Source organism: Papaver somniferum, chromosome 1 (genome assembly GCF_003573695.1).
Source record: "Papaver somniferum cultivar HN1 chromosome 1, ASM357369v1, whole genome shotgun sequence".
NCBI classification, from domain to species: domain Eukaryota; kingdom Viridiplantae; phylum Streptophyta; class Magnoliopsida; order Ranunculales; family Papaveraceae; genus Papaver; species Papaver somniferum.
Genome location: NC_039358.1, coordinates 170,500,924 through 170,573,012, shown reverse-complemented (window position 1 = coordinate 170,573,012; position 72,089 = coordinate 170,500,924). Strand labels below are relative to the sequence as shown.

At 36.7% G+C, this 72,089-nt stretch overlaps 2 protein-coding genes across 2 annotated transcripts; one reads left to right on the top strand and one right to left on the bottom strand.

Moving 5' to 3' along the window:
- Positions 1-52,332: 52,332 nt before the first annotated feature.
- On the top strand, positions 52,333-54,588 carry LOC113307845. The gene is made up of 4 exons (XM_026556308.1): positions 52,333-52,806; positions 52,910-53,128; positions 53,822-53,847; positions 53,935-54,588. The coding sequence occupies exons 1-4, from the start codon at positions 52,444-52,446 to the stop codon at positions 54,179-54,181; spliced, it is 855 nt and encodes a 284-aa protein (XP_026412093.1). The 5' UTR covers positions 52,333-52,443; the 3' UTR covers positions 54,182-54,588.
- An 89-nt stretch (positions 54,589-54,677) lies between these two features.
- LOC113307854 lies at positions 54,678-56,071 on the bottom strand. Its single transcript, XM_026556318.1, has 2 exons — positions 55,550-56,071; positions 54,678-55,452 (listed from the first exon to the last, which is right to left on the bottom strand). Exons 1-2 carry the CDS (start codon positions 55,715-55,717, stop codon positions 54,877-54,879), a joined length of 744 nt encoding a protein of 247 aa, XP_026412103.1. The 5' UTR covers positions 55,718-56,071; the 3' UTR covers positions 54,678-54,876.
- Positions 56,072-72,089: the final 16,018 nt, after the last annotated feature.

The following is a 72,089-nucleotide window of genomic DNA, read 5'->3' as shown; positions in this document are numbered from 1 at the left end:
TCCAGAGAGAATTGATACCGAAATATCATTATGTTGTCATCCTTATGCAAAACAAAAGAATAACAACAACCAACCTTTATCGGAGAAAGGTTGAAACCGATTGAAAAGGCGGGGTTCTAACAACACCGCCCAATATTTCGCTTAGCAATCTGTATGGACTAACTCCGAAATACTTTCTAGAGAATCAACTAGACAGTCAGACTCAATCTAGGTAAAAGTATATGAAGGAATTAATATCTCTCTCTTGATTTGATTTACTCAAGCTAATAGAAATCAGCGAGTCCTAATCAAATACAAGGAATAACTCGGATGGTACCAAAGACCAATATCTGAGGATCAATCAATGAAAATCAACAACCAAAGGTTGGATTACTCTAATTGATGATCTAACGCACGAACTGTATTAATTCAATTATAAAGATAAAACAATATAATGCGGAAATTGAAATAACACAGACACCAGAAATTTTGTTAACGAGGAAACCGCAAATGCAGAAAAACCCAGGGACCTATTCCAAATTGAATACACACTGTATTAAGCCGCTACATACACTAGACTACTCCAAGCTAACTTCGGAATGGACTGTAGTTGAACCCCAATCAGTCTCCCACTGACCCAAGGTACAGTTGTACTCCCTACGCCCCTGATCCCAGCAGGACACTACGCATTTGATTCCCTTAGCTGATCTCATCCACAACTAAGAGTTGCTACGACCCAAAGTCGAAGACTTGATGACAAACAAATTTGTCTCACACAGACAAGTCTATCGAATGATTAATCTGTCTCCCACAGATAAACCCTAAAAGGTTTTGTTCGTTTGTTGATAGTAAGACTATCAAGGTGAACAGGAACCAATTGATAATCTGGTCTTATATTCCCGAAGAACATCCTAGAGTTATCAATCACCTCACAACAATCTTAATCGTATGGTAGCGAAACAAGATATTGTGGAATCACAAACGATGAGACGAAGATGTTTGTGATTACTTTTTATATCTTTCCTATCAGAGATATCAATCTCCAGCTAATCAATATGATTGTACTCGTACGATAGAAGATGCAAGATCAGATCACACAACTACGATAAAGTAGTATCGGTCTGGCTTCACAATCCCAATGAAGTCTTTAAGTCGTTAACCTGGTTTTAGAAGAAGAAAATCAAAGGTTAAAGGAGAAACGACTCTAGCACGCAAACTAGTATCACACGTAAGGTGTGGGGATTAGTTTTGCATTGATGCTAGATGTCCCCTCATATAGCTTTTCAAATCAGGGTTTGCCATTAAGTTACCTTGGTAACAAAGCAATCAATATCCATCGTTAGATGAAAACCTGATTTAGATTCAAGCTAATACTTCTCAACCGTTAGATCAAAAACTTAGCTTGTTACACACAATTTAAATGCACGATTCTAGGTTTGTTAACCGTACCCAAACGTATGCACTTGTTGGTTCAATAATAGTTAACCAAAAGGTTAGCCATTCGAGCATTTCATATCAACCATGTGCTACTTCACCATAACTAGTTCACATGACTCAAATGAACTAGTTAGAGAGTTGTTCAATTGCAAGGAATTCTTATGTAACTACACAAGACACAATTGAGGCAAAGATGATTTGATTCACTCGAAACGGTTAATGAACTTTTATAGCCACGGTTTGCAAACTGCATTCCTTAGTCTTTTTAAGTTTAAGTTCAGAAATCATCTTCAGATATATAACCTTCTTAAGTTCGCAGACTTGGTTTGCGGACTTAAGTTACCAGGCAGAGTTTACAAACTCCAGCAGAAATTCTCGAGATGAGAACTTCGCCGGTTCACGGACTGGGTTCGCGGACTTAGCTTCACGCACTAGTTTGTCAACTCCAGCAGAAATTCTCGGGTTTGAGAACTTCGGCAGTTCACGGACTGAGTTTGCGGACTTGGCTCACGCCATTCTTCCGGTTCTATTGATCAACAAAGTTCGCAAACTTTGGTTCAAGCTATAAGATTTATACATAAATGTGTTTCCACAATAATGTTTATGTCCACATTGGTTATGTAATCTAAACTCTCATTCCATTCATTGAAACATTCTTCGTCAAAGCAATTTTCAAAGTGATTGAAACATATCATGACTTTCGTCACTAGGTAAAGATAAACTTGGGAGAAGCGAAAAGCTTACCAACACATATTTCGAGATATAGATAGGCGAGGTATATTCGGCTCGAAATACCAACTGTGTATAATCAAAGTCTATATATAGCATACGGCTTTTTGTCTCAAGAAGTAGGAGATAGAATGGATAGACTTTTGAGTGATAGATAAGTTCAAGTCTTCACATACCTTTTTGTCGAGAAGTTCCACCGGTTCCTTGAGTAGTTCTTCTTCTTGTATGATGAATCGCCATGAAGTCCTTGAGCTCAACTACACTTTCTATCCTAGTCCGAGACTTAGCTATAGTAGACTAGAAATCAAGACTTATAGTTTTGATCACTAACATTGACAAACATGCTTGAGATAGCAACGCATGCGAGTTGGACTGAGCAATTCTCTAACAATCTCCCCCTTTGTCAATTTTAGTGACAAAACTATCAATACATATGGAATACAAAAAAGATAATGAAACTTTAGTAGCTCCTATTTTACATGTCTAATCTTCAACGTTGCTCGAAATCTTCGTCATTTCCAAGTACTCCAATGATCCCAAAGGTTGTAAGTTTAGCATCACCGTTGTTGAAGATCCGTAGCTATAACAATGAGAAAACATAATTCTCGATCATTGTTATACAGTGTCATAGTATTATTACACAATGTCAAAGTTCAATTGTATCACAACTTCAACAATAATACTATGGTGATATGTATCACTCCCCCTTAGTCAATACTCCATCTCACATGGAAACCACTCCCCCTTACACAATGATCCGAAAACCATATGTATTTGTAGTGTGAACTACATTTTAATTCTCCCCCTTTTTGTCAATAAAATTGGCAAAGGTACAAGAACGGGATCATAATGAAATTTCTGTAAGAGACATTTCATGACTAAAAGAAAAAATACATACCAACTAATTTAGATGCAATCATAAAGCCGAAGCTAAATGCATTCATCAAGGAGTTTAAAGATACAAGATAACCCCTCTAAAATTCCACAGCCGCACACCCCTCAAGATATGACCATTAAGCACAAGTTCAAAGAACTCTCCCCCATTTGATGTCATTCCCGAGAAAACAACAACGAGCGATCTTAATTTCAAAAGAAAAGAAGAATTTCTATTGGACACCAAAACCATAAGAATGATTTTATATCCAAAAACTCAATCAAATTAATCACCAGTAAACCCATGATTAATTTAATCGGAATACGCAACCAAATTAAACACAAAAAGTGATCAATTTAATTGATTATGCTCAATATAAGTGAACTTACGGAGCTACGACTAAGTTTAACCATAAGGAATGATTCGCTTAACCGTTCATATACTCAACACAAGAAAAACTTATGGAGTAATATCTAAATAACCAAACAAGATGATTAATTTAGTTCATAATGCTCGACATATAGTACCTTACGGAGCAACAACAAAGCCAATCAAAAATAATCAACTTGGTTGTTTAGTGCTCAACTTAAGACACATTACGGAGTCTCACAGTATTACATAAAATATGGATCAGTAAAGATCAATTACTGCGGAATACACAAGACTCATTCTATTTTCCATCAATATTTACACAATAGACATAATCCTTGCAAACAAAAGATTTTAACCTATCTTCCATCAAAGATTGACAATATATGCTTAACTTTTGTATTTGTCAAAAGTCCATTCATTATTTTATCAATACATGCATATCGACTTACGAAAGACTTTACTTTTGACAATATATGGGACGGTCAAGTTCACGAACGTAAACATATACATCCCATAACAATATTGCAATATATAAAACCATAAAGATTAATACTGCAAAAATCATCTTCCAAACAAATTTAGAATTTAAACCAATAAATCTAAATACATGAAGATGAATAAATTGGACATAACTATGTGTAATCACAATAATGGATATTCCAAACTCTAGTAATCCTTCAAAAATAAGAATAAATTCTCATAAGAAGTTTCCTAGGCAACAAGACAAACTCGTAATGCACATACAAGATGATTTGTCCTTATAGGGTAGAATCAATCTTTTTCGCATGGATTTACACCAATAATAGCTACCAAAGGCGCATAAAAAGATTTTGTTAACAAAGAAGAACATACAAATTCAATAACGACTATGCACCATAGTTCACAAAGGATGATTGTGAACATTCAAGAATTCCATAACACTGCGTACTACTTTCCATTCTTTTTGATTCACCAATAACATTCTTGTAAAAGCTATAAATTAGCTTAGAAGAGTAGTACTCCAAGAATCCAAGTGCCCAAGTTTAAGAGAAGTGGAACAAGTGCAACGAAACGGAGCAAAATACTCAAAAACAAGAGACAGGACAAATACCAATCTTAACTCATCCAAATTCAAGGTTTCTCATCTACATTTTGAATAGAATCCAAATAGGAATATATTGCAAAAAGAATGAGGTCAATCCGAGTTCGGACGAAGAAGTTACATCCAAAACAAGTTTACCGAATATCGACGTCAAGTATGCATACGGGTTTGCAAACGAATTTTCGTATCCTGGAGCAGTATGCAGACGTGGTTTGCGAACTTAAACCCCTGGATTTTTGTTTTAAATGATGTTATGCATACTTGGTATGTGTACCATGAAGTCCAAACATCCCGAACTAATGTTTTCAAACCTAAACATTTAAGAACCTTAAACACAACTCAAGTTAGGTAGAAATGAACGATAAGAAAGGTACATGGATCATTATAAGTACTCAAACAAGTAATAAAAAAATAAAACTTGCTCAAGTTTATAGACATACATTTTTAGAAAAGTCCAATTGAATTCTACCGCCTTACCGAACATAATCTGTGTGCCCCAATTCTCGTACTTCCCTCACCGTATACATAACATGGCATTCCTTGGTGAGGATGCACTTACAACACAATCAAGTTGCGTTGGGGTGAACAATGTCTTGCTCACCACAAGTGACCTTTGGATTATCATGAAAGAGATCACTTTTAGAACCTTTCACATTCAATTCCATTTTTCCAAAAACTTGTTAGTTCCAACATCATAGATACTGCCGTCTCCATAGTCATGGAAGATTATTCCTTTTCACACTCAAAGCATCATTGGATTTATTTGGTACCCATTTTAGGAACAACCAGAACTTTCTTCCCATTACTCTTTTCAAGATTTCTCGGAAGAGAATTGGATTGACTATTCTTTTGCAAGTTAGTCTTTCTCCAATTGGGAGCATCGGATCTTGTCTTCGTCTTTACAAAGTTATTCTTTTGATAATCATTACAATTTGAAAAGACTTCGTATGACGTTTATAGGCAAAACTAGGATTATCACAGCACTAATTCGTTTGCCTAAAGGTTGGATGTTTACAACCCGTAATGTCAAGAGTATTAGCCTTAACATATGATCCCGGTTTAATAACTTCTTTTGACACCCAAACAAGAATATCATAAAGTTTTTCATTCCTTATACGAAAACGACATCTCCTTTCCAGGTGACCTTTGTTTCCACAATAATGACAAATATAAGGAACGTTCTTACCCGGATTCATGTATGCTGGTTTTGGAGGTTGATATACTTTGCTCTTTTGAACCTTAACTGCCGGTGAAGGTATTTCACTTTTTCCATCAGTGGAAACCTTTTGTTGAGAAGAATCACTAGCCTTGACAAATTTTACCTCTTTGCTAATACTTGGAGCATTTATTCCCTTATAGCCAATCCTCGTGTATCACGATGATTTTTACTTGCTCCTAACATAGTGGTTAATTTGCTTGAACTAGTATTGAACTTTTCAAGTAATCTTCCAACATCTTGATTTTATCAAGAGCAGCAACTAAATCAGCCTCAAGGCTCTCGAGTGAGATAAGCGCTTTCTTTGTCATCAAAACTTGTTTACTGAGAGTTAAACCTTGCTTCAGATTCCGCAAGTTTCTCTTCCAACAAAAAACACTTTTGATAAAGATTATGACATTCAAGTTACTTCATACGCAGGTTTTCCTCAGAATCCTTGAGGATCGATTCGTTAAAACGATTCGAAACATAAACACCTGTGTAACATCTTCTTAATTTCTTGTTTTCACGATAGAGAGGAGTCAGAAGAGGAGTGACATGAGAAGTTGTCATCTTCTTCTTTTCTAACGAATTCAAAACCTTCACATACTTAGAGACTTCCTCATTAACATCTCTATCAATATCTGAATCACCTTCATCAGAAAGTTCATCCAGCTGTTCTTCTAGGTGTGTTTCCCAGACTTCAACAGGTTTTACATTAAGAGAATGTTTAGATACTGACCTATATGTGACAGTCCTCTCTGGTGAATCCAAGATTTGAAAATCATCTGGTAATTTATGAACATGTACGTTATTAGAGATAGGCTCGTTCATAATCAGATCGCTACAAACACAGACTTATGAGGTCTTAAACGTGTTTGCCTGCTCTGATACCAATTGAAAAAGCGGGGGTCTAACAATACCACCCAATATTTCACTTAGCAATCTGTATGGACTAACTCCGAAATACTTTCTATAGAATCAACTAGACACTCATACTCAATCTAGGTAAAAGTATCCCAATGAGTTAATATCTCTCTCTTGATTTGAATTACTCAAGCTAATAGAAATCAGCGAGTCCTAATCAAATACAAGGAATAACTCGGATGGTACCAAATACCAATATCCGAGGATCAATTAATGACAATCAACAACCAAAGGTTGGATTACTCTAATTGATGATCTAACGCATAACCTGTATTATTTCAACTATAAAGATAAAACAATATAATGCGGAAATTGAAATAACACAGACACCAGAAATTTTGTTAACGAGGAAACCGCAAATGCAGAAAACCCCCGAGACCTAGTCCAGATTGAACACACATTGTATTAAGCCGCTACAGACACTAGCCCACTCCAAGCTAACTTCGGACTGGACTGTAGTTGAACCCCAATCAGTCTCCCACTGATCCAAGGTACAGTTGTACTCCCTACGCCTCTGATCCAAGCAGGACACTACGCATTTGATTCCCTTAGATGATCTCACCCACAACTAAGAGTTGCTACGACCCAAAGTCGAAGACTTGATGACAAACAAATCTGTCTCACACAGACAAGTCTATCGAAGGATTAATCTGTCTCCCACAGATAAACCCAAAAAGGTTTTGTTCCGTCTTTTGATAGTAATCAAGGTGAACAGGAACCAATTGATAATCAGGTCTTATATTTCCGAAGAACAGCCTAGAGTTATCAATCACCTCACAACAATCTTAATCGTATGGTAGCGAAACAAGATGTTGCGGAATCACAAACGATGAGACGAAGATGTTTGTGATTACTTTTTATATCTTTCCTATCAGAGATATCAATCTCAAGCCAATCAATATGATTGTACTCGTACGATAGAAGATGCAAGGTCAAATCACACAACTACGATAAAGTAGTATCGGTCTGGCTTCACAATCCCAATGAAGTCTTTAAGTCGTTAACCTGGTTTTAGAAGAAGAAAATCAAAGGTTAAAGGAGAAACGACTCTAGCACGCAAACTAGTATCATACGTAAGGTGTGGGGATTAGTTTTGCATTCATGCTAGATGTCCCCTTATATAGTCTTTCAAATCAGGGTTTTCCACTAAGTTACCTTGGTAACAAAGCAATCAATATCCACCGTTAGATGAAAACCTGATTTAGATTCAAGCTAATATTTCTCAACCGTTAGATCGAAAGCTTAGCTTGTTACACACAATTGAAATGCACGCTTCTAGGTTTGTTAACCATACCCAAACGTATGCACTTGTTGGTTCAATAATAGTTAACCAAAAGGTTATCCATATGAGCATTTCATATCAACCATGTTCTTCTTCACCATAACTAGTTCACATGACTCAAACGAACTAGTTAGAGAGTTGTTCAATTGCAAGGAATTCTTATGTGACTATACAAGACACGATTGAAGCAAAGATTATTTGATTCACTCGAATCGGTTCATGAACTTTTATAGCCACGGTTTGCAAACTGCATTCCTTAGTCTTTTTAAGTTTAAGTTCAGAAATCATCTTCAGATATATAACCTTCTTAAGTTCGCAGACTTGGTTTGCGGACTTAAGTTACCGGGCAGAGTTTACAAACTCCAGCAGAAATTCTCGGGATGAGAACTTCGCCGGTTCGCGGACTGAGTTCGCGGACTTAGCTTCACGCGCTAGTTTGTTAACTCCAGCAGAAATTCTCGGGTTTGAGAACTTCGGCAGTTCGCGGACTTGGCTCACGCCATTCTTCCGGTTCTCTTGATCAACAAAGTTCGCACACTTTAGTTCAAGGAATAGGACTTATACATAAATGTGTTTCCATAATAACTCTTATGTCCACATTGGTTATGTAATGTAAACTCTCATTCCAATCGTTGAAACATTCTTCGTCAAAGCAATTTTCAAAGTGGTTGAAACATATCATGACTTTCGTCACTAGGTAAAGGTAAACTTGGTCGAAGCGAAAAACTTACCAACACATATTTCGAGATATGGATAGGCGAGGTATATGCAACTCGAAATACCAACTGTGTATAATCAAAGTCTATATATAGCATACGACTTTTTGTCTCAAGAAGTAGGAGATATAATAGATAGAATTTTGAGTGATAGATAAGTTCAAGTCTTCACATACCTTTTTGTCGAGAAGGTCCACCGGTTCCTTGAGTAGTTCTTCTTCTTGTATGATGAATCGCCATGAAGTCCTTGAGATCAACTACACTTTCTACCCTAGTCCGAGACTTAGCTATAGTAGACTAGAAATCAAGACTTATAGTTTTGATCACTAACATTGACAAACATGCTTGAGATAGCAACGCATGCGAGTTCGACCGAGCAATGCTCTAACGCCGATTTTAACAATTGCAAGAAAAAGTTGAAAACCGTCGAAACACATATGCTTTTATGCTAAACCAAAACCGATTCAACATATTGTGACTTTTTCACATATTGTTTCTACCAGATCCCTTCATGATCCTTTGATAAATACTACCAATAAGGGATAGAACTTAATCCTGCTAAATCAAAAAGTCACCCAAACCATAAGGTTTCACAATATTATGAGATCGAATGTCAAGGTAATAAAACCGAAACCAAACATCCCATAAACATCCATAGCAATAATAAAGCATTCAAGCACAAGCTATGTAAATCAAAAACCATCACAAGAAGAATTATAAATCAAATAATTTTATTCATAATAGTTTTACTCATAATAGACTTAATATAATCATTGAAAGAAATCAAAAATTGATGTTTATTTTCCTTTCTCAGTTCTTGTGAAAATTGCTTTCAAAAACTGGATTCAAATTCTTCTGAGCACTTCCTTTTTGAGTAGATAATTTTTCCATCTCAAACAGTTGAGAATGAAGATTATCTAATACTTCTTTTGAATCCTTTATCATCATGTCATGATATCTAATGCAACATTTAACAGTAAGAATCTTTTTTCTTAAAGAATCTTGAGAGTTATCATGAAGAGAGTCATCATGGGTTTAAGTCATAACTGATGCACAAATTGCTAAATCATCAAGAAATAACCCTTCTGTTAGAGCATTGCTCGGTCGAACTCGCATGCATTGCTATCTCAAGCATGTTTGTCAATGTTAGTGATCAAAACTATAAGTCTTGATTTCTAGTCTACTATAGCTAAGTCTCGGACTAGGATAGAAAATGTAGTTGAGCTCAAGAACTCCATGGCAATCATCATACAAGACGAAAGACTACTCAAGGAACTGTTGGAACTTCATAGACTAAAAGGTATGTGGAGACTTGAACCTATCTATCACTCAAAAGTATATCTACTTTATCTCCTATCTTGAGACAAAAGTCGTCTTGCTATATAGACTTTGATTATACACATTTGCTATTTCGAGCCGAGTTTATCTCGCCTATCTATTTCTCGAAATATATGTTGATAAGCTTTCACTTTGGCCAAGTTGATCTTTACCTAGTGACAAAAGTCATGATATGTTTCAATCACTTTGAAAATTTCTTTGACGAAAAATAGTTTGTGAATAACAACTATATAGCATCCTCTAAGAATGTTTCAATGATTGAAATAAGAGTTTAGATTATATAACCAATGTTGGATATAAGCATTGTGTGGCAACACATATATGTATAAGTCCTTTTTCCTTGAACCGAAGTTTGCTAACTTTGTTGATCAAGAGAACCGGAATAAGAGCCATGAACTTAGCCCGCGAACTCAGTCTGCGAACCCAGTCCGCGAACTGGCGGAAGTTCTCGACCCGAGAATATCTGCTGGAGTTTGAGAACTCCTTCCAGGAACTTAATTCCGCGAACTAAGTCTGCGAACTTAAGTTGGTTATATCTAAAGACAATTGTTTGTGAACTTATTTATATTAACTTAGGAATGCTAAATGCAAACTGTGGCTATAAAGTTCATGAACCGATTCGAGTGAATCAAATCGTTTTTGCTTCGATTGTGTCTTGTTTAGTTACATCAGATTTCCTTGCAATTGAACAAATCTCTTACTAGTTCAGTTGAGTCATTTGAACTAGTTATGGTAAAGAAGAATGTGGTTGATATGAAAGTGCTCATATGGCTAACCATTTGGTTAACTATTGTTGAACCAACAAATGTACATGTTTGGGTACGGTTACACAAACCTAAAATCGTGCATTTCTTTTGTGTGTAACAAGCTAAGTTTTCGATCCAACGGTTGAAATATATTATCTTGAATCTAATCAGGTTTTCATCTAACGGTGAATATTGAATGCTTTGTTACCAAGCTAACATTGATTGCAAACCCTGATTTGAAAGACTATATAAGGGAGAACTCTAGCAATTGGGAAACCTAATCCCCATACCTCCTGTGTGATACTAGTTGTATTAGCTAGAGTCGATTCTCCTTTAAACTTAGGTTTCTTCTTGTAACCCAGGTTAACGACTTAAAGACTTCATTGGGATTGTGAAGCCAGATCGATACTACTTTCTCGTAGTTGTGTGATCTAATCTTGCATCTTCTATCGTTTTGAGTACAGTCGTAACGATTGGATTGAGATTTATCTCTCCGATAGCAAGATAATAATCACAAACATCTTCATCTCATCGTTTGTGATTCCACAATATCTTCTTTCGCCGCGTCGATTAAGATTATTGTGAGGTGATTGATAATATTAGGCTGTTCTTCGGGAATATAAGTCCGGTTTATCAATTGGTTCATGTTCACCTTGATTTATCAAAAGACGGAACAAAAAACTTGTAGGTATTTCTGTGGGAGACAGATTTATCTATTCATGTAGACTTTTTTGTGTGATACATATTTCTTTATTAAAGTCTTCGACTTTGGGTCGTAGCAACTCTTAGTTCTGGGTGAGATCTGTTAAGGGAATCAAGTATGTAGTATCCTGCTGGGATCAGAGACGTAGGAGCATAACTGTACCTTGGATCAGTGTGAGATTGATTGGGGTTCAACTACAGTTCATACCGAAGTTAATTTATAGTATGCTAGTGTTTGTAGTGGCTTAATACAGTGTGTGTTCAATCTGGACTAGGTCCCGGGGTTTTTCTGCATCTGCCGTTTCCTCGTTAACAAAATTCTGGTGTCTGTGTTATTTCTATTCCGCAGTATATTTTGTTATATAATTGAAATATCATAGGTTATGCGTTTGAATCAGAAAATTGGAAATCCGACCTTTAGTTGTTGATTGAAATTGATTGATACTTGAACATTGGTCTTTGGTACCGTTCAAGTGATTTCTCTTGTATTCAATTAGACTCGCAAATTTCTATTTGCTTGAGAAAGAATTGAATCAAGAAAGAGAAATATAACTCTTTGATATACTTTACTAAGATGGAGTCTAGTTGATTCTCTTAAACGTATATTGGAGTTTGTCCATACATATTGCTAAGCGAAATATTGGGTGTGGTTGTTGTACCCCCACTTTTTCAATTAGTATCAGAGCAGGCAAACACATTCAAAGACCTTACAAGTCTGTGTTTGTGGCAATCTGAGTCTGAGGACAAAATCTCTTCTCTAGCGTTTACGCATACCAAGATGTCTCCTAAAGCTTTTGATTATGCCAAGTGTCTTGGAAACACCTCAAAGGATTACTCCTTAGTTGATTCTTCCGAATCCCGAGGTAGAAAAGTTGTTCTATCAGATGTTGATATCTCTCCCTCCCATGAGGCATGTGACACTTTGGCAAAAGCTTAAATGGAGCTCACCAGAATCTCAAAAAATTCCACTGAGGCTATTGATTTTCAGGATCATGCTCATATTATTGATGAATTTGAAAAGTCTCTTGATCGAGAACGTGAACTCTATAACATCATTGAGTCCTTCTCTAACAATATTGAAAAACTTCTTCAAGAAACTACTCTACAACATGAAAATATTAGTGTTCTTGAGGATATTGTCAAGGAAGACTCAATTAGACAAAAAAGGATGATCGAGACGCATTCATCAGATCTAGACAGACTTCGTGTCGAAATAGAGAAACTAGGTGCATCTCTTGTTCTATCCCATGAACAGTGTAGATCCTTGGAAAAGGAAAACTCTGTCCTAAAGAGAAATTATTCTGTACCAATTAATTCTCATGAATTACAGCGTATGAAGAAATGTTCTCCAGAAGGTTGTGTCAAGAAGGACTTACGTGACTTACAATCCTCTCAATTGGCTATGAAATTAAAACAGGTGCCAGTCATTGCTTCTCCTCCACGAAACCTGTACATTCTGTGGGAAAAAGAATCACTATGCTATCCATTGCCTTCCCAGAAGGAAACAAATCTCGAATCTTCATAATTTGCTTCTTTCTACTATCAATGGAGTAAATAGTCTATCGACTTCTGCAGTGAATCTCGTGCCCATAAGAAACCAGAAACCTTATAAAAATGATCTATATTCTATAAATCATCACAGGGAACAATTTCATCTCAATGGTATAATCTCTCGTTCCACTAATGAACACATTCCTTGTGCTTATAAGGATGATTCTGGTAAATCTAATTATAGAAAATGGATTCCTCTCTATTCTGATCCCCTTGAACCAATTGCAAGAGGTCCTAGACTTAGTCCACAGAGAAAGCCTTCTGACGGATATGTTAAAAAAGTCGTGTCTTACCCTTCTGGGATGAGTGTCAATCGAAGAAAGGCAAAGAACACAAAGGTCAAGCTGTCAGATGATATGTACAACTCCTTTCTCAATAATCATAGTGGGAATATTTCTCACTCTACCACCTGATTTCAGGTACTCTTTTTCCTTGTTTCTAGCTTGAGAGATGCAAGGATAATTGTTGGGAAATGCTCAAGTAAGTATGGCGTACACTATTTGTTTTCTTTGTGTTTCAGTACCACCGGTCCACAAACGTTCGCGTTTTCTTGTGAGTTCATAGGGTTTCCAAAAACAAGAGTTTCCTTCTCATGTTTATATACACATATATATTTCTCTATATTGTGTCTTTCCATCCCTAAAAAAAAACATATGGAGAACTCTGCAAAATCTCAAGAGATGTGCATCTTGATATGGAGGAAGACGCTCAAGGACGTGAATCAATTCAAGAGATGGTTTTTAAGAAGATGCTTGAAAGAAAGGATCACAACTCCTGGATTGATGATTCCATCAAGGATTTATCTCGTTTCAGAATGATTCAAAGGTCGAGTTTGCAAATCTTCAATTGCAAATAAACCAACTCCTAGATGGTCAAACCAGAATCCTTGCTAATTAGAATATTCTGATACGGAATCAAAAGAAGCTCATCATGGATTGTGTCAAATCTAGACAACTTTCTAGGGTTGTTGATCGTAAAGTTGGTGTTCTAACTCACGAACATGGTGTATCTACGGTCAAGAGGGTAAAGGAAATCATTGACACCTTGTTTGATGGATTCATTGAAAGATATGAGGTTCTCAATGAACTATGATTTTCTTTTATAATGCCTAGTAAATCTTCTATTTTCTTGTTTTGTTTAGAAGAATAACTAGAGTTTGGAATAGCCATTATTGTGATTACACATAGCCATGTCCAACGTTTTCATCTTCATGTTTTTAGATTTATTGGTTTAAATTTTAAAATTGTTTGGAAGATGATTTTTGTAGTATTAATCTTTATGGTTTTATATATTGCAATTTGTTATGGGATATGTGTGTTTGCGTCCGTGAACTGTGATTGTCCCATACCTTTCAAAAGTTAAGTCCTTTATATGTCGATATGCATGTGTTGATAAAAGAAGGAATGAACTTTTGACAAATACAAAAGTTAAGCCTATTATGTCAATTATTGATGGAAGATAGGTTAAAATCTTTTGTTTACAAGGATTATGTCTATTGTATGTCATTGTGCAAATGGTGATGGAAGAATGAGTCCTTGCTTATTCCACAGTATTTGGCCGACCTTCGGTCTACAATTTTTGTGCATATACTGTGTTGTTCCATAAATTGTCTTATGTTGAGCACAATCGACTGAGTTATTCTTAGCTTAGTTGTTGTTCCGTGAGGTATTTTATGTCGAGAATGTTCAACTAAATTAATCATCCTTGTTTGGTTATTTAGTTGTTGCTCGGTAAGTTTTCTTATGTCGAGCATGACCAATTAAATTGATTACTTTTTGTGTTTAATTTGGTTGTGTATTCCGATTAGATTAATTATGGGTTCTCTTTTGATTAATCTAATTGAGTATTTTTGAGTCTCCATAAGTTCACTTATGTTGAGCATTTCCGATTAAATTAATTATGGGTTCTCTTGTGGTTAATTTAATTGAGTATTTTGGATTCAAATTCATACTTGTATGTAATTTGTTATGTCCAAAGAAATCCTTCTTTTATTTTGAAATTAAGGTCGCTCTTGTTGTTCTTTCGGGAATGACATATAATGGGGGAGAGTTCTTAATTGAACTTGTGCTTAATTGTCAAATCTTTGTGGGGAGTGCGGTTGTGGAATATTATAGGGGTTATCTTGTATCTTTATAAACTCCTTGATGAATGCATTTAGCTTCGGATTTATGATTTCATCTAAAACAAGTTGATATATGCTTTCTTTTGGTCATGAAATGTCTCTTTTGGAAATTTCATTAGGATCCCGTTTTCGTACCTTTGCCAATTTTATTGACAAAAATGGGGAGAATTAATATGTAGTTCACACTACAAATACATATGGTTTTCGGATCATTATGTAAGGGGGAGTGGTTTCCATGTGAGATGGAGTATTGACTAAGGGGGAGTGATAATATCACCATAGTATTGTTGTCGAAGTTGTGATACAATTGAACTTTGATGCTATATAATGATATTATGACACTGTATAGAAATGATTGAGAACTTTTGTTTTCTCGTTATAGCTACGGATTTTCAACAACGATGATGCTGAACTTACAACCTTTGGGATCATTGGAGTACTTGGAAGTGACGAAGATTTCGAGTAATGTTGAAGATTAGGCATGTGGAATAGGAGCTACAAAAGTTAATTCATTTATTTTTTGTATTCCATATGTATTGATAGTTTTGTCACTAAAATTGACAAAGGGGGAGACTGTTAGAGCATTGCTCGGTCGAACTCGCATGCGTTGCTATCTTAAGCATGTTTGTCAATGTTAGTGATCAAAACTATAAGTCTTGATTTCTAGTCTACTATAGCTAAGTCTCGGACTAAGATAGAAAGTGTAGTTGAGCTCAAGAACTCCATGTCAATCATCATACAATACAAAGGACTACTCAAGGAACTGGTGGAACTTCATCGACTAAAAGGTATGTGGAGACTTGAACTTATCTATCACTCAAAAGTCTATCTACTCTATCTCCTATCTTGAGACAAAAGTCGTTTTGCTATATAAACTTTGATTATACACATTTGCTATTTCGAGCCGAGTTTATCTCGTCTATCTATTTCTCGAAATATGTGTTGGTAAGCTTTCGCTTTGCCCAAGTTCATTTTTACCTAGTGATGAAAGTCATGATATGTTTCAAACACTTTGAAAATTGCTTTGACGAAAAATGGTTTGTGAATAACAACTATATAACGTCCTCTAAGAATGTTTCAATGATTGAAATAAGAGTTTAGATTATATAACCTATGTTGGATATAAGCATTGTGTGGAAACACATATATGTATAAGTCCTTTTTCCTTGAACCAAAGTTTGCGAACTTTGTTGATCAAGAGAACCGGAACAAGATCCATGAACTCAGTCCGCGAACCCAGTCCGCGAACTGGCGGAAGTTCTCGAACCGAGAATATTTGTTGGAGTTTGAGAAATCCTTCCGGGAACTTAAGTCCGCGAACTAAGTCTGCGAACTTAAGTTGATTATATCTAAAGACGATTGTTTGTGAACTTATTTATATTAACTAAGGAATGCTAAACGCAAACCGTGGCTATAAAGTTCATAAACCGATTCGAGTGAATCAAATTGTTTTTGCTTAGATTGTGTCTTGTGTAGTTACATAAGATTTCCTTGCAATTGAACAACTTTCTAACTAGTTCATTTGAGTCATTTGAACTAGTTATGGTGAAGAAGAATATGGTTGATATGAAAGTGCTCATATGGCTAACCATTTGGTTAACTATTGTTGAACCAACAAATGTACATGTTTGGGTACGGTTACACAAACCTAAAATCGTGCATTTCATTTGTGTGTAACAAACTAAGTTTTCGATCCAACGGTTGAAAGATATTAGCTTGAATCTAATCAGGTTTTCATCTAACAGTGAATATTGAATGCTTTGTTACCAAGCTAATATTGATTGCAAACCCTGATTTGAAAGACTATATAAGGGAGAACTCTAGCAACTGGGAAACCTAATTCCCACACCTCCTGTGTGATACTAGTTGTATTAACTAGAGTCGATTCTCCTTTAACCTTAGGTTTCTTCTTGTAAACCAGGTTAACGACTTAAAGACTTCATTGGGATTGTGAAGCCAGACCGATACTACTTTCTCGTAGTTGTGTGATCTAATCTTGCATCTTCTATCGTTTTGAGTACAATCGTAATGATTGGCTTGAGATTTATATCTCCGATAGGCAAGATAATAATCACAAACATCTTCGTCTCATCGTTTGTGATTCCACAATATCTTCTTTCGCCGCGTCGATTAAGATTATTGTGAGGTGATTGATAATACTAGGTTGTTCTTCGAGAATATAAGTCCGGTTTATCAATTTGTTCCTGTTCACCTTGATTTATCAAAAGACGGAACAAAAAACTTGTAGGTATTTCTGTGGGAGACAGATTTATCTATTTCTGTAGACTTTTCTGTGTGTTATAGATTTGTTTATTAAAGTCTTCGACTTTGGGTCCTAGCAACTCTTAGTTGTGGGTGAGATCAGCTAAGGGAATCAAGTACGTGGTATCCTGCTGGGATCAAAGACGTAGGAGCATAATTGTACCTTGGATCAGTGTAAGATTGATTGGGGGTTCAACTACAGTCCAGACCGAAGTTAGTTTGTAGTAGGATAGTATCTGTAGCGGCTTAATACAGTGTGTGTTCAATCTGGACTAGGTCCCGGGGTTTTTCTGCTTTTGCGGTTTCCTCGTTAACAAAATTTTGGTGTCTGTATTATTTCTATTCCGCATTATATTTTGTTATATAATTGAAAAATCACAGGTTGTGCGTTTGAATCAGTCAATTGGAAATCCGACCTTTGGTTGTTGATTTAAATTGATTGATACTTGAACATTGGTCTTTGGTACCGTTCAAGTGATTTCTCTTGTATTCAATTAGACTCGCAGAAAGAATTGAATCAAGAAAGAGAAATATAACTCTTTGATATACTTTGTTAAGATTGAATCTAGTTGATTCTCTTAAAAGTATATTGGAGTTTGTCCATACAGATTGCTAAGCGAAATATTGGGTGTGGTTGTTGTACCCCCACTTTTTCACCTTCTTTTACCGATTTCTCCATTGAAATAAACTATTCTTCTTTCTGACAGGAATAAGAGATATAAGATGGGAGAAAAACACTGAATAATTTGGTTTATGGAAACCGAAACTATCTCTCCCAAAAATAAATGATATCCTTTATTTTTTACTAAAGAAATAGATATGAACAACTTGCACAGATTTATGCTTCCTCACAATCAGAATTTTGGGAAACAAGTGAGGATGTATAATTCAACACAATCAGTGTGTGTTGAGGTGAGACTTATTCTCACCACAGTTAACAAAGACATCCTTAGGATGACTTACAAACACAATCGACTGTGTTTCCTTATGTTCTTTTTTTCTATTGTAATTACAAGAGTTTGCAACCTCATTTTGAGACCTCATAAACCTAACAGTCTTCTTTATCCCCTTGCTAAGAGATTTGATAAGTTTATTTTCAAGAAGGATTGTAGTGAGATTATTTTCTCCACATGAAGAACTTATCATATTATCAGAAAACTAGTTTCCGATTCTCTTGGTTTTCCACCCAATTCTTCTTGTTCAGATTTTACCAAAAGGGTTTTATCTAAGAGGAATTTCAAAAGGTTTTCAAGTACCAGGCTTAACCTTTTATTTCCCTCAATCTGCAACTCACGTTGTTCTAGGAGTTTATTAGACTCGCAGAATTCATCATTGTTAGAGTTGGCAAGAAGTGCATTACACTTAGATATTTCTTCACTGGATTCTTCCTCCGGAATATCATCAAGAGTGGAGACATAAGCTTTGTTGCACTTTTGGTTTCTTCTTCTGGGACAGTGTTTTGCCATATGTTCGAATCTACGGCACTTGAAGCATTGCACTTCATCATTACCCCTTTTATGGCAAACCGATAGTGTATTAGGAACATGTTTATCAAAAGATAAGATGTCCTTTATTCGTTGCGCTAGAAGCACAATAATTGAGTCAAGCTCTTTTTCAACATATACCTTGTTCTCTTGGGGAACATTTCTTAGTTTCATTCTTCAGCAGAATTTCTCTATCAAAGATCTTTAAATTTCCTACTAGAGAGCTTCGACAAAGTAGAGAAAGATAATTACCTTCTATTATGACATGTTTCTTGGACTCGTATCTGGATGGTAACGATCTGAGAATTTTGCATATTATTTCCTTTTTCAGGTATAGCCTTTCCAAGAAAGAAAGATGCATTGACAACCTCAGAAAGTTTAGAATTAAACTCCTCGAAAGTATCGTTATCATCCATTTCGAGATGTTTCCATTCAGATGAAAGGGAAAGAAGTCTAGATTCTTTTTCAGATTCATCTCCCTCGAATACGCTCTCAAGAATATCCCATGCCTCTTTAGAAGTTCTACAGGTCAACACATGATGTAGAAGATCATGACCAACATCATGTATGATGGCATTCAAACCATCCGAATTTTGCTTTGCAAGAGCTCTTTCTTCAAGAGTATAAGACGCTAGGCATTTAAACTCTGACTCTGAATAATCCATCGGTTGTTGGCATCCGTCTTTGATTGATAGCCAAGTATTAAAATCTCGGGATTGAAGAAAATCTTTCATAGGCGATTTCCATAATAGATAGTTTGTCCCATTAAATCTTGGTGGTACGTTAATTGAATCACTTATTAGATTCATTCTTGTAGGTTGGATCGCACCAAACACAGATTGTTAGATCTTTTCGTGTTTGCCTGCTCTGATACCAATTGAAAAGGTGAGGGTACCCAAATATACCTCAAGCTAAAACTTTTCCTACCTATAAGTCCTTTCTCTGAAAGTGATTGTCTATGGACTGAGTCCAGACAATGCAACTAATCGGTTCACATTTCGTGTGATCGTTTATGGATACAAGATCGAGACAATACAACAACTAAGTATGTTTACTTGATAAAAAGGTTCGGACTTAACCAAACACAATAGGATTGCTTATCAAGTAAATAGGAATTAACGTTTGTGTAATTTACTTCAATTATAATAAAACAATTATAATGCAGAAATATAAAGTAAATGACACAGCAAGATTTTGTTAACGAGGAAACCGCAAATGCATAAAAACCTCGGGACCTTATCCATAATTGAATACTCTCAGGATTAAACCGCTACACAAAATTACACCAACTTCGTATAGTTGAGACCAAGCAACTAAACCTATAGTTCACCTAGTTCCGTATGTATTCCCACGCCTCCAACTTATGAATAACTCACGTACTTGGAACAATTCCTTTGGTTCGTATTCCAAACAGTAAAGGAACAACAAATCTGTTTGGTATCAACTTTATTCAACCAAGTGATGTGAGTCGGACAAAGGCTCTTCTGTTTATCTTAACATAAACTCCTTCGTCAGGTTATTAGATCTATCTTATGTTCAATCACCAAAGGTAATTGTTAATATTTTGAAAATAATACTTTTATTCACAAAGAATTGTATTGATGCCGATCTACACAACTAATCAATCCAATCTACCACAAGGATAAACCGATTATAGTTGGATCCTCTTATACCGAAACAAGTATTGTGCACACCAAAGATTATGAACCTCAAATCATAAATATTCAATATCTTCCTTCTCTTCAAATCTTCTTAGATCTTAAATAAACACCTGCAGACAACAACTTGAATCTCTTGTGATCAATCACGCACAGAACGGAGTCTGTTAAAAATGGATTATCACAAGATCGTCTTTAGAACTAACAACAGTCTAAAGATCCTTGTCGAAACTTCGATCTAGTTTGAGTGAATCTTATATCATAAGAGAAGATTCTCAATCACAAACAAACTAGGTGCAATCAAAGTTCAGCCACCGTTAGTCAATCAAATCAATCGAAAACACAAGATAAACCGCAATTATCTAGTTTCCCACCAACGGTACTCGTAGAGCTTATCAATCCCAAAGAATACTTTAAACTGAGCGGCCGTAAGAGATTTCGTTTAATTAGGTTACTCTCCTCTCCGAATAGGCGGCTTCACCAGTAACAACACAACCGAGGAAGTTTGCTGTCACGAAGGATTAGTTTGCTAGAAATGCAAAATTCAAGTATTTATAGACAAGGAAGTTTGGACACCAAGGAATTTCCAAAACCGAAAATATTCTCAAAGATATTTAATATATTCCAAATTCGGTTTCCATAATTCGTGGAAATGCTCTATCCAAAATAATGACCGAAAATCTCTTTGGAAAATCTCAACTAGTAAATGCACATTACTAATTCTCATTTTCCTAAAATAAAATTAACAACCTTAATTAAAAGATTGTTAACTTATTTATATTTCAATCATGTGATTTTCTTCATGTAGCTATTAAGGAATAACTTTGAACAATAAAAGATAAACATTACTGTACTTGTTCAAAGTATGTCGACATCCTTACTTTGTAAGTCCTCTTTCATACTTACAACCTTGAAACCGATTTGCCACACTTCCAAACAAGTTTAGAATTGGTTCATCTGAGTTTCAAGAACTATGTGATTGATCAAGAACACTCAATTACAAATCATGGGTATAACGGTTCTACCAAAACAAGTTTCGGTTCTACCTCCATGTGAGTACTGTGCATAGTCATACTAGATTTCCAAAATTCGGTTGACTAGGTACTAGGATCGGTTCCCCACATATATATGGTATCTAACTTATATGTGTTGCACATGTCCATAGGATAGGTTCCCCTTTGCCTAAAAACGTGTTGCACATGTCCATAGGATCGGTTCCCCTTTCTGCTACAAACTTGCTGCACCTCATACAAGGATCGATTCCCCTTTGTGATGTGTTGCACCTCTTCATAGGATCGGTTCCCCTTTACCCAGATTCGGTTCAAAAAATCACAAACTCGATCATACCATGTCAGGTGATTACTTAAGATCGGTTTCACTAATAAAAGTAATACCAATACATAAGTCAGGCCTTTGTGAATAGTTTTACCAAGAACACAAACAAGTCATGAGTGGTTATAATAAATCACACATATTGGATGTTCACAAGATATGCAATGAATAACAATCCCAATAACGCCTGGCGATTTCCTTTTCGATTCATAAACAAGTTTATGAACTTACTTCCTTAGAACACATGTAAAACATTGTTTCCTAGGATGAAATCCTCACCTCGTACCCATACATAATCACAATAGCATTTAAACGATTATGTCGATGTATTATCTACAAAGTTTAATGGTTAAGCAATAAACTTCATATTGTATTCCTTAATACTATGTCTATCTAGAGTGTTCATGCTTCGCAGTTTCGTTTTCAATATGCACGATTTGAAAGATACGTTAGGGAATGAAATAGTTCAAGTCAAATTTCACTAACCTCAAGTGGAAGGATGATGTTGTCGTTGTAGCTTCTTACTTCTTCACTTCTTCAAGTCTTCGCAATACTTATAATGTCTCATATCCTAATACTTTCAAACTAACCTATATGAAGTTGACTCTAGTACATAATCAAGCGACTCTTAAATGAATTTTGATTCACTAAAATACTACAACCAAACTTGACATTCCAAATCTTGGTGGGTTCAACCGAGCTATGCTCTAACACTTGGAATGTTTCGATAATGATTATTTCGATATCTTGAAAATTTCTTTGATCCTAATAGTGTGTGAAAACGGCTATTGTCATTATAAAAGAATGTTTGAATGATTGAAATAAAGAGTTGAAAACGGCTATTGTCATTATACACTCAAGGCACGAGCAAATAGCATGGAAGTCATCAAAATACGTTTTACGGTAACCTCGTATGAAGAAACTGTACTCTGCCTTGTACTAAAAGACGAACTGGGAGCAATCTACAAGGAATCTGAAAATGGGTTATATACCATTCTCTTCGTATGGATGTCCTCTACAACTTCTCAAAATTGCATGACAATCCGATGAACGAGCAAAGAGATGTGGCTAAAACATGGAGCAACATGCCATCTGAAAAAGTTCTGAAGGTCTCCTGGAAGTTCACTATTTCGCCTTTTTCAGGCCCTAAACATGCTCAAACTTCAAAGAGATTCTGTTATAAAGCTTTGAAATTTCCTGGGCTTGAAGATACATATGCAAACCGCGAAAATCCGACTTCGGACGAAGATTCTACAGCGTTTCTAGTAAAATCTGAAGTCTGAAATTTTCCGGTGACTTATTTCGGCAAAGTTATCCATAAATTCACATGGATTTACATTCATTCATTCACGAATCAGCGATATCATACTTCTTTGAAGAAATTACAGGAGATATACTTACTAAGGGAGTCTCTAAATCATTTGAAGGCTCGACGATGCCAGAATCTCCGTTGACAACACCGGTATCTCCATTCGGTTCGGGAATTCTCCATATTCCCATCTCCCAAAGAAGAGTGCGCTTCATCAACATGATTCTTATCTACAATTATTTCCTCATGGATTCATCAACTAAAATTATTATTATTTCATTCAAGGAGATGCCGCGGTCACTTGCACGAAAGAGATATTAACATCGACTTCTTCATCAGTACTGGATTCCCGAATTGTTCTCCTAAGAACAAGTTGAAGACCGTCAATCGATGGAGAAAAGGTCTAAAAAGAAATAACAAAACCTTGGTCTCGTGATCCTAATTGCACGGGCAGGAAAAAGTCATGACACAAGGAGCGCTAACAACTCACCAAAGAAACGGCTGGGGACTGCACGTCATTTGCTAACATCCTGTAGTCCTTACTTCTGAGTGCTCCGCCCCGAAGACTTTCTTCCATTTCCGAGGAGTCTACATTGATCTTAAACCTCACTACATGATCATCCTGTGGTATAGTTGATGAAATAACCAGGAGTACAACTCAGTATGAAGGATCTCTCACCATCACTCAGAGGTCCCAGAAGTACCATTTCTTGAAGTTACACCCGCGGAGATGTCATCCCTGGAAACATCGTCTTTGAAAGTATCATCATGGGAGTCAGTCATTCTTGCAAAGTGGTTGTGACAGATGCATAACATTCAGCGCATCATTTATACAAAGCGTAGGATTCAGCAAAACAACGAATCATGGAATAAAGATGCTCACATCAGCGTCTACAAAAATGCGGTTCAACACCAATTTATGCTCATCAAACGGCGCTCCAATCATGACATTGAAGCCTTCATCAAGTCGTGGTTTGCTCATGCTCTCTAAATCCGGTAACGTCTCAACTTACGACTAAGTTCAATTACTGGTATTGTTATTTATGGCCGGAAAATCACCATTTAATGCTGACCGAGGAACACAACTTTCCTCAGTAAGCAGGGGACTTAATGTAGATGGTGGATTTTCGACAAGGTCTAAAATCGTAAACTCATAATTATACGAAGCTCTAATCCATCAATCAGACGTGATTATTGAGACATGGGCCTCTCATTGAATTCTCAACGGAGAGTACTTTCTCTTAGAGTACATGTAGATATGTAGTCTCACGACTGGACAACAGCATATTCATGAATACTGAACACTTTCAGTGATTATTTCTATATAGTATCACGAGAGGGACGGCTCCTAGACAGCTTGCTCTGCTAGTATAGAGCGATAACGTCTTCAGGAACAAACAATGAGTTTACCCTGACTATATAAAGGATATGACTTACCGAAAAGCTCATATCGGGATAATTAATGCTCCTAGACAGCTTGCTCTGCTAGTATAGAGCCACAAAGTTAATTATTCCTAATTAAGATTAATTCTGTCGTGACATTCACTAATGAATTCCCAGAATAATCTATTATTGCTCCTATTCCATGGTCGAATCCACGACTAGTCACATGGAATGGCAATAACAATTGCTCCTATTCCATGGTCGAATCCACGACTGGTCCCATGGAATGGCAATAACAATTGTTCTGATTCTATGATCGAATCCACGGCTTGATCTCATAGAATAGCAATAACTATATTATCTCATTACTATGATTTCATGATCGAATCCACAACTGGTCTCATAAATGGTAATAGATGAATCTTAACTACTTTGATTCTATGGTCGAATCTACAATCCCATGGTATGGTAATGCTCACTTTATTATTCTGAATTCGTAGTCGAATCCTCAGCCGATCCTATGAATTAATAATAAACATCTTATTGCTCAGTTTTGTGAATTATTCTCCACCGAATTCCACAATTAGTAATAAATAATCAACAACCGGGCGTCTGAGCTACCTCTAAGTAAGCCCCAATTCAAATGGTGAAGGTGTATTCAACGACGATACACTAACAGTCACCACACGAACGAGTATTTCAAAAATACAACGAAACGATGAGCCTACGCAAAATAGAGAAGAAAATAATAAATAATTAAAAATATTGACCAGGGTGCTGGGAGCACGGACACACGACCGACCGACCGTGTCGTGGTCAATCCCACGCCAGTTTTATATTTTTAATGCATTTTTATTATTTTCCATGATCTGATGAAAATTCTCTCATTTTATCAAATCTCCTTCGTCTCGAGGAAACTCCTCGATTTCATGGTACTTCCATAAATCCATAAAAAATAATATAAAATTAAGAAAAGGAGTGTGGGGCATGACCATTGGCCAACCGGCCATGCCTTGGTCCCAACCAGCCCCACACCTCACGGTTTCTTATTATTTTATTATTATTATTATTTCTCTAATTTTATGAAAAAACTCCTTGATTTCATGGTATTTTGCACAAATCATCAAATAATAATAAAATAAAATAAATTATGAAAACTTGTGGGACCGGGCCTTCGCCGGCCGGCCATGCCCTACCGGTCCCACACGCACCTTTGTTTTATTATTAGTTTTCCTTGAATTCATCAAATTCCTTGATTTCATGGTATTTCTCTCAAATTAGGAAAAATTCCCTCAAATCATCAAAAATACCTAAAAATATTAAAAAAATTATGAAAACTCGTGGGACCGGGCCCAAGCCGTCCGGCCATGCCTCCACGGTCCCACACACCCTTGTTTTTATTATTTTAATATTTTTTGCTTCCCTGAACTCATGAAAACTCCTTCAATTCATCAAATTTCTCAAAATTCATGAATTTTTCATAAAATCATCAAAATATTATAAAAATAAGGAAAAGGCACCAAGGGACCGTGGTCACGACCGGTCGACCATGCCTTGACCACGGTGATCCCACGCCTCCTCATTCCTTATTTTATTATTATTTTTCATCATCTCATGGTGTTTTCCTCAGTTTCTTCGAAACCCTAATATTGGCATATTTTCTCGAATGGATGCTCAATTGCACGCCAGAAAATATAAAAATTCTCAGGACTGAGACACGGACGCCTTGGGGACACGAGCGCGCTATCTTGACCGACCAAGATTGGCTCTTTGGATCACGGAAGCCGGTCCCATCAATTTTCACAATTTTGACCTAATTTGCACAATTGCTCGTATTAGGTCCAAAACTCTCCCAAACACTTTGGATTTTCATGAAGTGATCGTCAGGCGGTCACGGGACAACCCAGGGTCGGTTTCATGACTCCATGGTCAGTCCCTCGCCTCGTCATAATTAATTAGGTTTTCTCACCTAAGGCTCAGACGAGCATTTTTGAATAAATGATTAAGCCAGCATTTAATCATTCTTCCACCAAAAAATCGTCAACTCCTCAGGAGTTCTTCGTATTTGCTCACGTGAGCATATGGACACTACATGGTTGATCCACGGTCGCATATAGTCGCTCCCTCCTTCGTCCTATGGTTAAACTTCTGACGAACCATGAATTGATCATCAATTGATCAAATTAGGGTTTCTGAATCCAAGGATCATCATTCCAGATTCCAAACTTAATAATTTTACGAAGGCCTCGTGGTCATTAATTTTATTAATTATGCTCGGTTCAACGACCAATATTCTAATTAATATTTTTGGTACGCTTCCAATAATCCATCAGATGAGCAACACATGCTCAGACGATCAAATATTCAATAATTCATCACATGAGCAACACTTTCTCAGATGATAAATATTTGCTCAAACCAAGGAATATTGGTTCAACAATCAAATATTCAACGATCCATCGAATGAGCAATACTTGCTCACTTCATCGTAAGAACTATACCTCTGTCTCATGACATGTTCAACTCATGAGTTTCAGAACATCATGTTCAACTCAGCAACTACATGGACTCATCGTCCCATCAAACCACGAAGTCATCAATTGACTAACATACCACGAGACGTCAATCGTGTCACTTTGGGGGGATATCACTTAGGGTTTTGGTCTGGCGGTCTACGGAACGTGTGTTCAAACACACGATGGAATGTGAGCAAGTCGTGCAATCAGTTGAAGGAATTCACGAGGTAGTGGGTGGATAATCGACCAAGTCTCCACACATTGAGCAACTGGTTTCAAACACGATCTCCACTTCCCCACTCCTTGATTCCATCAATTGTCACACTTCATGGGATCATGGTGTCTAAAATTCCAGCAATATAAATAAGTCTCGGAATCATGATTGAATAATCAGCATCAATAGTATCATCAATCTAACGTCTCATCGACAACACGAGATCATCAACTCATCAATTGAGCAACTACTCTCAATTGAGTAATTTCAATCATTCAGAGCTTATCATATTCAGAATTCACACACCCACAAATCTTTGATTACCATTGATTCCACACATTTCCCAGCTTCCCTCCTACAGATCAACCCATCCTCTCTTGTGATCGAATTTACTCTGGAACGGTCATTGTCTTGATTTAGGCCGGAGTACTACAGATTGATCTCTCGAATCTAAAGCACCCATTTTGCAGCGGTGCATCTGTGTGAGGTTTAACATTTCACTCGGTTCGAGGAGTCTCCTCCGTACGGTCGTCTCCTCAATTCCTTAAAAACCAGCAAATCGTTTTTTCCCATCTACAGATTGGCGACCACAGTGGGAGATCATTCTCTCGGTTGCAATCTCAATTCTCACAAGGATGGACGGTCTTAGGTCTGCCAATCCCGGTTTAAAACCCGATCATAATATCGCAAGCTTTAGTGGTACCGCTAACACCACTTCTCCGACGCAACCTGCTACTACTACTCCTCCGAGCACTGGTGCTCCAGTGATCACCATGCAAGCGACGACACTGGCGCCATCAACAATCTACTCTTTGGTTGATCTCCTGAAGAAACCAGAGAAAATCAGCCTACCATTGTTGATCTCATGAAGGTTCAGAATGACGTGGCTGCAGCACAAAAAGAGTTGTGTACGTATCTCAAAACTCTCACAGACAAGCTTGCGTCTGAACAAACTCAGCCTCAGCACGAGAAAGGAAAAGTTAAAGAAACATCTTCAACTGCTGATCCTGAAATCTCTCCCATCCATGTTGTACATGATGAAGAATTCTGCAACGTTGCAAATGACTCTCCAACAATGGAACCTGCAAGTTTCATCACTCGTGAAGACCTGGAGCACTCTTTTGAGGATCGAGGAAAAGAAAAGACATCATCTGTCCATCTTCGCCAACCTCCATATCCTGCTGCCAATACTCAAAAAAATATTTCTCGATTTCTGGAATTATTGGGCGAACACGAGCACAACCATGTCGTCCGTCTGAAGGAATTTTCAAAGTCTCTGACAGATAGAGGATACACCTGGTACAACAACATCGCACCAAAAAGTATCACCGATTTAGGAGAGATGATTAATAGTTTCTACAGAAAATACTTCTTCGTGTCAGATCAAGTCACTATCTATGATCTAGGAAGGATGTTTCAGAGGAGCAACGAACATCTTGATGATTATGTGAAAAGGTTCAGAGTTCAAGCCTTGGACTGCCACGACCCAACGTCACATCGCAACAACTAGTAGACTTGTGCATCAACAGAATGATCCCGGTCTATAGAGCCTTACTGGAAAACCTCCGGTTCCATGCTTTCTCAGAGTTTTATGAAGCAGCCAAACGATCCGCGACTACTGCATCTGCTTTCCTGAAAAGCAAAGTCTGCAAGATCGAAGAACCTCGAATCAGCCGACGCCTAGTCAGCAATCAGTGCAATCTCCAGCCTTCGACAAACATTGTTGCTGAAAGAAGTGAAAGGAAATCCTAGACACGGCATCAGATCGCTTCTCCAACATCCCAGACTCCTCTAAAGGCGCAAAAGATAACCAACCTTGAAATGCACAAACCTCGACCCGACATCAAAGAACGGGGAAATGATCGGGGACTCAAACTGCCATCTTCCAACTGAAGAAGTGATCGAGTTACTGTAATTCTGGGTTTAAGATGATGCAATCTACTGTTCATCATAGAGGGCCAACTGAAGGAAAAATGGAGAATCCCAGGTACCGCCGTCTTCATAGACTCATCAATCATCCAACAAGTAACTGCAACATATAAGGTGGATCCACCATGCGTTCAACTGGGGACTGAAGGAGTACACAAGAATACTCTCTCAATCGGAACCTTTACACTCTCCGAACAACCAGTCGAAAAAGCAGTTCAATCGTTGATCGAGCATATCTGTGAATTGCTCTATTCATTAAAGGAACAAAGAAAATACATGTTCACAACACCGAATCATATTGTGTCAGACGTCTTTCCATCCTGGAAAACTCCTTGAAACCTTCATCCACAGACAAGGAGATGCACGACCGTGGACTGCTTACCACAGTCAATCTCAGAAGAAACGAATTTGCAAGAACGTTGATCGATGTTGGCACCGCCATCAACAACATTCCACTGAAAACCATCAGATCCGCAGGCATCACTCGACAAGAAGCCGCTCATGCTCCCGTCTCAGAGACCTTGAAGGAGCGCTCAGAAATACTTCTGGCTACATCACTCACAAAATGAACATAAATCCAAACTGGGCAGAAACCATGTTTTACATAACCAGGAAGATCCAGGATATGACATGTCCTTCAGAAGAACGTGGATCCACGCTGAAAAGATGGGTACCTACAAAGCGCCTCTGGTTACACATCTCTACAATGAAGAAATTTCTGATCCAGAAGATTTTACGGACATACCATCATCAGAGCACTTGGAGGAATTTCAAACTTTGACGAGATTGAAGCAAGAACCTGTAAAAGATGCATAGACATTCATCAAGAGGTTCCACACTCAGGCAAGTCTCATTCCTCCCGTGTCTACGTCATTTATTTTTTCACATGCTATCCTAGCATGGGGACTCAATTCTGCTAGAAACTCTACAAGACGTTGTGAATGGTAGCCTCTCCAAATCGAGCACCGAACATTCATTACCGAGATGATTTCCAAGCATGGAAAAGAATACTTTGGGCGTTTCTCCATAGCTTTGCAGGAGCGTCCATGTGTGCCACAAAATCAGAAAACTCTGATGGCTGCACAAGTGTTGAATCTTACTACCGCAACGAGAATAGTGTTGCATCAACAGAAGATACTCAGGGCTGAGATGATCAAAGCTACGACATTTGATGCTTAAGGGATATGATGCTTCAACAATCAAGCATCTAAGAAGCCTTCAAATTGTACTCCCAATCAAAGAGTATACCTTCGATAATGGCGCCTCTGGCTTCAACACAAATATCTCTACACTGATTCAACACCAACACGATCAAAGTATTACTAAACTACAATCGATAAGTCTTCATTATCCCATGATAATACTTCTGAAGCAGATGCAACATCATTCATACATGGATGACATTAACTCCTTCAACATACACTGGACAACCTGAGGTGATTCCGTGAAACTTCATCAACGGGGACTTCTCTACATCACAAAACCCTGCATGACTGAGGAACTTCTTCCCTTCACCGATCCAGAATGGATATTTATGCTGCTATCTTCCACAACAATGTGGATTCACTTAAAAAGCCGCTTCACGATACAGTCATGCTTTCAAGAGCACTCAGGTTGAACTCCCAGTATACCGGATTCTCAACTCACTAACTAGTTCGTCAATATAAATGCTCACTGAATGGAGGAGCAACGAATAATCATGGTTCCAGCCTTTTTCGATCTTTGGAATAGCTCTAACCATAGCATCGACATCAGCAAGGATATCTGGTGGAAATCCTTCCATGGTCTCAGCATCAATAAGAATATATGGAGAAAACTCAATTGTGATCTCAGCATCAACAACGGGAGAAACATCCTTATGACATGGCTTCATCAACTAACCGTTCTCTGAAGTGTTACACATGAAGCGGGATTCTCAAGGCACTAATGATTCATATCAAGGAATCTAGACTTGAAAACACGTTAGCATGAGCATCTTCCGAAAGCTTGCATGGTGGACGGTCACAAGCCAAAGTCTTCTACAAGATAAAGTACAACATACTTCAGCCCATGGGTTTACAAAAACGTACCAATGAGTGAGGAATAGGACAATACTTACTCAACAAAAGATGTTTTTCTATGTATTTTCTACAACATACCAAAAAGGCGCATCAATCGGACATACGAGCTAAAGGATATGGCCTTTACTGTCAGGTCTACGAGATCTGAAAAATCTGTACGGGATTACAAATTACAAATGTGCACGCCTCGTTTGATGACTTCTACAACTCCAAATTGAGTGATTCTTTTCTCATGTGATAACTCAATCTCTTAGCTTCAAAAGTTGGGGTCAAGCATCAAATTCTGACGTCGTATGAGGTTTCTACAGCTTCCAGAGCATACAACGCGCAACCAGAGATTCGTGGACGGGATTCATGACTTCCACAGTCGATCAGTGTCCACCAGGTCTCTTCGCTAAGTCCTTCATCAAGGTACCTCCAACTTCGACCACCTAGGTCTTTACATCAATTTTTTACCTGGGTCCTCTATTTAGGTCTCACCAGAAGAAGGGAAAAAGAAAGGGAGAGACTTAACAAAATACTGGGGACCGACGGTCCACTTGTCAAGACGATCGATTTCACAATCCAAAACCGATCAAGAAATCAAGACCAGAATAAAACTTCACATCTCTCAGAAGTCCAAGGTTCAAGATATCATGGAAAGAAAACTAAAGAAAGTCAGCAAAATAAGATTTCTGCTTTTCTTCATCCATCTTCTTCAACACGGCATCACTGGTGGTGAAAGAAGTGTCACCTTCCACCGCTTTCCTTGTAGCATCAATCTTTTGACTAAGCCACTTCAAATTGATGCCAAGTTCTTCAGCTTTCTTCAAGTTGTATTCCCAATCAAAGAGTACATCCCGGGTGACAGTATTTCCAGTTGTGATGCGGATATCATTAATAACACGCAATATGGCTTCTACTTGCCTCGTCAAGAAATAACTATGCTCCGGATCCTTGGTAACGACGATGTGCCCATACATCTTCCACGGTTTCTCGTACAAGCCTGCATATCCAATGGGATTGCTGAATCCGCCAACTAGTTCATGATACGGGAGTGAAGCATCGAACGGAGGATCAAAAGCAACTCCTGCACTTAGATATTCATGCACCACTATACGGTTCTCAATTACTGAAGCAGCCTCCAGGGCAACAGTTTCTTCAGTATTCTCTACTAGTGTTTCGGTTTCTTCTATCACTGAAACAACAACAATTTGAGTTTCCAAGACTTAAATGACAACCTTCTCATGGCCTTGAAGTGCAGAGATGGTTGTCTCTTCATCAATAACTCCAGGGTAGTTTGAGTTATCCTCATTGGTTTCAATACCCTCAACTTCGGTATTTGGCACCTAATACGAAGATTACATGAGGTTAGAATCATTTAAGCTTGAAACCAAATGAGATCATAAAATACATCATACAAGCAATCCAACATTATCAAGATTAATCATTATACACTCAAGGCACGAGCAAATAGCATGAAAGTCATGAAAATACGTTTTACGGTAACCTCGTCTGAAGAAACTGTACTCTTCCCTGTACTAAAAGACGAACTGGGAGCAATCTACAAGGAATCTGAATATGGGTTATATACCATTCTCTTCGTATGGATGTCCTCTACAACATATCAAAATTTCATGACAATACGATGAACGAGCAAAGAGATGTGGCTAAAACATGGAGCAACATGCCATCTGAAAAAGTTCTGAAGGTCTCCTGGAAGTTCACTATTTCGCCTTTTTCAGGCCCTAAACATGCTCAAAATTCAAAGATATTCTGTAATAAAGCTTGGAAATTTCCTGGGCTTGAAGATACATATGCAAACCGTGAAAATCCGACTTCGGACGAAGATTCTACAGCGTTTCTAGTAAAATCTGAAGTCTGAAATTTTCCGGTGACTTATTTCGGCAAAGTTATCCATAAATTCACATGGATTTACATTCATTCATTCACGAATCAGCGATATCATACTTCTTTGAAGAAATTACAGGAGATATACTAACTAAGGGAGTCTCTAAATCATTTGAAGGCTCGACGATGCCAGAATCTCCGTTGACAACACCGGTATCTCCATTCGGTTCGGGATTTCGGGAATTCTCCATATTACCATCTCCCAAAGAAGAGTGCGCTTCATCAACATGATTCTTATCTACAATGATTTCTTCCTGGATTCATCAACAAAAATTATTATTATTTCATTCAAGGAGATTCCAAGATCACCTGCACGAAAGAGATATTAACATCGACTTCTTCATCAGTACTGGATTCCTGAATTGTTCGCCTAGGAACAAGTTGAAGACCGTCAATCGATGGAGAAAAGGTCTAAAAAGAAATAACAAAACCTTGGTCTCGTGATCCTAATTGCACGGGCAGGAAAAAGTCATGACACAAGGAGCGCTAACAACTCACCAAAGAAACGGCTGGGGACTGCACGTCATTTGCTAACATCCTGTAGTCCTTACTTCTGAGTGCTCCGCCCCGAAGACTTTCTTCCATTTCCGAGGAGTCTACATTGATCTGAAACCTCACTACATGATCATCCTGTGGTATAGTTGATGAAATAACCAGGAGTACAACTCAGTATGAAGGATCTCTCACCATCACTCAGAGGTCCCAGAAGTACCATTTCTTGAAGTTACACCCGCGGAGATGTCATCCCTGGAAACATCGTCTTTGAAAGTGTCATCATGGGAGTCAGTCATTCTTGCAAAGTGGTTGTGACAGATGCATAACATTCAGCGCATCATTTATACAAAGCGCAGGATTCAACAAAACAACGAATTATGGAATAAAGATGCTCACATCAGCGTCTGCAAAAATGCGGTTCAACACCAATTTATGCTCATCAAACGACGCTCCAATCATGACATTGAAGCCTTCATCAAGTCGTGGTTTGCTCATGCTCTCTAAATCCGGTAACGTCTCAACTTACGACTAAGTTCAATTACTGGTATTGTTATTTATGGCCGGAAAATCACCATTTAATGCTGACTGAGGAACACAGCTTTCCTCAGTAAGCAGGGGACTTAATATAGATGGTGGATTTTCGACAAGGTCTAAAATCGTAAACTCATAATTATACGAAGCTCTGATCCAGCAATCAGACGTGAGTATTGAGACATGGGTCTCTCATCGAATTCTCAACGGAGAGTACTTTCTCTCAGAGTACATGTATATATGTAGTCTCACGACTGGACAACGGCATGTCTCATGAATACTGAACACTTTCAGTGATTATTTATATATAGTATCACGAGATGGACGGCTCCTAGACAGCTTTCTCTGCTAGTATAGAGCGATAACGTCTTCATGAACAAACAATGAGTTTACCCTGACTATATAAAGGATATGACTTACCGACATGCTCATATCGGGATAATTAATGCTCCTAGACAGATTGCTCTGCTAGTATAGAGCCACAAAGTTAATTATTCCTAATTAAGATTAATTCTGTCGTGACATTCACTACTGAATTCCCAGAATAATCTATTATTGCTCCTATTCCATGGTCGAATCCACGACTAGACCCATGGAATGGCAGTAACAATTGCTCCTATTCCATGGTCGAATCCACGACTGGTCCCATGGAATGGCAATAACAATTGTTCTGATTCTATGATCGAATCCACGGCTTGATCTCATAGAATAGCAATAACTATATTATCTCATTACTCTGATTTCATGATCGAATCCACAACTGTTCTCATAAATGGTAATAGATAAATCTTAACTACTCTGATTCTATGGTCGAATCTACGATCCCATGGAATGGTAATGCTCACTTTATTATTCTGAATTCGTATTCGAATCCTCAGCTGATCCTATGAATTAATAATAAACATCTTATTGCTCAGTTTTGTGAATTATTCTCCACCGAATTCCACAATTAGTAATAAATAATCAACAACCGGGTGTCTGAGCTTCCTCTCAGTAATCCCCGATTCAAATGGTGAAGGTGTATTCAACGACGATACACTAACAGTCACCACACGAACGAGTATTTCAAAAATACAACGATACGATGAGCCTATGCAAAATAGAGAAGAAAATAATAAATAATTAAAAATATTGACCAGGGTGCTGGGAGCATGGACACACGACCGACCGACCGTGTCGTGGTCAATCCCACGCCAGTTTTATATTTTTAATGCATTTTTATTATTTTCCATGATCTGATGAAAATTCTCTCATTTTATCAAATCTCCTTCGTCTCGAGGAAACTCCTCGATTTCATGGTACTTCCATAAATCCATAAAAAATAATATAAAATTAAGAAAAGCAGTGTGGGGCGTGACCATTGGCCAACCGGCCATGCCTTGGTCCCAACCGGCCCCACACCTCACGGTTTCTTATTATTTTATTATTATTATTATTTCTCTAGTTTTATGAAAAAACTCTTTGATTTCATGGTATTTTGCACAAATCATCAAATAATAATAAAATAAAATAAATTATGAAAACTTGTGGGACCGGGCCTTGGCCGGCCGGTGATAGCTAAGGAATTAAACCTAAAACTATGGTTATATTTACACCTGCAAGTGCACAGGATCTAAAGTAGAAAGTGAATAAGCAGGGGTTTGTCCACAGGGACTTGGAGGGAGCTATTGTTGTTTTCCTAGAGATTTTTGTGTTGTGTTAAAACACAACTGAGCTGTTTTGGTGTAACTGAATTAGTGACAGAAAGTAAAGTAAATGTGACAGTGAAGTAGAATAAAAACAATGAAGCAAAGGTAACAGTGGCAGTTAACAGGAAACAAAACCAAATAAACCAAGGCTGTTAGCCAAGGGCAGGGAGGAGTTTTCAGCTGTGGCTAAGCTAAGGCTTAGAATCCACCTTGTGTCCTAGCTAAACAATGCAATTCAAGGTTTAAAAACTTAAGCATCCAACTAGAATGGGAAGAAAATCAGCTTGCTCACTGATTTGCCCCCACAGGCATATCAGAGCACCAACTACTTCCCATTACTCAAGCAAAACAGGCCTTCCTAGCAATTCATCATTCATTAGTGCACTAAGGTTTCATCTGAGCCTCTGCAGTGAACTCAGAACATAATTAACACTACAATGGAACTAAACATGATCATTTAAGCTACTAAACAGTGAATGAAAATTGCAAAAGAAGAACCCTAAAAATTAACAGTGGAATTAAATTAACATTGAGAATTAAATTAACCCAATTAGGGGGTTTCTCGGCTAACCAAGAACACCCTTTTACATTCCCTGCAACTTGCCTTTTATAGCTTTTCAAAAAGCCCTAATTTTGTGAAACCCTAAAATTCGAAAACCTAAATTTTTAATTGAAAAAAATTCCTTACTGTTCTCGCGATTTTGATGTCGACCCATGCTTTATCTTCTCTTCCTCCTGCTCCTGCTACGTTTCTAGCTTCATAGCCATCAACCTAGTTCGTCACTTTCACACGCCAACAGTGAGAAGAGGGGCGTGAAATCGACGAACTCGATTGATAGCTAGTAGGGGAGGTCAGTGGTGATGATGGGTTTTAGTTGTTAGGGTTGTAGGGTGGCTGTGGTGGCTGGTAGGGGCGGATAAGGTGGTGGCAGGGAGTAGGTGGTGAAGGTGAGGCTGTTGCAGACGGAGGTGAGGGAAGATGGAGTCGATGGAGAAGAGATTAGGTGCTGTTTGGTTTAGGGTATAGGGTTCGGTCTCTATGGTGTGTAGCGGGATCATCGAGTTCGATGTTTGGCGAATCTCGACCGTGGGATATGGAGATGAAAGATCAATCTGACGGTGAGATGAAGTGGATCCTGCAGCGACCGTTGGATTATACAATACAACAAAATTAACGACACCAGATGGAGTTAGGTGTTGTAGTGTTAAGCGGAAGTATCGAGGTTTGATGCGCAGGCAAAGAAGCAACCGTAGGATGCAGATGCGATCCAATCTGACGGTCGGGAATGGAGGCGGGTATGGATATAGAAAATGGGTTTGGGTAAGGGTTTTGGGCCTTGGGTATGCCAAGCCCATATCTTCTTCAAGAACAATTCTTCCTTCTTGAGCCCATTCCTAGCTTTTTGGACGTGCGCTCCATTCTTTGCGGCTTCCTTGCGTAATTCCTCCCGGCTTTTCACTACTTTTCTGCTCCGCAAATCATCCAGACTTTATTTGGTACCTAAAAATGCAAAATTAATTAAGAAAAATATTTATTCTTGAAAACAATGAAAATACAGAATATGGGATAAAATGTAGAATTAATGCACAAAAGATGAGTTAAAATGCCAACAAAAAGGGATAAATATATACATTATTTGGCACTCATCAGCCGGCCATGCCCTAGCCGGTCCCACACGCCCCTTTGTTTTATTATTAGTTTTCCTTGAATTCATCAAATTCCTTGATTTCATGGTATTTCTCTCAAATTAGGAAAAATTCCCTCAAATCATCAACAATACCTAAAAAATATTAAAAAATTATGAAAACTCGTGGGACCGGGCCCAAGCCGGCCAGCCATGCCTCCATGGTCCCACACGCCCTTGTTTTTATTATTTTAATATTTTTTGCTTCTCTGAACTCATGAAAACTCCTTCAATTCATGAAAACTCCCTAAATTCATCAAATTTCTCAAAATTCATGAATTTTTCATAAAATCATCAAAATATTATAATTTAAGAAAAAGGCACCAAGGGACCGTGGTCAGACCGGCAGACCATGCCTTGACCACGGCGGTCCCACGCCTCCTCATTCCTTATTTTATTATTATTTTTCATCATCTCATGGTGTTTTCCTCAGTTTCATCGAAACCCTAATTTTGGCATATTTTCTCGAATTGATGCTCAATTGCACGCCAGAAAATATCAAAATTCTCAGGACTGAGACGCGGACGTCTTGGGGACACGAACACGCTATCTTGACCGACTAAGATTGGATCTTTGGCTCACGGAAGCCTGTCCCATCAATTTTCATAGTTTTGACTTAATTTGCACAATTGCTCGTATTAGGTCCAAAACTCTCCCAAACACTTTGGATTTTCATGAAGTGATCGTCAGGCGGTCATGGGACAACCCAGGGCCGGTTTCATGACTCCATGGTCGGTCCCTCGCCTCGTCATAATTAATTAGGTTTTCTCACCTAAGGCTCAGGCGAGCATTTTTGAATAAATGATTAAGCCAACATTTAATCATTCTTCCACCAAAAAATCGTCAACTCTTCAGGAGTTCTTCGTATTTGCTCACGTGAGCATATGGACACTACATGGTTGATCCACGGTCGCATATAGTCGCTCCCTCCTTCTTCCTATGGTTAAACTTCTGATGAACCATGAATTGATCATCAATTGATCAAATTAGGGTTTTTGAATCCAAGGATCATCATTCCAGATTCCAACCTTAATAATTTTACGACGGCCTCGTGGTCATTAATTTTATTAATTATGCTCGGTTCAACGACCAGTATTCTAATTAATATTTTTGGTACGCTGCCAATAATCCATCAGATGAGCAACACATGCTCAGACGATCAAATATTCAACAATTCATCACATGAGAAACACTTGCTCAGATGATAAATATTTGCTCAAACCAAGGAATATTGGTTCAACAATCAATATTCAACGATCCATCGAATGAGCAATACTTGCTCACTTCATCGTAAGAACTATATCTCTGTCTCATGACATGTTCAACTCAGCAACTACATGGACTCATCGTCCCATCAAACCATGAAGTCACCAATTAACTAACATACCACGAGACGTCAATCGTGTCACTTTGGGGGGATATCACTTAGGGTTTTGGTCTGGCGGTCTACGGCACGTGTGTTCAAACACACGATGGAATGTGAGCAAGTCGTGCAATCAGTTGAAGGAATTCACGAGGTAGTGGGTGGAAAATCGACCAAGTCTCCACACGTTGAGCAACTGGTTTCAAACACGATCTCCACTTCCCCACTCCTTGATTCCATCAATTGTCACACTTCATGGGATCATGGTGTCTAAAATTCCAGCAATATAAATAAGTCTCTAAATCATGATTGAATAATCAGCATCAACAGTATCATCAATCTCACGTCTCATCGACAACACGAGATCATCAACTCATCAATTGAGCAACTACTCTCAATTGAGTAATTTCAATCATTCAGAGCTTATCATATTCAGAATTCACACACCCACAATCTTTGATTACCATTGATTCCACACATTTCCCAGCTTCCCTCCTACAGATCAACCCATCCTCTCTTGTGACCGAATTTACTCTGGAACGGTCATTGTCTTGATTAAGGCCGGAGTACTACAGATTGATATCTCGAATATAAAGCACCCCCTTTGCAGCGATGCATCTTTGTGAGGTTTAACATTTCGCTCGGTTCGAGGAGTCTCCTCCGTACGGTCGTCTCCTCAATTCCTTAAAAACCAGCAAATCGTTTTTCTCCATCTACACAAACTCCTAAACTAGTCACCTTAAGTATGCGTACTCGTACGCATACTGACGGAAGTTTTCGAACCGAAAATTTCTGCTGAGTTTGGGAACTTAACAAACTCAAATCCGGTTGCTTAAGTACGCACACCCGAACGCATACTTAAGCAGGTTACTTTGTCAAATCGGTCAGTTCATGGACATAAACATTTAAATCATAAGGAATGCAATCTTTGCAAACCGTGGCTATAATGTTCATGATTGATTCAAGTGAATCAAACAGATTTGGTTTCAATTGTGTTTTCTATAGCAATTTAACAACTCTTTAACTAGTTATGGTTGAGATGAATAAGGTTGATATGAGAGTAATCATATGGCTAACCTCGGTTAATTGTTTGTGAACCAACATGGTGTACACGTTTAGGTACGGTTACATAAACCTAAATGAGGATACATTTCATTTTTGTGTAACAAGCTTAGTTCGATCTAACGGTCGAAAGATATTAGCTTGGTTGAATCATGTTTTTCATCTAACGGTGAATATTGAATTCTTTGTTACCAAGGTAACTTGGATTGCAAACCATGATTTGAAAACTATATAAAGGAGAACTCTAGCAACTGGGAAACCTAATCCCCACACCTCCTGTGTGTTAGTAGTTACATAACTAGAGTCGATTCTCCTATAACCTTAGGTTTCTTCTCGAGACCCTGTAGGTCAACGACTTGAAGACTTCATTGGGATTGTGAAGCCAGACCCAACTATTATCTTTGTAGTTGCGTGATCTGATCTTGCTCTTTCTAGGAAAGATAGAAAATTAATCACAAACACATTCGTCTCATCGTTTGTGATTCCACAATAACTTGTTTCGCTAGTCGATTAAGTTTATTGTGAGGTGATTGATAATTCTAGGCTGTTCTTCGGGAATATAAGTCCGGGTTATCAATTGGTTCATGTTCACCTTGATTTATCAAAAGACAGAACAAAAACTCTTGGGTATTTCTGTGGGAGACAGATTTGTCTATCAAGTCTTCGACTTTGGGTCGTAACAACTCTTGGTTGTGGGTGAGATCAGTTAAGGGAATCAAGTGTGAGATTAAGTTACTTCTCTTATTCAAACGGGCTCGCAGATTTATATTTGCTGATTGCTAATTGAATTAAGAGTTAGAGATATTAAACTCTTTGATATACTTTATTCTAGATTGAGTCTGAATATCTAGTTGATTCTCTAGAAAGTGTATTGGAGTAAGTCCTCTCAGATTTCCAAACGAATTGTTGGGTGTGGTTGTTAGACCCCCGCATTTTCAATTGGTATCAGAGCAGGCAAACACATTAAAGACCTTATAAGTCTGTGTTTGTAGCGATCTGATTATGGACGATCTATCTCTAATAACGTACCAGGTCAGAAATTACCAGATGTTTTTCAAAGCTTGGATTCACCTGAGAGAACTGGCACATCTATGTCAATATCTAAACATTCTCTTAATGTAAAAACTGTTGATAACTGGGAAACACTCCTAGAAGAACATTTGGATGAACTTTCTGATGAAGGTGATTCAGATATTGATAGAGAGGTTGATGAGGAAGTCTCAGAGTATGTTAAGGTTTTGAATTCGTTGGAAAAGAAGAAGATGACAACTTATCATGTCACTCCTCTTCTGACTCCTCTCAGTCGAAAAAAAAAGCAGTTGAGAAGATGTTACGCATGTGTTTATTTACGAATCGTTCTAACGAATCGATCCTCAAGGATTCTTAGGAAGACCTACGTATGAAGTCACTTGAATGTGATAATCTTTATCAAAAGTACTTTTCGTTGGAAGAGAAACTTGCAGAATCTGAAGCAAGGATTAACTCTCAACAAGTTAGTTTTGATGACAGAGAAAGCGCTTTTCTCGCTCGAGAAAAACGTCTTGAGACTGATTTAGCTGCTGCTCTTGATAAAATAAAGATGTTGGAAGATGACTTGAAAAAGTTCAATACTAGTTCAAGAAAGTTAACCACTATGCCAGGAGCAAGTAAAAATCATCGTGATACACGAGGATTGAGCTATAAGGGAATAAATGCTCCAAGTATTAGCAAAGAGGTAAAATTTGTCAAGGCTAGTGATTCTTCTCAACAAAAGGTTTCCACTGATGGCAAAAGTGAAATACCTTCACCGACAGTTAAGGTTCAAAAGAGCAAAGTATATCAACCTCCAAAGTCAGCACACACGAATCGAGGTAAGAACATTCCTTATGTTTTCCACTATTGCGAAAATAAAGGTCACCTGGAAAGGAGATGTCGTTTTCGTATAAGGAATGAGAAACTTCATGATGTTCTTGTTTGGGCATCACAAGAAGTTTTGAAACCAAGATCATATGTTAAGACTAATCCCCTTAATGTTACATGTTGTAATTGTCCAACCTTTAGGCAAACGAATCAGTATTGTGATAAACCTATGTTTGCCTATAAACATCATACGAATCCTTTTCACAATCGTAATGGTTATCAAAAGGATAACTTCGTAAATACTAAGACAAGATCCGATGCTCCCAATTGGAGAAAGACTAACTTGCAAAAGAATAGTTAATCGAACTCTCTTCCGAGAAATCTTGAAGAGATTAATGGGAAGAAGGTTCCGGTTGTTCCTAAACGCACTCAAAAATGGGTACCAAATAAAGCCAATGATGCTTTGAGTGTGAAAAGGAATGATCTTCCAGAAAATTTCATGACTATGGAGAAGGCAGTATCGATGATGTTGGAACTTAACAAGTTATTCGGAATAATAGAATTGGATGTGAAAGGTTCTAAAAGCGATCTCTTTCATGATAATCCAAAGGTCACTTGTGGTGAGCAAGACATTGTTGACCCCAACACAACTTGATTGTGTTGTAAGTGCATCCTCAGCAAGGAATGCCCTGCTATATATACGGTGAGGGAAGCACGAGAATTAGGACACACAAATTATGTTCGGTAAGGATGTAGAATTCGACTGGACTCTTCTAAAAAGGTATGTATATAAACCTGAGCAAGATTTGTGTTTTTATTTGCTTAGAGTACTTATAAGGATCCATGACCTTGCTTATTGTTCATTTCTACCTAACTTGATCTGTGTTTAAGGTTCTTAAACGTTTAGGTTTGAAAATAGTAGTTCAGGATGTTTGGACTTCATGGTACACCTACCAGGTATGCATAACATCATTTAAAATCAAAATCCAGGGTTTTAAGTATGCATACCCGTTTTCATACTGCTCCAGGTCATGAAAATTCGTTTGTAAACCCGCCTGTAGATGTTGATATTCGGTAAACTTGTTTTGGCTGTAATTTCTTTATCCGAACTCGGAATGACTTCATTCTTTTTGCATTCTCTTCCTCATTGAATTTCCTTCAAATTGGAGATGAGAATTACTGAATTTGGATGAGTAAAGATTGGTGTTTGTCCTGCCTATTATATTTGAGTGTTTTGCTCCGTCTCGTCGCACTTGTTCCACTTCTCTTGGACTTGGGAACTTGGATTCTTGGAGTACTACTATTCTAAGCTCATTTGTAGCTTTTACAAGAATGTTGTTGGTGAATCATAAAGAAGGAAGTTCAAGAATGGACAGTAACACGCATTATTATGGGATTCTTGAATGTTCACAATCATTTTATGTGAACTATGGTGCATGGTCATTAATGACTTTGTATGTTCTTCTTTATTAAGAAAATATTTTTATACGCCTTTGGTAGTTATTTATTGGTGTAAATCCGGGCAAAAAGATTGATTCTACCCTCTAAGGACAAATCATCTTATATGTGCATTACGAGATTATCTTGATGCCTAGGAAACTTCTTATGAGAATTTATTCTTGTTTTTGAGAAGGATTACTAGAGTTTGGAATAGCCATTATTGTGATTACACATAGCTATGTCCAACAATTTTCATCTTCAATGTTTTTAGATTTATATATTTAAATTCTAAGTTTTTGGAAGATGATTTTTGCAATTTTAATCTTTATGATTTTATATATTGCGAACTGTAATGGGATATGTTGTTTACGTCCGTGAACTTGTGACTGTCCCATACTTGTTAAAAAGTTATCTCTATTATGTCGGTATGAATGTATTGATAGAAGATAGAATGAACTTTTGATATTACAAAAGTTAAATCCTTTTATGTCATTGTTTTGATGGAAGAAAGGATAAAACTTTTGTTTACAAGGATTAAGTCTATTATATGTCATTGTGCAAATAGTGATGGAAAATAGAATGAATCCTTGTTTATTCCGCAGTATTGGTCAATCTCCGATACACATTTTTGTGCATATATTTTGTTATTCCATAAGTTTTCTTATGTTTGAGCATGACAAACTAAATTGATCATTCTCTTTTGGTTATTTTAGTTGTTGCTCTGTAAGTTCTCTTATGTCGAGCATGACCAATTGAATTGATCACGTTGTGATTAATTTGGTTGTGAAATTCCGATTGAATTAATCATGGGTTTTCTTGTGGTTAATTTAGTTGTGCACTTCGATTGGATTAATCATGAATTCTTTTGTGGATAATTCAATTGAATACTTTGGATTCAAATTCATGTTTTCATGTGATTTGGTTATGTCCAAAGAAATCCTTCTTTTCTTGTGAAAGTAAGGTCTCCTTTGTTGTTCTTTCGGGAATGACATTTTATGGGGGAGAATTCATTTTGAACTTGTGCTTATTGCCAAATATTTGTGGGGAGTGCCGCTGTGGAATATTAGGGTTTATCGTGTATCTTTATAAACTCATTGATGAATGCATTTAGCTTCGGATTTATGATGGCATCTAAAAATAAGTTGATATGGTATTCTCTTTTGGTCATGAACTATCTCTGTGAAAATTTCATGAGTATCCCACTAGTTTTCATACCTTTGTCAATTTATATTGACAAAAAGGGGTAGAATTAATGTGCACTGTGATACTACAAATACATATGGTTTACGGATCATTATGTAAGGTGGAGTGGTTTTCATGTTGAGTTGAAGTATTGACTAAGGGGGAATGATACATATCACCATAGTATTGTTGTCAAAGTTGTGATACAATTGAACTTTGATGTTGTGTAATAATACTATGACACTGTATAACAATGATTGAGAGGATTTTGTTTTCTCATTGTTATCTCTACGGATCTTCAACAACTATGATGCTGAACTTACAACTTTTAGGATCATGGAGTACTTGGAAGTGACGAAGATTTCGAGTCGCGTTGAAGATGCCAAGGAGATCAAGCATTTGGATGAGAAGCTACAATTTCTATCTATTTTGTAATCTATATGTATTGATAGTTTTGTCACTAAAATTGACAAAGGGGGGATTGTTAGAGCACTTCTCGGTTGAACTCGCATGCGTTGCTATCTCAAGCATGTTTTTCAATGTTAGCGATCAAAACTATAAGTCTTGATTTCTAGCCTATTTATAGATGTCTCGGACTAGGACATAGATAGCGTAGGTGAGCTTAGATTTCACAGAGTTCATCATTTGAAGACGAAAAACTACTAAGGGGAGCTTGTGGAACTTCTTCGACAAAAGGTATATGGAGACTTGAACTCATCTATCACTTGGAAAGTCTATTTCTACTATCTCCTATATTGAGACATAAGTCATGTTACGATATAGTTTTCTCTATACACATTTGAGATTTCGAGCTGAGTATATCTCGCTTACATATTTCTCGAAATATGTGTTGGTAAGCTTTCGCTTCGACCAAGTTCATCTTATATCATGAGAAAATTTCCGAGTAACATCTTACATGGTTTGTGCGATACAATCATTTGATGTAGGCTTGGAATGTTTCGATAATGATTATTTCAATATCTTGAAAATTGCTTTGATGCTAATAGTGTGTGAAAACGGCTATTGTCATTATAGAAGAATGTTTCAATGATTGAAATAAAGAGTTGAGAATGTAACCATGTTTGGATATAAGCATATATAGTGTGTTCGCACATTAGTGTATAAATCCACAAACCGGAAACCAAGTGTATGTATATGTGTGTATACCAAATTGGTGAAGGAGACAACATAAGTATGCGTACCCGTACGCATACTGGCGGAAGTTTTCAAACCGAAAATATCTGCTGAGTTTGGGAATTACAAACTCCTAAACTAGTCACCTTTGAAAATTTCTGCTGAGTTTGGAAACTTAACAAACTCAAATCCGGTTGCTTAAGTACGCATACCCGTACGCATACTTAAGCTGGTTACTTTGTCAAATCTGTCAGTTCATGGACTTGAACATTTAAATCATAAGGAATGCAATCTTTGCAAACCGTGGCTATAATGTTCATGATTGATTCAAGTGAGTCAAACCAATTTGGTTTCAATTGTGTTTTCTATAGAAATTGAACAACTCTTTAACTAGTTTCATTTGAGTCATTTGAACTAGTTATGGTTGAGATGAATAAGGTTGGCATGAGAGTAATCATATGGCTAACCTCGGTTAACTGTTTGTGAACCAACATGGTGTACACGTTTAGGTACGGTTACATAAACCTAAATGAGGGAACATTTCATTTGTGTGTAACAAGCTAAGTTCGATCTAACGGTTGAAAGATATTAGCTTGGTTGAATCAGGATTTTCATCTAACGGTGAATATTGAGTGCTTTGTTACCAAGGTAACTTGGATTGCAAACCCTGATTTGAAAACTATATAAAAGAGAACTCTAGCAACTGAGAAACCTAATCCCCACACCTCCCGTGTGTTATTAGTTTCATAAATAGAGTCGATTCTCCTTTAACTTTAGGTTTCTTCTCGATACCCTGTAGGTTAACGACTTGAAGACTTCATTGGGATTGTGAAGCCATACCCAACTATTATCTTTGTAGTTACGTGATCTGCTCTTGCTGTTTCTATCGTGTTGAGTACAATTGAAATAATTGGCTCGAGATTTTATATCTCCAATAGGCAAGATAGAAAAGTAATCACAAACACCTTCATCTCATCGTTTGTGATTCCACAATAACTTGTTTCGCTAGTTGATTAAGTTTATTGTGAGTTTATTAATAATTCTAGGCTGTTCTTCGGGAATATAAGTCTGGGTTATCAATTGGTTCATGTCCACCTTGATTTATCAAAATACAGAACAAAAACTCTTGGGTATTTTTGTGGGAGACAGATTTATTCAATCCTATAGACTTTTCTGTGTGAGACAGATTTGTCTATCATGTCTTCGACTTTGGGTCGTAGCAACTCTTGGTTGTGGGTGAGATCAGCTAAGAGAATCAAGTTCGTAGTATCCTGCTGGGATCACAGACATAAGGAGCACAACTGTGCCTTGAATCTGTGTGATATTGATTAGGGTTCAACTACAGTCCAGTCCGAAGTTAATTGGTAGTAGGCTAGTGTATGTAGCGGCTTAATACAGTGTGGTGTTTAACCTGGACTAGGTCCCTGGGTTTTTCTGCATTTGCGGTTTCCTCGTTAACAAAATTCTGGTGTTTGTGTTATTTCTTTTCCACATTATATTTTGTTATATAATTGATCGCAGGTTGTGCGTTAAGATAAATCAATTAGAATATCCAACATTGGGTTGTTGATTTACATTGATTGACACTTGAACATTGGTCTTTGGTATCGTTCAAGTTACTCCTCTTATTCAATCGGGCTCGCAGATTTCTATTTGCTGATTGCGGATTGAATTAAGAGTTAGAGATATTAAACTCTTTGATATACTTTATTCTAGATTGAGTCTGGATGTCTAGTTGATTCTCTAGAAAGTGTACTGGAGTAAGTCCTCTCAGATTTCCAAACGAATTGTTGGGTGTGGTTGTTAGACCCACACATTTAAATTTACTTTATACATATTTGATATTTCGAGCTGAGTTTAACTCGCTTACATATTTCTCGAAATATGTGTTGGTAAGATTTCGCTTTAACCAAGTTTATCTTTTATTTTTGGCGAAAGTCATAAGATGATCATGTGAAAATCGCCTGGTAACATCTTACATGATTTATGTGAGACAGTCATTTGATGTAGACTCAGAATGTTTCGTATTGATCATTTCAAAATTGCTTTGAAGCTAATAGTTTGTGTGAGACAACTATTCCCGTCTTCTAAGAATATTTCAATGATTAAAATGAAGATTAGAACAATTAACCATTGATTGGATATAACACAGTATGCGTACTTGTATGCTAACTGTTGCAAGTTACTCAAAGTCCGGGAACCATAGTATGCATACTCGTATGCGTACTGGTTTAACAGTTGAAGTCTGGGAACTTAGTATGCATACTCGTACGCGTACTGGCTTAACAGGTCAAGTACGGGAATTTAATATGTGTACCCGATTGCTACTAAGTCAACTGAGTTCGGTCGTGAACGATAGTATGCGTACCTGTTCGCATACTGGCGGACAGACCAAGTCTGGAACTCTAAGTATAGTACCCATTTGCATACTTGAGTGGGTTAAGTTTTAAAATCGGTTTATTCATGAACAAATACATTTATATAATAAGGAATGCAATCTTTTGCAAACCGTGGATATAATGTTCATCAATTGATTCGAGTGAATCAAAATAGATATTGCTTCAATTGTATCTTGTATACTTCTATGAGAATATAAACAATTGAACAACTCTATAACTAGTTTCATTTGAGTCATTTGAACTAGTTGTGATAAAGATGAACAAGGTTGATATGAAAGTGTTCATAAGGTTAACTTCGGTTAAGTATTTTTGAGCCAACCAAGTGTACGCGTTTAGGTACGGTTACTCGTATCTAAAGGAAGGCACATTTCATTTGTGTATAACAAGCTAAGTCAATCTAACAGTTGAAAGATATTAGCTTGAATCTAATCAGGTTTTCATCCAACAGTGAATATTGAATGCTTTGTTACCAAGGTAGCATTGATTGCAAACCCTGATTTGAAGACTATATAAGGGAAAACTCTAGCAACTAGGAAACCTAATACCCACACCTCCTGTGTGATACTAGTTGCGACTAAAGTCGATTCTCCTTTAACCTAGTTTTTTCTAAAACCATTATAGGTTAACGACTTAAAGACTTCATTGGGATTCTGAAGCCAGACCCAACTATTTTCTTTATAGTTGTGTGTTCTGATCTTGCTTTGTTATGTCGTATTAAGTACTATCTTCTCTAAGATTTGCTCGAGATATAATCTCCAATAGGTAAGAAAAAAAGTAGTCACAAACATCTTCGTCTCATCGTTTGTGATTCCACAATATCTTGTTCCGCTACCATACGGTTAAGATCATTGTGAGGTGATTGATATTACTAGGTTTTTCTTTGGGAATATAAGTCCGTTGTATCAATTGGTTCCTGTTCACCTTGATTTATCAAAAGACGGAACAAAAACTCGTAGGTATTTCCGTGGGAAACAGATTTATCTATTCAATATACTTTTTGTGTGAGACCGATTTGTTTATCAAATCTTCGACTTTGGGTCGTAGCAACTCTTAGGTGTGGGTGAGATCATCTAAGGGAATCAAGTGTGTAGAGTCCTGCTGGGATTCAGAGGTGTAAGGAACACGACTGTACCTTAATCAGTGTGAGATTGGTTAGAGATCAACTACATTGTAGTCCGAAATTAACTTGTAGTAGGCTAGAGTCTGTATCGGCTTAATACAGTGTGATATTCAAATTTAGACTTGGTCTCAGGGTTTTTCTGCATTTGCGGTTTCCTCGTTAACAAAATTTGTGGTGTCTGTGTTATTTCTTTTCAGCATTATATTTTCTATATAATTGAAATATCACAGCTTGTGCGTAATTCAATCAATTGGTGAATCCAACCTTTGGTTGTTGATTGAAATTGATTGACGTTGGATATTGGTCTTTGGTACCATCCAAGTTATTTCTCATATTAATCCGGCTCACAGATTTCTATCTGTTCGATTGCAGATTGGTTTGAGAAATTGAGATATACTCTTGGATGTATTTTACTCGATTGAGTCTGACTGTCTAGTTGATTCTCTTGGAGATATATTGGAGTTAGTCCATACAGATTGCCTAAACGAAATATCGGGTGTGGTTGTTAGACCCCCTCTTTTTCAAGTATAGATCTCAACGAGAAACTATAAAGTGATGCCGATCTCACGCAACTAATGAATCGAATAAATACGATTCTAGTTGGATCCATCCGATCAAGGTTTGTGCGCATACAAAGATATGAGAACTAATAAGAAATCTTCTTTAATCTTCAATAATAACCTGCACAACACCACTTGAATCTCTTGTGGTCAATCACACACATAACGAAGTCTGTGAACAATGGATTATCACAAGATGTCTTTAGATCTAACAAAAGTACTAAAGATCCCATCGATACTCCGATCTAGTTTGAGTGAATCTTATATCAAAACAAAAGATTCTCAAGAATAAACAAACTAGGTGCAATCAAAGTTTCAACAACCGTTAGTCAATCAAATCAATCGAAAACTAATAACACTACAATTATCTAGTTTCCCACAAACGGTACTCGTAGAGCTTTTGATCCCACAAAAGTCTTTAAATGAGCGGTCGTAAGAAATTTTACCTAATTAGGATACGTTTCTCTCCGAATAGACGGCTCCATCAGAAACAACAAGAAATGAAGTTTGCATGGCTCTTAGGATAGTTTGCTAGAAATGCAAACTTAGGTATTTATAGACCAAGGATGTTTGGACATCAAGGAATTTCCAAACCCGAAAATATTCTCAAGATTTGCAATGAATGGCAAAATTCGGTTTTCCTATTCCAATAAATGCTGGTCCAATATTTCCGAAATCTCTCAATAGAAAATCTCCAATTAGTAAATGCACATTACTAATTTTTATTCTCTAGAGGTACGCATTTAACTGCTGGTAATTAAAGCATATATATAAAACCAAAATTCTTAATTAAAAGATTCTCAATTTATTTCGGCACATGATCTCCTTGAGTACTAAGGAATATCTTTGAACAATAAATGATAAGAGTTAATGTACGTGTTCAAAGTATGTTGACATCTTTTCAATGTAAATCCTTATTTATATTTACATGGATTTACATTCTTGGAGTCGGTTATACCACAGTTCGAAACAATTTTAGAATTGGTTGACCTGTATTCTAAGATAACTATGTGATTGATCAAATATCAAATCACATACATGGGTTCAATAGGTTCTACCAATCACTAGGATCAGTAATACCTTAATATGGAATTACTTGTGATCGGTCACACAAGTTACTAGGACCTGTTACATCAGTTACTAGGATCGGTTCCATATTTCCATGATATTGCTTGTGATCGGTCACACCAGTTACCAGGACCGGTTACACCAATTACTAGGATCGGTCACACCATTACAAATATCGATCATACCATCTCATGGTGATTATTTAGGATCGGTTACACCAATTAATAAAATCATTCATACCAAATCATAAGTCAGGCATTGTGATTAGTTATACCGAGATACATAACATAGTTACGATCCCATCTCACACATATTGGTCATCCAAAGATTTGCAATGAATAACCGGACCAATAAGCCTAATGATTTCCCTTTCGATTTACGAAACGAGTTCGTGAATGTACTTCCTTTAAACGAATGTTTCCTAGGATGAAATCTTCACCATAACCCATTCACATAACATTATATACAAGATTATGTCGATGTCATATCTACAAAGTTCAAAATATAAGCATTATACTTCGTAGTCTAATTCCCTAATACTATGATCATACAATTGCTTGATTAAGGTAGAGTAATTGTTGTTGGTTAAGCTTTGGATGATGGTGGATTTTGAAGTACTGATGTGGTGACCTGCTGACATACTGTAAATTTGGAGTAGGTGTTTTAGTTGATCTGGGTCTTCCGTTGATACCTTATACGTTATGAGTAGATGATCTGCATACATGAGATAGAGAATTAGCGGTGCTTTTTGTGAAATGCGCAGTCCCTCCACATTTTTTTGGGCCTATAGATTTCCCAAATTAGTTGAAAAAATTTCCGCACAGATGATCAATACATATAAGGAAAGAGGATCCTTTTGTTTAATTTCTCTAATTGGACTGACATATCGACATGGTGTAACGTTAATAATGTGCTCCCACTCCAAACACATACCGTAAATAATTTTGTATAAGATGTGCTCCCAGTCCAAATAGAACTTAATAATGGTGCTGCCTGGGTGGGTATGTAAAAAGAAAAAGAAATCAGTGGAATGCGTCTGCACCAATGTAGTTAATATCGGATATCGGTTCATCTCGGTCGGGATCGATACACTGGTACGATTTTATATCGGGGATGTTATCATTGAAATATCGGTATAATATCGGTTCCAAATTTAGAGACCATAATTTTATAGCAAACATTTTTTTCATACATTTTCTGTTAAGATGTAATAGATACCATCAATTTTATCAAAAACACAAAAGAGTAACTTCAATAACTTTAAAGTTCACTGCCTAAAATGATAATTAAACAAGTTCAAACTAGAGACATGAGAGTAACTTCAATAACTTTAAAATTTACTACCAAAAATGGTAATTAAACAAGGATTTATCCCTTCCCGTCTTCGAAAAACCTAAAATACCTTTAATCTTTACGTAAACGATTGATTTAACCCATACCGAATTTTCGTAAAAATATCGTATCGGCTCATATCGGTAGATATTATCGGGAAGATATCTTATCGCCGATATACTGTTTATCGTATCGTTCCATAGCGATATCCGATATTTCGATGATATATCGGCCGATACGGCCGATATTGACTACATTGGTCTGCACCTAAGGATAGGGGTGTAAATATCCGGTTACAGATATTTGGAGGAGGAAGAAGAAGATATGGGGCCGAAGAGAAGGAATACCAAAATATGGTATCCCCTCGACTCGCCAGAGACATTCAAGAGTCTCAGACACAGAGAACCTCACCCTCTCCCTCTTCCATCTTTAGTTGTTTGAATTTTCTCACAAGGAAATGATCCGCTCTCACTATCGCCTTCTCTCCACCAATCTTCCACTCTCCCTCCCTCTTTTTCGTCCCATTCCATTCTTCCCTTCTTCTTCTTTTTCCAGAGTTACCATTACACGTCCAATTCAAGCAAACCTTGGAACTAACTTTCAAACATGGTTAGCTCAGTCAATAGAACCCACCACCAATATGATAATCCCCCCATCAGAATCAGGACCCATCGAACTACCATCACCAATTTCAGATGTCTTTGCTACTACGGATGACCCATCTTCTCTTCAAGTAGCAACTAGTGTTCTTCTCACTGGTGCTATCGCTATTTTCCTCTTTCGTTCTCTCAGACGCAGAGCTAAACGAGCTAAAGAACTGGTATTTACATAAAACTTACACTTTTTCATCGCCCGTTTATCTAAATTTCATGTTTTTTAATGTCTGTTTTTATAATTTATGAAATGGGTTTTCGTTGGTTTAGAGATTTAGGTCTACTGGTGCAACGAAAACATTAAAGGATGAAGCTTTGGATAGTTTGAAAGCGATTAAATTGACGTCAGTTGAGAAAGATTCTCCTCCTTCACCTGTTCAAGCTTTGTTGGGTGGACTTGCTGCTGGTGTTATTGCTTTAATTCTATATAAATTCACTACCACTATTGAGGCTTCCCTTAATCGACAAACCATTGCGGATAATTTCTCGGTTATTGTTTTCTACCCTTGATCTTTATATTCTTCAATTTGTTTTTAGTAGCTTCAATTGTTAGTTTAGAGTTTCAAACACAAAAGTGCGAGTTTCGGCTCATTATAAACAGGCCGTGGTTGAGTATTAGTATCGATTGTGAGTAGTAGTATTATGTGTTCGAACCACATTGTCTAAAAGGTTGAGCTGACAGACCCGAGGTTTCACAATGTACATACATCACATAGTTACATGTCTAATAGGAAGTGGGCCACATTTGTATGACATGTTTGTGATATGTGAATCACTGATTAATGTTGGGATTATATTGAAGTGGTAGTCGAAATGTTGGGATTACTCAAGGTGTGATAAAGTACTTAAAAAATTAAGAAATGTTTGTTAATCCCGCAATTGGGAAAGTTTTGACACTGGACATGATGTGAGTTGTTACTTGCAAATTCAAAATCAAGAAATGCTTACTTTTCAACCACTCAGAAAACTTCATAAGACTGCTTTTATCATTTTACTAAGTGTCTCTATTCTTGTAGTTTTCTTTTATGTCTATCTGCTTATACGTCGTTTCTCTGAAAAAAAAAGTGTTGATGCTTCTTTTTTCAGCAAAACTTGTAAATTGTTGTCTTTATTCTGTAGTCCTAATTTATCAAATTATAGAGTTTCTTTTCCATATGTTAATAATCTTCATCAACTGTGCAGGTTCGTCAGATAACCATAACCGTAAGGTATGCTGCTGTAATCTGTGCTTTTTATTAAGCTTTAGGTAGCCTAAAGTATATCTTTCGTGGAACTAAATTATCTTCTTCTTGCAGGACCATTATTAATGGGATTTGCTACCTCGCAACATTTGTTTTCGGTATCAATGCTGTTGGTTTGATTCTTTATTCAGGCCAGCTTGCTCTCAGTTCTTTTATGGACGGGTCTATGGAGGAAGCTTTCCTAGGGGATGATGGATCACGAAGCTCAACAAATATATCAACCAAAAGCACGGAAGCTAATCAGGACTCTATTAGTAGTGATAAAGATCAAAGCTCAGAATCTTCAGACAGTGGGTCGTAGACAAAGGGCTGCCGCGAAAGTCGATCATTTGACTAGGCTATCCTCTGCACTCACTCACTAAAATTTGCAGGTCATGGTTATGTACGTCGTCTTCCTCCGCAGCTTAGGTAATCCGTTACTTCTTTGCACAAATTATAGTTCCCATCCGGCGTTAAGTTTATCTTTGTTTGTAGTTCTAAGCGAGGATTGGGTACCAAATCAAATAGTTCTGAATTTGTAATCCTTGACTGTTGTCCTCTATATAATAATAGTAATAATAATAATGAAGCGAGATTTACTTTGTCTAAGGACTTCTATCTTGTATTCTTACCAAATATGTTCAAGTTTTTGGCGACATATCAAACATAAACTGGGTGAGGTCATGTAATGATTTGAATAAGGTGATTTTTTAAATTGGAAAGTTTTCAATAAGCTTATAGTTTCTGAGTTTTTAATTGGACTGCACTTTTGTTCTAAGATTTTAGCTTACCTGAGTGAAAGTAGCAGACGGGGGTTGATATCAAGCTATTTGAAGCCAGACACCAAGTGAAGTCTTAGTTACTTGGGATTCAGAGAGAAAATTACAAGGATTGGGTGTACACTACAAGCTTGCAGCTTATTGTTCATTAATACCGGGTTTAGACATGACTCAACACCGCAGTTGCAATTACTCATGTTGTGCTTTTCCGGATAAATTTACAGCCATTGTTATTAGGTCAGCAAGCTTCCCAATGTTGAGTTCGTGCTTCTGCTCTTATTTGCCTGTCTACCCTCTTCATCAAGCTTCTATTTGGAGGTGGATACTGATGCAGCGGAGTTGAATTGGTATCAAGAAAGTGGAGGAGGATTACCATAAAAATTGAGGAAGCGAGCATCGGAATGGGACCAAAAATCCAGAACAACAGGGTGGTGGCAAAGTACAGTGCTCGAAGTCCAAGAGACCAGAAATTGCTTCCTCTTATCACTGCCATCTCCACATATTTCACAGGTATGTCAGTATGTGGAGTGCTCATTAGGAAATTTGCATGAACGAAGTACCTTGTTGATTGAATAAACGATGCAAATGCGAAAAGGAAGAAAGCAAGCAAGCTAATATATTTGATCGAAATGGTGGATGATCTCCTGTCTCCATATATCAGATCGCTCATGAAAATGTTATTTGAAGAACTCCCGACCCATGCTCCAATTAGTGAACTCAAACCAATTGAAAGAGAGGCTAGGTAAGTTGCTGCTCCAATATTGCTTGCAATTACAGTCAGCGCTATACTGGTGTCCTTCATGTCAGAATCGCCCTTCAAAAACAGAAAAAGTTAAATTTAAAATCATGACAAGTATTGAAGAATTTTGCAAGTTCCACGGTTATTGAAGTGTAAAGGTGAGAATTCAAACCTGCATCAATCCTTCAACCCATGCTCTTTTGTTGTGATTTTCGTAGCCGATGACGGTTGTATGCGGAAATTTTCTGATTCTATAGAGAAGGAAAAGATGGTAACCAATCATGAGAAACAAACCAGTAGGGACCAAGATCACATCCAGGTATTCCTTCTGCAAAACCATTTTTCTTTATGATTGATTATTGTAGTTAAAAACTACATTGATAGAGATAACCTCAATAGACTTCTTAGGCTTATATGAGTTACAGTGTCACAGAGAAGATTCAAGGTTGTTTTAACTTTATTTTGGAAAAAGAAGCTTTAGGTTTTGTCTCATCTAAATCTAGGGGTTTATTGTGACTGATGCTTGTGGCAACATACAAACACAGCTTGCAAGTCATGGGTTGGGATGGGTTGCTTGTACTCCAATTTACAAATAAGCAATGGATAAATATCTCTGTCTTTAGTTATTTACCTAAACTCCCCCACAGTTTCTTTTTTTATTTTGAAATAAAATTGTTTCTGTTTAAAAGTTTCCGTTACACATGTTACTAAAGCTTCTTTATAAATTCATGATTGAGGAACATTCTTCCAAACTCGTGTAATCTCTACTTTTACACGTGATTTTGTCACCATTGCTCTGTTTCATTTGGCCAAGAGAAGAAAAGAATATATTTTATTTTTTTAGGTGAACTTTTGGATTAGCAACCAAGAGAAATGAACTGATGTCATCAGAACAAACTGCAATAAAGCATAGCAATGACCATCTGGGCAGTTTTGTGCAGACACACTAATGCTGGATTGTGGTCGAAAATTAGATGGCATACATGTTCTTTGGGTTTACTTATTTTGAGGTGAATGACCTATTTTGAACCAGGGATTAGAAGTCCCAAACCATTAAAATTCTTTGAGAGTTGAGAATATGATCTATGCAGTGCTGGAGAGAACACTGTTCATCCTTTCCATTTCAAGAAGAAAGAAAGGCGTCTGTACTTTGTACGCCTTATAATCACTTTTTCGTATTTTTTTTAACTTATTTAATGGTATGAACGCGAGGTTATTGTAAAGGTAGGTGATCGGGAATGTCATATTTGGGGTTCTTTCGATTATGAACGTGAAGTTACATGATATGATATGTGTATAATAAGCGAATGAGTGCCTAATTTGTGGATGATTAATATATAATATGGGAACTTCTCCTATGGTTGGCGTAACTCCATACAAGAATAAAACAGTGTGTCATCATAATTTTAGGTTTAGGTCTTCCCTTGCTTCCAAGTAACTAATTATAATTACGATGCCTTGCATCACTTGCCCCAGAGAAAAGAGTTCTGGAATTTTTTCCTTCTTCTGATGGGACTGGATGACAAACTCGTATTATCTTACCTCGACTTTGTTACTTCTCCTTCTGATAAGAGGTACAAATCTTTACTCTTAACAAATGCGTCATTAAAGATTTATGGACCTTCGAGCTTTTAAGGAACACCGTTGAAAGTATCTTAGATAAAAGAGGAAACTGCTGTGCTGACCATCTTCTTCTGCATTGTAAGGTGGCCTTCAGGGTTTGGTCTATTCTCACTCCTTCTAGTTGGGCTTGGTGCTTTCCGGAGACTATGAATGACCTAGCAAAATGCTGGTCTTCTGCTTTTCATGGCAATGGTACCTTGAACATCAGTCCTGCTGCAACAACTTGGGTGCTCTGGAATGAGAGGAACAATAGAACTTTCAGAGAGAATTACACCTATCAAACAGATGTAGACTTAGGTATTGAAGCCAAAAGTCTCTTGTTCTGGCTTGGTCTTCAGCTGCTGGTCATAAAGTTCATCTGAACTTTGCTCATTCTGTTTTAAACTGGGATAATATTTTTTTGATGTAATTTGCTTTTTTCTTTCACAACCTCTGGTAGTCCTGTATACTTTGTACAATCTTTCTCTTAATATATATCTCCATCTAAACTTTAGATTTAGAAATGTGGAACTTTTAGGGATGGTGAGTTCTATAGGGAAGCCGTAAACTTGTGGAGACAAATGTTGGGGTAGCTAGCATTTTAGGTGTTAGGCCCGTTTTGTACAGGTTACACGCAATATTTAAGCAATCTCCAGATCAGGGTGGGATCATGGACTCAAGGGGAGTTCTAGATTAATTGAATGTCCACTACACACTCTTTTCTGATTCAACTCGCTTAAGGTTCTCATGGAACACCTGGAATGATGGCGGTTGTTTCTTTTATTCTTTAACAATGTAGAAAGCAATTCTTTAAGAATGTAGAATGCAGATGGGATACTCTTAAGAAAACCCAAGTCTACACACTACTCAAAAAAAGTGATGGCATACTGGCGTCTACCTTGTCAAAATACAAAAAGTTAAGTATCATGGGTCTAATTCTTGAATGGCATACAACGTTAACATTATAGTATCTCACATTTCAACTTCCTAAGGGCAACCTTCCTATGGAGGGAAAGTTCCATGCACATGGTTATTCTCATTATCTCATAATTTTGATGCCAATTCTCTTATGAAGCTCATACATGACGGAATCGAAATTAAATTTCCTTTTTTTGACCGGTAATTAATGATTTATTTTTATCGATAAAGAATTTGGTGTCGAGGAGTTTCGAACTTAGATCACTGATATCATTATCCAATGATTTTGCCTCTGTACTACAGTGACATCGACATGAAGTTAATGTTTTGGTGATATGTTTTTTATGCAAAGCTCTACGTTCCTACTAAATATGAGTGCATTCTTCTGACATACCAAACCTCGTCATCTACCAATTCAATTTAAACCCTTTAATTTTGAACGACGGATTGTGCTCATTTTTTTTATAGGAATGTAAAGCTTTGTAAACTAAGACATATCACGCAGATATTAGTGCATCATCATTTGAGTTTTATAGGAAAAAGATGATATCTATATTAAAAGGGACAATGGTGTTTTTCTATTTGGACAGAGATCTACAGTTTGGTCACATAAAGAACGGCCCAGATTGAGGCACGTATTGAAGTTATTCAGTTACATTTCTGGCATATAAAGAATGGTCCAGATTGAGCTACATATTTAAAATTTTCAATCTATATTTTAGGCATATAAAGAAGGGTCCAAATTAATTCACATAATATTAATTTTACCTAAAATAATGAATTTAAATTGATTGCCCGTCGGTTTAATGTCATTTATTTGGGAGTTATTCCTCCCATTAGGCATATAAAGAAGAGAATTGTCCATTTATTTGGGAGTTACTTTTATTCCTCCCATTAACTTAATTCTTAATTTAATCCTTTTTATAATCAAATTCCTTTCCCAAAGGTTCATCTTTGCACAACTCTATTCCCAAGGTATGATTCACTATTGTTTTGGGTGATTAAGATAATTGTTGTTAGCTTTTCTCTTTAATTTTTTGTTCAACGTCAATGAGTTCATGGCGCTTCACGCCTAAGTTTTATGTCATTTATGCAGTCAAAAGATACTGATCAAATATTGTATTTGATCAGTTTAGTTTCTCTTTGATTCTTTTCATCAATATTTTTTTTATCCCAGTTTTGTTTTTTCATTTGCAGTCAAAAAATACTGATCAAATACGATTGCTATCTATTCGTTCTCATTCTTATGTTAGATGTTTTTTAATACCATACCATTTAATTTCTATTTTTTACACATTTATTTTATTTATTTTTCTCTGGGCAGGAAATTGTTCAATTAGACTTTGATTTCTTCAGGCCAAAATCATAGAATTTACATGGAGTGAAAATAAATGATGAAGAAAACGACTATTTCATTGTTATGTCCTTAACTTGGGTCTGTAAATAACATTTCTTAACTGTTCATACTCTCAGTTGGATCATTGTTGTTGGCCTTTCTTTTTAATTTTTTGTTTAACATCAACGGATTCATGGTGCCTCACGCAATTTTTATGTCTATGCAGTCAAAAGGTACTGATCAAATATTTATTTATTTATATTATAAGGGACAATGATTTTTTTTTATTTGGACGGATATGTACAGTTTGGACACATAAAGGACGGTCCAGATTGAGGCACGTATCTAAGTTATTCAGTTACATTTCTGGCACATAAAGAATCGTCCAGATTGAGCTACAAATTAATTAACATATTGTTTTTACCTAAGACAATGAATTAGATTTTTAATGTGTGTTTATTTGGGAGTTATTCTTCCCTTTTAATTCACTATTATTTTGGGTGATTAAGATAATTGTTGTTAGTTTTTCTCTTTATTTTTTTGTTTAACGTCAATGAATTCATAGCGCTTTACGCCTAAGTTTTATGTCATTTATGCAGTCAAAAGATACTGATCAAATATTGTATCTGATCAGTTTAGTTTCTCTTTGATTCTTTTCATCGACATTTTTTTTATCCCAGTTTTGTTTTTTCATTTGCAGTCAAAAAATACTAATCAAATATGATTGCTATCTATTCGTTCTCATTCTTATGTTAGATGTTTTTTAATACCATACCATTTAATTTCTATTTTTTTACACATTTTTTTTATTTGTTTTTCTCTGGGCAGGGAATTGTTCAATTAGACTTTGATTTCTTCAGGCCAAAATCATCGGATTTACATGGAGTGAAAATAAATGACGAAGAAAACGACAATTTCATTGTTATGTCCTTAACTTGGGTCTGTAAATAACATTTCTTAACTGTTCATACTCTTAGTTGGATCATTGTTGTTGGCATTTCTTTTTAATTTTTTTTTTAACATCAATGGATTCATGGTGCCTCACGCAATTTTTATGTCTATGCAGTCAAAAGGTACTGATCAAATATTTATTTATTTACATTATAAGGGACAATGGTTTTTTTTTATTTGGACGGATATGTACAGTTTGGACACATAAAGAATGGTCCAGATTGAGGCACGTATCTAAGTTATTCAGTTACATTTCTGGCACATAAAGAATGGTCCAGATTGAGCTACAAATTAATTAACATATTGTTTTTACCTAAGACAATGAATTAGATTTTTAATGTGTATTTATTTGGGAGTTATTCCTCCCTTTTAATGTCAAACCGTTACTTTTATTCCTCCCATTAACTTCTCTCATTAACTTAACTCTTAATTTAATCCCTTTTATAATCAAGTTCCTTTACACAACTCTATTCCCAGGTATGATTCACTATTGTTTTTGGTTGATTGAGATAATTATTGTTAGCTTTTCTCTTTAATTTTTTGTTTAACATCAATGGATTCATGGTGCCTCATGCCTAATTTTTATATATGTCATTTATGTAGTCGAAAGATACTGATCAAATATTGTATTTGATCAGTTTAATTTGTCTTTGATTCTTTTCATTAATATTGTATTTTGTTATTTCAATTTTGTTTTTCATTTGCAGTCAAAAGATATTGATCAAATATGATTGCTATCTATTCATTTTCATTCTTATGTTAGGTTTTTTTTAATACCATACCATTTGACCAGTTTAATTTCTCTTTGATTCTTTTCATTAATATTGTATTTTGTTATCTCAATTTTTTTCATCTGCAGTCAAAAGATATTAATCAAATATGATTGCTATCTATTCATTTTCATTCTTATGTTAGTTTTTTTTTTAATACCATACCATTTAATTTCTATCTTTTTTACACAAATTTGTTATTTTTCTCTGGATAGACATTTCTTCAGGCCAAAATCATATGATTTACATGGAGTGAAAATAAATGATGAAGAAAACGACGGTTTCATTTTTATTCCCTTAACTTTGGTCGGTAAATAGGATTTCCTATCTTTTCATACTCTTAGTTGGATTAGAGTCGTGTACATGTTTGTATCAATTGAATTGAAGGCCACATAGGTCCCAGCTCTGTCGAGGGATTTTTTCTCCCTTAGCCCCAACTGTTTATTTCCACACACAAAAATAAATAAATCTTCTTTGTCTTTGAAGAGATTCGAACTCCTGATCCTGAGCTAAAACTAATCCAGGTAGGGTTGGTTAATGCATCATCCACCGAGCTAGTCTCTTCATTGTTTTTTTTTTCTAGACGCCTTTTGGATTTGTCTATTATTATTACCTCCCAAGACCTTAAATATAGTACATGCGGCAACATCATTTGAGTTTTTGTTGTGTATTCTTATTCATGCAGATGTATATCAACAAATAAAAAGTTTCAATTGAATATTTTTTTTTTAATTTTTGAAAATACGCGCTAATAAACCAGTTAAGTGTAAAAAAATATTCTAGCGAATTCGTCTATATAAAAAAACATTGACGCACTTTTTACAATTGTTACAAAATATTCGACACTATAAAAGGCCCTACAAAAAAACACGTACGGGCCCTTCTAGATACATGACCGGCTCTGCAAACCAACATCTTCTCCTGCACAACCAATCAACCATTTCTCATATTTTACAACAAGCCGGCCATATCCAATCAATATCAAATTTCTATTTTCTCTTATGAATTCTCTGGACATCCAAAAGTGACTTGGTTTTCAACCAACACCGTACAACGCCATATAACATTCTGGCACAAACAAGGAAGCAACCATTTCAGATGACTCAGTGGATACAAAATATCTACGTGTAATTTCTTTCTAGTTATTTTCTTTGGTTACATGCCTAAAAAAAGAAACTCCTAATGCATGTTATATGTTTCAAGACGTTACAGTGAAAAATTCAAACCACAACCAGTTTCTTTGATTATTGCCCTGGCAACTAATCTCATCTCATCTCATCTCGTGTTATTGGCTAATCATTGGGTTACAAGATAAGGGACCTATTATCTTCCCTTATCTTCAGGTCCATAGAAACACGGATGCAGTGATGGGATAATAATAATTAGCTGAAAAAACTTTAAGCATCACACCATTCTGCCCTTTTGGCTTTTGGATCCCGCATGTACAAAAGCTTCCAAAAAGACATATACACAGTAAATAAGGGCAACAACCAAAATAGCGATATACCACTCGCCGAAGGATAAGAAAATAGATGTCACGTACTAGCTCCAATATAAAGAAAAAAATACTGTTACTGAAAAGTTAGAGTACCCTACCCCAACAACCAAAGATTAATGAGAAACCAAACTGCATTTATTCGATCTTTTGAAGCTAAGCAAATTGATTGATAGGTTTAAAGGTGATTGTGATATCTTGAGCCATGCAACGCCGTAAGTAACGACACAGTTTATTTTGAGCAAAAATACCGTGTTGTTGCCGTACTAGCGTACCAGCGAGTTTCATGAGGAACCAGTCAAGGGAGCTGAAACGGATAGGGGACTGATTATGCCGTAAGGATGGCAAGCCAATTCTATTTTCCATGTCAAATTCTGCAATATTGCGCCATTGGAGACTCGAATCTGAAACCTCCTGAAACGCATGAACGGAATGACCAGCTGAGCTAGTCATAACTTTTTTTTTCCTATTTTCTTCCTCCTCCGTTGCCTTAACTCCAATTGTATAGCTATGACCACTACCATATGAATCATAGTAATCATAGTTACAATAACTTTGTCGTTGATCATGAACCTCACCACATCAATTAGCACACCCTTGATCAAAAGATATTTAAAAACCCCAGATTTGCAAAATACTCCTCTCTAACTAGATGATGTATTTGGATTGGGTACTGCCATACTGGTTCGTCTTGCAGCTAGCAACTTTCGCATGGTTGACACTGTATCCAATATTTGCGTTTGTCAGATCTACAAGGCATGAATTATATTGTAAATGTTAATTAACACCTCGTGACCAACTTACCGATTAGGATAGGGAATTGTCATCATGGACTATATTTTTAACTTTTTAGAATAAATATGTTGCTTCAAAGATTCCAAACAGGAAGATACAAACAAGACATGATTCAAGTTTCCGATACCAGTTTAGCGGAAAAATCCTCATCTCAAGTGAATCTTATGTTCACCGGAACTGATTAAGCTTGGTTAAAGTAAATTTCTAACGATAGGAATGTATGGAAAAAGAGAATTTCCCTTTTATTTTGGCATTTCACTGTAATCGGGGATTGAAGACTGTAATTTTGTTTGTATCAATCAATAAGAATTATGTATTATTTATAACCGAGTTAGTACCTCTTAATACGACTACTGAGGGTTAGTCGTGGGAGAGTTTGAAAGATTTTAACTGAGTTAGCAAATTTCCTGTTAGTCGTGAGAGAGTTTGTCAAAATCTTTTAAAATCTCTGTTAGTGGTGAGAGATTTATAGGAAGTTTCTAAAACTACCTCAAAATCCCTTAAACTCCCTGTTAGTGGTGAGAGATTTGATTAAAATCTTTTAAACTTCCTGTTAGTCGTAAAACACTAGAATCATAAGGAGTTTATAATTGGGGGGAGTTTGAGGGAGTTTCATGATATTTTTGTGCTTGGACAAAATCTCTCAAAAAACAAGAGATTTCTGAGAAGTTTGGGTTAAACCCCCCAAATTGCCAAGACTCTCTCACACTCCCTCTAAATCCTTAGAGATTTAAATATATTAAAATCTCTCAAACTCTCCCACGACTAACCCCTGGAATCGGGCGAATCGGGAGAATCGGGCGACCGCCGAGCCAACCCACCAAGCACCGATTTTAACCATTGTCGGTGTTCAATCCCTTGCATGTCTCGGATTTAAGTGAACAATCTTCCAAAAATTCGTGTTCTTCTTCTTTCATCTTAACCCATCTTCGTTTTCTCCCGTCAAAACCAGTTTTTTCTTCCCTAAAGTCTATTTCGGTTATTTTGCTTAGGCCATGAGAGGCTAAATTAATTTTCATAATCTCTGATGGCTGATTAATACTCAAGTTCTTCGATCTACTGTGAAATTATGGGGATAGGATTTAATTTATTTGGAGCATCAAGATTTTTTGTCTCTACAGCAATCTCTGACCAATTTTGACCTACTACATCTGGCTGATGAAGATAGATTTCTAATCCATGGAATCAGGTATTTCTAATTTGATTAAAAGGGTGTGTTATTTCAATTTCACCCCTTATTGAATTCAATTGATTGTAACCTGTGATTTCCTATGGGGTTTAGCTTTGACTTGGGAGTTAAATTGTTCCTATTTCTCTACTTCTATTTTCTCTCGTGGGATTTTGTGCAGAAATCTTTTATCTTAACTTAGGTTGTCAACCTCATTAGTATTTATTTCTCATTCATCTCTGTTGATGTCTATTGAATTTTGCTGTTAGCAGTTTTTTCATTAGATCTGATTACTACCCCTCCTGGTTTACTCTGTTAATTTGGGTTCTTTCTTTTCATGTGTTGTGTGTCCCATAGCTCTGTTGTTTCTTTCGCCGGAAAAACCTCGAAAATCCTATCTCCTTCCCTGTAGCTTTCAGCTGGGTTTTTTGTATCGTCATGTCCGTTTTTTGATTGGTGATGTGTTTTAGATTTTTCCTATCTCCAATCTCCTTGAACTTGAGTCTTGGTATACAGTGGGTCTTAAAATATTAGGCAAACTGTGTGTTTGAGGTAATACATCTCAATCCTTTATGTGGTAAGTTCTAGGAGATTTTCTGTCTGTACAAGTGTCAGGGGATTTTCTTGCAAATTTTCAGCATTAACTTTTGAGACACATAGAGTCTAAATATTGTTCTAGGAGAGTGCTGGAGGTCTTTTTCTTCATCTAAGAGTGGGAATTATCTAATGATTCCATATCTGATACCTATTTATTTTACATGGTTACCCCCTTTATTTCCTATTTTTTAGCGAGAGTGAGTTGTTTTTCGCTAGCTTGATGAATTTTTTTCGGTCTTATTTACCTGTTTTCCTTCTTATTTCCTGTAATGGTTGGTTTTCCGCTACGTCAAAGCTAGTTTTTCCGCTCTATCAAAGCTAGACTCATTTTGGATATTCGGGGTGTATTTTGAATTTCATAATTTTTTCTATGGATTCTGTGGACTGTGGAGTTATAAGCTAGCCAAGTACTATATTTTGGATATTCTCACCAAAAAGTAGAAGTTCACTGCTGGGCAAATTAAGCTGCAGTTCAACAATTTTATGCATTTTTATATCAACTAGAGGAGCATGCAAGTTCGTCCTCTTACATAGTTTCAGCAGGTGGTGGAGTTTTTCATTGGATAGTTACACCACTTCTTAATCAGATACTATTATTGAGAACCCTGGTTGAGAATAATAACAATGAAGACGAAGACCGAGACAGCTCCAATTTCTTGAAGTACCAGTTTATCCCCTAAAGTAACAGTAGATCAGTCCATTTCATTTTGAAGAACTTGTTGTATAAAGTTGTTATTAGAGATTATGATCGCTTTTACTCTGGTTTGTTTCTTTTTTCTCATCTAATTGTCATAAGCCTTTGTTTTCAATGTTTATGCATCAAAGTTTTTTCTTCGGTGTTACTTTGTAAGAACTGTTAGTTAGTTTAAATATTAGCCTAAGCTGTAGTTTTATTTTCAATTCCTGGTCCCTTAGTATTCTTTTCCCCATAAGCCTCTCATAAAATTTGTCTCTTCCATCTTTGTTAGCCTTTTGTGGTTGTCAGTTTCATTTACATGTTCCAAGCCTTTAATATTATTCTACATGTGAAACCTCTTTCTTTGCTTTTCTAGTCCGTAGCTTTATCCTGCTGGGTTAAATATTTCTTTTTCTTATCCATTTCTGTTTGGTCTGGTTTTTAGAACTCATCCACTTGTATAGTTTCTTCAGTTTTCCCTGATTTTTTCGACTGGTTTTCACAATGAAACTTCTTTCATGGAATGTCCAAGGAATTGGAACTCCTTTGACTATGGATCATCTAAACCAGCTATGCCAGGATGATAAATCAGACATAATTTTTCTTTCTGAAACAAAGGCCCAACTAGACAAAATGGAATTTTTCTTAAAGAATTCCAAGTTTCATGACTGGTTCATTGTTCCATCTGTGGAATTAGCTAAGGGGCTGGCCATTGCTTGGCATAATAACTTGGAAATGAAATTATTATCTGAAAATTTCAATGTTTGCCATTTATAATCAAAAATAGGAGATACAGTTATAGAAATGGTTTGTGTATATGGCGCAGTGGAAGCTGATGAAAAACTTTTCCAGTGGTCTTATATTTCAGATTTAGCGAAAGGAATTAAAAATCCATGGTTTTTAATTGGAAACCTAAATATCATCCTAGACCCGGGCGAGAAGCAAGGTGGAAACAACACAAGCTCGAGTAGTAAAGCTTTTGTGACAAACGTAACAGACTCAATGGGTTTATAAGATGCGGATTATGAAGGTGCACCATTCACTTGGTCAAATAATAGGAGTGGAGAAGCAAACATTTGCGAGAGAATTGACAGAGCACTTGAATCTTTCCAGTGGATTCAATTATTCCCGGATACAAAGGTAAGCCATCTATCCAAAGTAGGGCCACATCACACACCGATTTTATTTGACTCAAACCCGGAACCCAAGAAACTACAAAAGCCTTTTAGATGTATCTGATCCTGATTAAACCACCCTACGTTAACTTCAGTTGTTGAGGCTTCTTGGAAACTAAAATCCAGTACCTCCTCAAACTTAGCCCAACAACTAAAATCCTTATCCTCGGATTTTGCCCATTAGAATTATGAAGTTTTCGGTAATATCCACAAAAATATAAAAAGATTGATTACCAGAACAGAGAATATTCACAATTCGGAAAATATTTCTAACAAAATAACAATTCTCAAGGATTTACAAGCGGAGCTTGGGAAATGGTATGAAATCAAAAATGATTATTACCACCAGCTATCTCGTGATAAGTTTTTCAAGGAATACGATCAAAATACTGAGTATTTCCATGCTTCAGCTTCCAGTAGGAAAAAAATCAATGCAATCCACACACTCAGAGAACCCTCAGGCCTTTGGATCTCAAATAAAGAACAACTAAATTCCCTTCTTATAGACCATTTCACCCAGATTGGAACCTCGAATATGAGTAATCATAATGTCGATTTGTAGGAAATAATTACACTTTGTATCTCCAATGAAAAAAACATTACCTTAACTCAAATCCCATCTCGAGAAGAAATTTGGTCTACTCTATCCAATATGAATCCTTGGGGTGCTCCTGGTCCGGATGGTTTTCAACCGGGCTTCTTAAAAGCAAATTGGGAAATTTTAGGGCCTGATGTCACCTACACGATCAAAGAGTTTTTTAAAACAGGAGTTTTGGACCAGGATTTAAATCACTCTTTCATTACCCTTATCCCAAAAATCACCACTCCTCAAACTCCGGGGGATTTTAGACCCATCAGTCTCAGTAATACAGTTTACAAACTTATCTCAAAAATTCTCGCAAATAGACTAAAGCCATTTTAAGAAAAATCATTTCCCCAAAACCAATCCGCTTTTCTACCAGGAAGACAAATCACCGACAACATCATCATTGCTCATGAGCTAATTCACTCGATGAAAACATCAAAGAAAAAGAAAGGTTTCTTAGCGCTAAAATTGGATCTTTCTAAAGCATTTGATAGGGTTGAGTGGCCATTTATAAAAAAGGCGCTATCCTCGTTCGGTTTTAGCGATACCTGGGTCAACCTAATTTCTCATTGCATCTCCACTACTTCGTTCTCAATCCTCCTAAATGACTCCCCAGGTCCAATTTTCACTACATCAAGAGGTCTCAGACAAGGAGACCCTCTATCCCCCTATCTTTTCCTCGTTAGCATGGAGATCCTTTCTCGACTTTTAGAAAAAGCTACCTTAGAGAAAAAAAATTCTGGGCTAAAAATAAACAAAAATGCCCCAACCATCTCGCGCATTTTCTTTGCCGATAATTGTTTCTTATTCACCAAAGACGACCTGGGTGAAGCAAAAAATCTTCTAGATATCCTATCCTCATTCGGGGAGATCACTGGCCAAATGGTAAACCTCCAAAAATTCGGAATTTACTTCAGCCCAAAAATTCATCCCAAACATGGGAAAATAATAGCAAAAATTCCAAAAGTTCCCTTGATGACGAAAAAATATAGATATCTTGGAACTCCCCTTTTCTTCGACAGAAATAGAAAAGAAAATTTTGAACCTCTCCTACAAAGATATTACAACACCCTTCAAGGTTGGAAGGCAAAATTGCTATCTCAAGCGGGAAGAATAGTTTTAATACAAGCTACTCTTCAATCTTACCCCACTTACCAAATGCAAATGTTAGCTCTTCCCAAAAGAACTTTGGATAAACTAGACAAAATTCAGAGAGATTTTTGGTGGAAAAAAGACGATTCCAAGAAGAAAGGTGGATATATAAGGGAGTGGAATAATATGTGTCGACCTAAATCTCAGGGAGGATTGGGCATCAAGAACCCACACAAGTTTAATATAGCTCTGCTCACAAAGCTAGCCAGTAGACTAATAATTGAAAAAGACCAATTATAGGTAAAACTTTTAGAAGCGAAAAACTTCGATAACGGAAACCCAATGGAACCAACTAGAAACTATGAGCTTTCTTGGATATGGACAAGCATTCAAAAAGGTATGAATATTATCAAAGGAAATTACACTTGGCAAGTGAAAAATGGAAATCAGGTGAAGATTTGGGAAGGCAATTGGATAACCAATGAAGATATCGTGAACCAACCAATTGATAAAGAAGAACGCTTACCACAAAAAGTCAAAGAGCTATTAAATGAAAAAGGAGAGTGGAACTGTGATTTAGTAACTAACTTATTCACCCCCGAAATAAAGGAAAAGATTCTGACAATTCACCCTAGAATAGAAGGTTCAGATAAAATTAGATGGAAACACCATGATTCAGGGGTCTTCTCGGCAAAAAATATATACAATTTTGTGATAAATCAAGGCCAGGATAATGAGAACGACAAGGATTTCCCATGGAGATCTTTATGGAAAATACAAATTATCCCAAGAATTAGACTATTCATCTGAAAGTTAATTCAAAAGGCCTTACCCACAAAAAGTAGACTGGCAGCACACAATTCGGAAATCTCGCCAATTTTCCCCATGTGCAATTCTCAAGAGGTGGAAACGAAAATACATCTTTTCAAAAATTGCCCCTTTGCGAGGGCCATATGGTTTGGGTGTTCTCTAGATGCAGCAAATACGCAAATTTTCACAGCTTCGATTGAGGAATGGGTTAAAACTTGGATTGAAGACCCAAATTTCTCACAATTCAAGGAAAAAATTGCTACTATTACGTGGTTTATTTGGAAATACATGTCTGAGGTAATTTTTCAACAAACAAACCCAGATCCCATAAGACTGATCGAACAAATCAAGAATTATATGAAAGAGGCAAGCACAAACGACAGTCCTTTAACTAAAAAAGGAAATAAGACCAATAGATCCTCTTGGTCGGATTTCAATTCGGATTGGATAATATTTATTGATGCTGCTTTTAAAAAGGAGGATTTTTCTATGGGGTACGCTTTCATACTTTACTCAACTGACCAAGAAGCGTTCATGCATATATCAGTGGGTTCAGAGTTGGCTTTCACGGCCGTCCATGCAGAGGCAAAGGCGCTCCTAAGAACTTTGAAATGGTTAGAAGAAAATCTCCTCTCAAGTGTTACAATAGCTACAGATTGCAAAATCTTGGCTGATTCTATCAACAAATCTGGTGAGATCACTTCTTGGGTCACTGAGAATACTGTTGAAGACATTATGCAAATTCTAAAAAGACTTCCTCAAGCAAAAATCAGGCGCATAATTAGGGTCCATAATGCAGCGGCGGACTCAATAGCTAAAGAAGCGAGGATTTCGAGATCCCAACATAGGACTAGCCATATTCACCAGAAGGTCAAAAAGGAGAGTATCATCTCCAATGTATTTGCAAAAAATAAAATTGCAGAATTGTTGTACAATATCTTTTAGTCTTAATATAATTTCGTTTTCCATAAAAAAAAAGTACCTCTTAACACAATGGCTGAAGTATTAAGCTTTAGCGATGGACTGTAGAAAGAAGACAAGGATCACATAATAGAAAAATTAGGTGAATTTCGAGGTTCAACAGTAGTTAGTCAATCAAATCAATAATCACAAACTAAAATAACAATACAATTCTAGTTTCCCACAAACGATATTTGCATACGCTTTTTGATCCCATAGAAGTCTTTCAAGAGAGGACGTAAGAGATTTCGCCTAATTAGGTTACTCTCCTCTCCGGAATAGTATACGAAAAATACTATGAGTCGGCTATCACTATGACTACAAAATGAAGTTAGAATGTCAGGATAAGTTTGTTAGAAGAACAAACTTCACTACTTATAGACCAAGGTAGATTAGACATCAAAGAATTTTTCATAACCTAAAATATCAAAAGATATGCAATAAACACCAGTTTTCGATTTTGTCTGATTCTAGCTAATATCCAACTAATATACCAAAATCTCTCATGGATGACAACTCAATATTAGCTAGCATACAAGTATACTTTACTAATATATCTTCCAGAAATATGTTTTACTTACTAGGAAAATAAAACATATAAATTCGAAAATCCTAATAAAAGATTCTTAATATTTTGGTTTGAGATATCACCTTGAGTATCAAGAAATATCTTTGAACAATGGAATAATAATATTGTAGCATGTGTTCAAGTTACTTACCGAGACGATATCTTGAACTCTCCTAAATAACAACTCATACTATGATATTCACACAAACCCTAAAGTATATATATGAAACCGGAAATACGTTTTTCTATCGGGACCACTCCTATAAGAGAACCCAACTAGGGATCGTTCTTGCTATAGATCCCCAAGGTAGGGATCGATCCTTCTATAGATCCCCCATAGAAATATTTAAATATTGTTTTCTAGGCATGGAATCAACCTAAAGTTCATTACACAATATAGTAACAAGTTACAAAGAACAATTTTCGAATATAGGCCCGTTTTTTTTTTTTGAACTTTTCGAATATATGCCTGTTTTGACTTGGTCCCGCTGTTTTTTTTTTTTAAAACACGGATTCCATCCAGTTAAGTGCAAGGTGGCAGTTATCTCACCTATTAAAAAGTCTTATTAGGATACTATATGATTGATCAAATACCAAACAAGTTTAGAATTGGTTCGCCTGTTTACTATGTGATTGGTTAAATACCAAATCACATACATGAGTTCAATCAGTTCTACCAATCACTAGGATCGGTTATACCTAAATATGGAAACACTTGTGATCGGTCACACCAATCACTAGGATCGGTTACACCAGTTACAAGGATCGGTTTCATCTACACATGGTATTAATTGTGACCGGTCACACCAGTTACCAGGACCGATTGCACCAATTACAAGGATCTATTACGCATACACACTCATGATCGGTCACACCAATTACTAGGATCGGTCACACCAATTACAAGGATCGATCATACCATCACATGGTGATTACTTAGGATTGGTTACACCAATTAACAAAAATCAGTCATACCAAATCATAAGTCAGGCATTTTGATTAGTTATACCAAGATACATAACCTAAGTTAAGATCGATTCCACCATCTCACACATATTGGTCATCCAAAGATTTGCAATGAATAGCCGGACCAATAAGCCTAATGATTTCCCTTTCGATTCACGAAACAAGTTCATAAATGTACTTCGTTTAAAAAAATGTAAAACATTGTTTCTTATGATGAAATCTTCACCATAACCCATACACATAATCA

Bases quoted from the DNA above. Each gene is read 5' to 3' on its own strand.
- LOC113307845 (XM_026556308.1), top strand. From the start codon at position 52,444: ATGATCCGCTCTCACTATCGCCTTCTCTCCACCAATCTTCCACTCTCC. The intron at 53,129-53,821 runs GTTATTGTTTTC...TCAACTGTGCAG, and splicing joins CCATTGCGGATAATTTCTCG to GTTCGTCAGATAACCATAAC. The intron at 53,848-53,934 runs GTATGCTGCTGT...TTCTTCTTGCAG, and splicing joins CAGATAACCATAACCGTAAG to GACCATTATTAATGGGATTT.
- LOC113307854 (XM_026556318.1), bottom strand. From the start codon at position 55,717: ATGGTTTTGCAGAAGGAATACCTGGATGTGATCTTGGTCCCTACTGGT. The intron at 55,453-55,549 runs GTTTGAATTCTC...CTGTTTTTGAAG, and splicing joins GGGTTGAAGGATTGATGCAG to GGCGATTCTGACATGAAGGA.